The sequence below is a fragment of the Eurosta solidaginis genome, chromosome 2 (assembly GCF_040869045.1).
Source record: "Eurosta solidaginis isolate ZX-2024a chromosome 2, ASM4086904v1, whole genome shotgun sequence".
NCBI classification, from domain to species: domain Eukaryota; kingdom Metazoa; phylum Arthropoda; class Insecta; order Diptera; family Tephritidae; genus Eurosta; species Eurosta solidaginis.
The window spans coordinates 56,618,693-56,690,781 of record NC_090320.1 but is presented as its reverse complement, the minus strand read 5'-3'; the positions used below and the strand labels follow the sequence as shown (position 1 = coordinate 56,690,781).

The 72,089-nt window shown below is 37.3% G+C and overlaps 2 protein-coding genes and 1 long non-coding RNA gene across 6 annotated transcripts; 2 read left to right on the top strand and 1 right to left on the bottom strand.

Moving 5' to 3' along the window:
* Positions 1 to 31,192: 31,192 nt before the first annotated feature.
* pr (6-pyruvoyl tetrahydrobiopterin synthase purple) lies at positions 31,193 to 59,219 on the top strand. Of its 4 annotated transcripts, none has more exons than XM_067765420.1 (5): positions 31,193 to 31,526; positions 31,594 to 31,793; positions 54,096 to 54,175; positions 56,511 to 56,656; positions 56,730 to 59,219. In XM_067765420.1, exons 2-5 carry the CDS (start codon positions 31,729 to 31,731, stop codon positions 56,940 to 56,942), a joined length of 504 nt encoding a protein of 167 aa, XP_067621521.1. In that variant the 5' UTR covers positions 31,193 to 31,526; positions 31,594 to 31,728; the 3' UTR covers positions 56,943 to 59,219. The 4 variants fall into 4 exon arrangements, with proteins under 4 accessions (XP_067621521.1, XP_067621522.1, XP_067621519.1 ...); XM_067765421.1 differs by having other exon boundaries at positions 31,193 to 31,530; XM_067765418.1 differs by having other exon boundaries at positions 31,194 to 31,526; positions 31,597 to 31,793.
* A 149-nt stretch (positions 59,220 to 59,368) lies between these two features.
* LOC137239774 (myb-related transcription factor, partner of profilin-like) lies at positions 59,369 to 62,686 on the top strand. Its single transcript, XM_067765422.1, has 3 exons — positions 59,369 to 61,844; positions 61,904 to 62,090; positions 62,156 to 62,686. The coding sequence occupies exons 1-3, from the start codon at positions 61,822 to 61,824 to the stop codon at positions 62,342 to 62,344; spliced, it is 399 nt and encodes a 132-aa protein (XP_067621523.1). The 5' UTR covers positions 59,369 to 61,821; the 3' UTR covers positions 62,345 to 62,686.
* A 352-nt stretch (positions 62,687 to 63,038) lies between these two features.
* LOC137239770 (uncharacterized) lies at positions 63,039 to 71,129 on the bottom strand. Its single transcript, XR_010949476.1, has 3 exons — positions 63,966 to 71,129; positions 63,769 to 63,914; positions 63,039 to 63,617 (listed from the first exon to the last, which is right to left on the bottom strand). It is a non-coding gene; the product is annotated as an uncharacterized lncRNA (long non-coding RNA).
* Between the last annotated feature and the right edge of the window lie 960 nt (positions 71,130 to 72,089).

Below are 72,089 nucleotides of genomic sequence, written 5' to 3'. Positions count from 1 at the left end.
TTGGTTGACCACTCACATGAAAAACCACATTTAGAATCGCATGTATCTTCTTTATAATTTTTTTGTTTGCTTACGTTTTTGTGGTTAAGCACCTGGTGCACTACTTTTGGTCTCCAAATTATATCTTATTAATTTTCCTTCGCGTTTACTTTTTATTCATTTACATCGGTTAATTAGCAATTTCTTTAGCTGTTAGCAACAGCGTGCGATAAAAAAAAAAAATAAAATAAAATAATAATTTGTTCGCTTATCTGATTTACGGCCGTCAGAAGTAGTTTCCCGCTTTTTTTTGTTTTTGCTATTCTTATTTTCTTTCGTATTTATCGCTAATTGCCGTAGATGATTCACTCGTTGCCCGCTATCACGAGTGAATGAGACCGGCATTCAACTCTGAATCCCACTGAACCCTGCTTGGGCAAAGTATGTAGGTATGTGTACGAATTTTTTTGGTTCTCCTCCACAGATTCTCTGCGGCTTGCTGGTAACAACAACGCTGAAGTGATCAGGTGAGTGATATTGTGTGTTCCATTTTTTTTATGTACCTATGCACCTTGGCATTTACATATATATACATTAAGAACATACGAACCTAGGTCAGGGATTAGAGGTGGGAAGAATTTCAAATGAATTCTTAATTGCCCGACAAGATACATATGAATGTGGGCGATTTATCTTAAAAAGACGTATCTTGGGTAAGAGTCTAGGAAAAAAAGGGGGAAACAAGAAAGGAAAAAGGATCGCACATATTAGGGTGTTCAGCTTTTTCTTTTTTTTTGCCTGTAAGTTTCTTTGCGTTTGAATTACCTTTCTTTTTTATTTTGTTTAAGAAATTGAATTTAATAAAGATAGGAAATAGTTAGTTGTACGGTTAAGCTTAAGAAAATTGAATTAAATGCTAGGTTAGAATCAAATTTGGAATTGAATTATTTATATGTTAGATTAGAATCACAGTTGAATTTTTGTGAAAATAAGGTAACTCTAATACCAATAATTGGAATAAATAAATAAAAATTGTACATATAAGAAAGATGAAATTCCGTGTCTGAAAAGTTTTGCATTTGAGGGTGAGGGTGTTGCACCTGGGGAATGGAGGGGACGCAGGGGTGACGACCTGGCAATTGTCGACATGACTTGAGGGACCTTCAGACGGACGGACTTGGGTCAGGTTTTGGGGGCGCTGTAAAACAAGAGGAGTCAGCACAGCGCCCATGGCTTCGCGTACAATACGCTGAAGAGGGTGGGTAGACTCCCCCTGACTTTGGACGGGCTTCCTTTCTTTAACGCTTCTTCTTCTGCTTCTTCCTCTGCTTCGACCTCTTGGACTTGTCTCTCCTTAATAAATTTTATCCGGCATGACTCTCATAATTTTGTTGTCGTAGTTGTTGGTAAGGCTGGTGAGCAGAAGCCCACCCCATTCGACGAGCTAGCAGGGGCCAGCAACCATGCCACACGCCACCTTCGCCTTACCCCAAAAATCAAATACGTAACAGCTATAAGAGATTTCTTCGCCTGCAATCTACTCTAATGCAAAAAATGGGGGATATCTCCCAAAATGGTATGCTAGACATTTGAAGCCAGTAGTTTGTTGGCTTGCAAAGAATAGCAATAACAAAATTAAGCAAATTGCCCCAACTAGTTTGTATTGGCATAAAAGAGGCGATGAAAACATCCCCTGCTGATGCACTTGGTGCCTTCTTAGTGGGAATACCTCCCTTCACTATTCTGCACTAAAACTTCATAATATCTCTGAACCAAAGAGCGGAAACATGACGGGGCATATGAAAGTAATAAGAAAATTCCTAGGAAATCCCGTGGTGCAATGGTCTAAGCTCAGAATCTCAAAGAATTTTGATGTGTCCATTGTGGACCGTACTCTTTGGGAAACAGGGAATATATACATATACTGAACCTTACTCAGAGATCTGGTTCACGGATGGATCAAATTTTGATGACGGAAAAACGGGAGATGGCATTTATGGGCCGAACTTCAAGAAACCGATACCAATGGGATGCTACCCCATTACCTAGACGAGCAGGGTGCTTTAGCAGGATTTTATGGTCCAGAGCCCTTCTGTGCACTTACAAGGGCAGACACTAAAGTAACCATAAGTAACTGGGAAACAAAGCAGTTCAGACGTCTCTTAATTGAATGTCCAGGGCAAAGGCAGGCCAAATTGTTTATACTCCCAGCACCGAGAATGTGAGCTAAGCTCATTAATCTAAGCAGAGAGGGCCTACGAACTGTCAATGGGAACTTTAGAAGACACTTTAATGTACCCTTAAGAGAGTGTTTTTATCAGAACCTGTCTATTTAAGCAGAGGAAGAGGGCGACTCTCACTCTGCTGAAAGGACCAGGTGGAAAACGATCTAAACTCCCTTGGTGTGACCAATTGACGCCAGTTGGCAGAGCGAAGAGGCGTCTGGCTCGCCTTGTTGGGCGGCCATAACCATTTAAACGGATATGGACCAATTAAGTAAGTAGTCTACGATATCACTTGAGTAAGTTAAATTTATACGGTAAACAAATCCACCGTTTTTTCATCTGGACTTTTAAACGCCGGTTCGCATGCTCTGCGAATACGTCGCTATGGCAAGGCAGGTACTCCTCCATATGTGTGTTCCTTTCGTTATATGGAGTGAAAAACCTGAAGAGTAACGTTGGTCTATCTGCATAACTTTTAAGAAGTGTTTACCTCTTACTTGACTAGCATATGCGCATTCCATTTACACACGGCAACTCTATTTATGAAACTATCTGACATTACGTTCAAATTAAAGACAAACAAAATCCCAGCATTATATAATTTTACAGTAAAAGCTTATGCGACTAGTATGAAAGCCATTCTGTTCACTTTTTATATACACACAAGGCAGCCACAATAGCGTAACTCAAATAAATCATAGCGCGTGATGACAACTGTGTAATGTAATCTGTCAAACACGTTAGTTGAGTTCAAATTCTATTCAGCTCTGGATCACGATCAAATCTCACTGCAACGATCCGGATCAGTTCTATGAGAGTTGGCAGCACTCAACTCATGTGTACACTTAATAGGGTACCTGTTGTTCACAAAATTTTCATCCCGAAAAACTGTGGATCGGGTGCCGATTTCGGATCGGCTTGCAAATCTTTATATATATATTTGACAATATACATTCATGATATAATCACCTATATGGTGTAACCGTTTCTGACATTATTGACGTTTTTACGCAAAGAAAAAATTTTGAATGAGTTTTTTTAAAGCGGGGATTACCCTTATTGCTTTAAATGTATGAAAACATTTATTTGAAGCAATTTTTAATTTATAATTTATTTAATAATTTAATAATTTGAGAAAAATTTAAACAATATGACATCAGGACGGACAAGGCGACAGCTGTTTCGATTATACCTTGTAAATCTCTTCAAAGCCTTTTCTCCCGGGAGTGGGATTTTAACCTGCACTCCTACGATGGTTGAAGTGTTACAAACGCATTCAGCCACGTCATCCCTTAGTTGTTGTAAACCTTATCCCAATTTTCTTTATTCATAGTCCATACTTCGTATGGCATCATATGGTAAAGTTGTGCATTGGTAAGGCGGTTTCAGAGAAACTTGGTGTTGTTGCTTTTGTTCTATTTTATAGAACTACAACGAATTAACCAATGTTGTCTATTTGTATGAGTTTTTTTTAAGCGGGGATTACCCTTATTTTTCCCAAATTATTAAATAAAAAAATTCTAATTTTTCTATTGCACACATACATATTTATCTATTTTCTCAAACATAAACAAATTTGAATATATTATTTTGTTTATTTTAAAATATATCAAATCACGTAAATTGAAGCCGAACAAAAGACAACTGCTTTTCTTTGTGATTAGAATTGAATGAATCGCTTTATTCTTCTTTTTTCTGTTTCATGCTAAAAATTGCTAGCATTAGTGCATATAAGTGTGTTATAGCGTTTTCTTTTCTGGCTAAAGTGTTATGTTTTTTGTACGCCGCGCAAGAGTTGTTGCTCTATTCTAAAAAACAGGCAACGCCTTTACGGGGTATTTCGTTCTTTTGTGAAAATTGTTGCCTGCTCGCAACGCAAAACCGTATAAAATGGCGGTGTGGCAGTGCAACTCTCAATTCGCTCTTAAGTTCCACATATACTCTGTTAATATGGTGAGTTGAAATGTTCTTTGTATGCACTATAAATGTTGAACATTTTCCGGGGTAGGAGTAACACTATTAAGGCGTTACCATTTACTTAGGCAACAATTTATTTCAGAAAAGAAAACGCTATTAAATGTAATCGCACAGTGATGCCAGATAATCTGGGTTATTTTGTTCTACAATACTAATTTTTAGAATTTTTTTGCCGAGTGAAAAAATGTTGGTAAATAACGGACACCGTAATGCACATGTCTGTTAGTGCTACCAAGTAAAAAGGACAAGCTGTCAAACTAGTCATATGCCGTGAGAATAAATACTGTGAGACAGCTGAAGCTTCTACCAGCCAACGATAATCGACACATAAGACGCAATATTTCAATATATATTTAATTAAAAAATATAATTAGTCTAACCTTTGTCTTTAATTAAGATTCAAACCTACATTAATATTATAGCTAAGAAAGTCAACAAATTAAGGAAGTAAAATTTAAAATTGATACATATTTGTGATATAAAACAAAAATAAATACAAAAATTTAAAATAAAAAAATTAAAAAATACGAGTAGGTAATAATAATAAAACGGGTCTGCAGAAGTAGTAACTTAACTAATTATAATATACAATTAATATGTATGTATTTTTATAAGTACACATGAATATTTGTACACTTTACGTTAAATGGGGTGAAGAAATAAATTAACAAAGAAGAAGAGAATTTAAAATTAACAAAAATAAAGATTGCGATTAATTAATCAATTGGTAGTTTTAGATAGAAACGTTAGAAGGCAACAAAACGATAATGGTATGAATGAAGTGATTAAATTCATAAATAAGCAGTAATTTGCCGCAGGACTCAACAGTTTAATAAATACTTATTAAAGGTAATTGTACAAAAGAAAACAAAAGTAGACATGCATATTTTTATCAAATAATTTGTGTAAAAAACGAGCGAAAAAAAGTTTTATGCTGCATACGCTGTATGACTTATGCGAAACAAATCAGTAATGGCCGTTGTTACGATCTTTAGTTAGTCCTTAAATATTGTTTTTTTTTACATATTTAAAGTCGACAACCAAGATATAAGTTATCGAAATTTTCGTTTTCTGCATGCTAACTGAAGCTTCGCGTCCCGAGTTAAGTCCAAGCGGAAAGTGTAAACAAAAGTCAGCTGATTGGCTAGTTTTCGTTTGTTCTAAAAATATTCACAATTATCGATTTAAGCGAGGATTGGTCACCCTGTGTTGGTGAAAACGAAAAGAGCAAATGAAGCTATCTGGCAGATTGCTATCCTCCAGTGAAATCTTATTTAACTGGAGAAGTTGAAATTGGCCCTAAATAAGTTATATGCTGCACGCGCTGTATGAATTATGCGAATCAAATCCAAAAAGCCCCGTAATCATAAGTACTTAAAACTTAAAATATAGATGGCCATGCCGTAACGCCCTCGTTATAAAGGGCCAATTAATGGTGACTTATCCATAACCAGATAAAACAGCTGATCGAACCAATCTTATGGAAATCAATGTAATCGATTAATGGTGCCATAACCATATCATAGCCAACCAATTGGTTTTTGGTTTTTCGCCATATCCATAACCTAAAGGAGTTGGTGAATTTATTAACTTTTTGTATATTTTATTTATTGTTTTGGATACGTTTTGATTAAGAGACTTATTGTTTGTGGAATATGTTTGTAATTTTTTGAGTTTTCCTCATTTTTATGAAAATGTCAGATGTTTAAGGTTACGACACCATTAATCGATCACAATGGAGATGGTTATGGATATGGGTATGGTTACGACTATGGCGTTATGGTTAAGGAAGTTTAACTGGCCCTTAACCATTGCGTTAGCAGAAGAGAAAAGTACTGGTGCCATAACGACGAAATCGTGAAATAAAAAACCATTCGTTCATTCAGGTTACAAAAATATAAATAAAACGAACACAGAAAGAGCAATAATGTTAATAAATGCAAAATTCACTTAGTGCACAATCTGTTAAAAAAAAACACACATTTATGCCAAATTTAGAAAGAAATTTATATATATTTCAATTGTTTTTGTTTTTATCGGCCTATTGATAAATCATTCAAGGTTCGAATCGAGCTCAAGGCCAGAACAATAATTTTTTTCTAATGATAATTATTGTTATTTTTTAATTTTTCTAAATTTGAAAAATTGTATTTTGTTTTTGGAATAGTAAGTGGAAAATTTTTCAGACAACCTGCCATAGCTGCGCAGATAGATCCATTTCGAAGGGTGCTAAGCCTTCATCATCAGTACGCTTTAGGCATGCTGCGCTAACCATTTAGCTATGCAGCGGTGGTTTGTTTGACTGGCAAATTTGCTACTTCTATTCCTTTTTACCAACTTTATTTATTCAGTGTTGCGCCATCTGGTGCAAATCACTGATAATGCTGGATTTTTGTTTATTGTCAATTACTTTGTTTGACATTCCCAAGTGCTCATGGTTTATTAACAATTGTTTTTGTTTTTATCGGCCTATTGATAAATCATTCAAGGTTCGAATCGAGCTCAAGGCCAGAACAATAATTTTTTTCTAATGATAATTATTGTTATTTTTTAATTTTTCTAAATTTGAAAAATTGTATTTTGTTTTTGGAATAGTAAGTAGAAAAATTTTCAGACAACCTACCATAGCTGCGCAGATAGATCCATTTCGAAGGGTGCTAAGCCTTCATCATCAGTACGCTTTAGGCATGCTGCGCTAACCATTTAGCTATGCAGCGGTGGTTTGTTTGACTGGCAAATTTGCTACTTCTATTCCTTTTTACCAACTATATTTATTCAGTGTTGCGCCATCTGGTGCAAATCACTGATAATGCTGGATTTTTGTTTATTGTCAATTACTTTGACATTCCCAAGTTCTCATGGTTTATTAACAATTGTTTTTGTTTTTATCGGCCTATTGATATATAAAATATAGTTGGTAAAAAGGAATAGAAGTAGCAAATTTGCCAGTCAAACAAACCACCGCTGCATAGCTAAATGGTCAGCGCAGCATGCCTAAAGCGTACTGATGATGAAGGCTTAGCACCCTTCGAAATGGATCTATCTGCGCAGCTATGGCAGGTTGTCTGACAAATTTTCTACTTACTATTCCAAAAACAAAATACAATTTTTCAAATTTAGAAAACAGTGGTTGTTGAATAGTCATAAGAGCAAAGCCGTGATATATTAACAGTTATGCGTTGTTTAAATGACAAATGAAATCAGTTCTTTTAACAGAAAAGACAGTTAAATTGATTGAGAATCTGTCGTTTTTACAGGATATTGATAACTTGAGACCAACAGTTTTTTTTCCTTGAAATAACTAAACAAATTTGTTTCCTTGAAAAAAAAAAAAACTCAGTTGAATTAAGAATAATGCGATCAATTTTACTGAATGTCTTTTAATTCAAGAACAACAATTCTGATTTGTTGATTTTGCTAGCCTGGTTTTTTTCTGTGTATAATCATATGAATACGAATCAAAATTGAAACCAAATAAATGCAAGCTGTCATCAAATACCTCTACTTGAAAAAAGTTTCTATGAAATACATAGTCAGCGACTTGGTAGAAACATTAAGGGACTCTTCACCCTCTTATTCCACAATTGAGCGCGAGTATCGTGAATGACGCCTCTCCACGTACATACATTACTGTAGATAAGGTGATAAAAGTTGAAGAAACATATTGGCCGTTGGAAGAGTTACTATCAGACATGTAGCTGAGGTCAAAGGCATCTCACATGAAAGAATGCTTGCAAACGAATTGCATATGATAAAAGTCTATGCGTGCTAATTGCCGCGCTGCCACTTTTTTCAAGCAGAGGTATTCAATAATATAGCACTCGTATATTTTTGTTCAACTTAGATGTTCGTTCCTGGTTCACTTTTATGGCGATATCTCGAAAAGGCGTCCACGTATAGAACTAAGGCACACTCCCTTTTAAAATACTCTTTAATACCCTTCATTTGATACCCAAGTCATACAAACACATTCCCGGGTTACCCTAGGTTCATTTTCCTACATGGTGATTTCCCCTTATTTGACAAAGGATGAAGGAAAATCGTTCCAAAAAACGTCACCCTTGGTCTAAAATTTGGTCGATATTTCCCACATGTATATGATATGGAATTAAAAAGCACTTATAAACCATCTTCGAAACCCTACAAAACCAACGCAGCTAAGCTCTCAGGTGAGTATGTAATTTTCGGATACACTCGAACTTAGCCTTCCGTTATACTCTCAGTTGCTTCGTTCGCCGATTTCTCCCATGGTCTAGAATTTTCTTGAACAGCCTTCTCGAAGAGTCGCTTATTTATTTATTTTCATATTCACTGTTTTCTTCTAGGTACATGTGTAAGCAATAACTTCTGCGCTTTTAGCTGCTGTTTATTTGTGTGTAATACCGTCTGACCACTTAAGCGCTCTCACTGTTGCCTTCTATGCATATGTGTGTATATGGGCGCGTAACATGCGCTGTTTACTGCTGTGTACATGAATGTGTGACTGTTTTTTCTTTCAGCGGCATATAGTGACGTATCGAAACTGCTAATCTGTTGTTAATATTGGGGTAATATTTTTAGGATTCCAGGACATTTTTTGATGGAATATATATATATATTAGGGCGGGTCGATTTAAAAATCGCTCATTTCTCTGTGAAAATCGTATTTCAGGGATCAAAATAAGAAACTTTGCCGAAGGAACCATACCTCTAAAACGAATTCTGATGTCCCCCCTTTGGGTCGAACTTTTGGGTAGGGGTAATTTCAATTCTACCTGCTGTGTCTTGTGGTGGCTTAAAAAAAACAACACAAGCAATTTTACGATCTGCAATTATGTCACAGTGATACCTTCATTTTTTAAAACGGTTGAATAAAAAACCCACACAATTATGTTTACGACATGCAAATGCATCACAGTGATGCCTTGGTTTTAAAAGGGGGTTGTAAAAACGCTAATTTCTAATAATTTTTTTAAATTTCTTTTCTATTACTAAGTTAAATTATTTTTTTCATTTACATATGTTCTGGCTAAATAAATTTCTAAAGAGAAAAATAAATTCCAAAAAGAAAAAAACATAGGCATTTCAAAGTGGGATTTTTCAAAATTTGCCCCTACTACCCAAGGGGGGGGGGGGGGGGGGGCATCAGAATTCGTTTTACAGTTATGGTTCCTTCGGCAAAGTTTCTTATTTTGATCCCTAGAATATGATTTTCACAGAGCAATGGTTTTTTTTTTAATAAATAGACGAATGGGAAGAGAATGTAACGCAACATGTTCGCATAGTCCACTATGTCATTGTATTATCCAATAATAAAGATTGCAACATGACATCTAAAAAATGTAAGCAAAACTTAAATTAAAATCCATGTATTGACGAAATGTTTACCTATAAAGTACAAATTATAAACATATAATTGAAGATGGAGTAACGCAAATACTTGAACATAAAATATGAAAGCAAAAATTATAAAAAATACTGAAGGTCATGCAAAACCAAAAAAAAACTTAAATATCAATAGAATAAAATATGATAACTTAGACGTGCAGAAATTTGTAGGAAAATGAAAATTAATACATAAACATTTTAGATATAGACGAACCTATTATAACTAAAAAGAAAAACAAACATAAGAATGAATAAAGGGGATATAAAATATCCATTAAAATTTAAAACAAACGTTTTTTTTTTTTATTTGAAAAGCAAAATTTATGTATATACATTACACTGGGTCGATTTATTAACCGATATCAATTTTTCGATAGGATTTGGGCTCAGAAAAAAAAGTTCCACTACGCATACTCAAAAAAATAATTTTCGAGCCTGCGATATTTCATTTTTTTACTTATTTCGACTTTGATTTTTAAGGTTTTTTTTCATGGCTTACTAAAAAAAATTTCATTTGATTGTAAAATTTTCATGTATATCCTGTGCGACCCAAAAATGTCCGCTAAAGACGTTGGCGGTCACAGTTTTTTGAAAAAAAAAAAAACAAATATTTTTCTTTATACATACGAACATAAAACTAGTAGATTCTAGAACAGAACCGCCTAGAAATGTCAACGAGGAAACCAAACACTATAAAAGGCAGCAACAGTAGAGGCGCGAGAATCAGTTTGATTTAAGAAGCCACCTGGCGAGCAATAGTAGTGTTGTGAAGTACGTTATATTGTGAAGAACTTTAATAAAGGCCTGCGATATTTCATTTTTTTACTTATTTCGACTTTGATTTTTAAGGTTTTTTTTCATGGCTTACTAAAAAAAATTTCATTTGATTGTAAAATTTTCATGTATATCCTGTGCGACCCAAAAATGTCCGCTAAAGACGTTGGCGGTCACAGTTTTTTGAAAAAAAAAAAAGAAATATTTTTCTTTATACATACGAACATAAAACTAGTAGATTCTAGAACAGAACCGCCTAGAAATGTCAACGAGGAAACCAAACACTATAAAAGGCAGCAACAGTAGAGGCGCGAGAATCAGTTTGATTTAAGAAGCCACCTGGCGAGCAATAGTAGTGTTGTGAAGTACGTTATATTGTGAAGAACTTTAATAAAGGCCATTTTGGATTATTGAACAGTGGAGTTATTTATTCAACCGTTCAGAGATTCGAACGTTAGCAGAAGATTGCAAATAAAAGGATTTGCAAGTAAATTCGTTACAGTATGTTATAAAATAACTCCGTCTTCTTGGCAGATACTAGAAGATTTCTAGGACTTAAGCCACTTGCTGCTTCTAGATCTGACAGCTGTATCACTTCTAATAGCTGAAGTCTTAGCCTGGCAAGCGTAGGGCACTAGTACAGAACGTGCTCGGTCGTTTCCTCCTCCAACCCGCACTTCCTACATCTGCTATCACTGACCAAGCCTAATTTGAAGGCATGTGACGCCAGGAGGCAGTGTCCAGTCAGAATACCTGTCATGTGTGTACAGTCCTCTCTTTTTAATGATAGAAGCAACTTTGTTAGTCGAAGGTTATAAGACCTACACATAATCTTTATAATAATCCTTTCCCGCTTGGTCGATCATGTGCACCTCTCGCCGTCTACGGAGAAATTTCTACCTCAGAATTTGTTTCAAAATCCTCCTACCACAGCACAAAGTCGATGCATGTGTTTTGAGCTGAGATTGCGCCTTTTTGAAACAATTCTGAATTGTTACTAGGCCCTTTACTCTATATGACATGCTGTCACGTGCTTGTTTCTCTTTATAAGTGTATATCAGAGAATTTCACTAGAAAAAGTTAAAAATGATGAGCATACTTATTTCGTGATGATTTCGATGAGTGATACGTTGTTATTTGTTCTGAAACTCGGAGTACAATACGTACGAAAAAGTCATTAACCTATGTGGGCACGTTCACAGCTTTTATCGACTTTTTCCAAAACCCGGCACTCTTTGTTCAAGCCTTATATCAATCAAAAATTTAGAATAAAGTACGAATAGATTCAGATATCATTAGAAAGGAAAATTACTTTACCTTTTTAGTATTTACCACAGCGCAAAACTGAAAAATGTATACACTGAAGGAAAGAAATTGGTAATTTCAACCTATTTACGAGTCAATTCAATAGATATTTCTGTCAATTTTCATCTATTGCTGTAGAATCAACTTCGCGTAAATTGTTGATTTCGAATTGATAGTTTAAACAGTCAAATCAGCAAAAAAAAATTTATAAAATGTTCATTAAATGTAAAACTTTTTTCCAAAGATTTTTATGTTGAATTTTCTAGGCCTTGAATCAAGGATTTTCATATAGTATGAGTATAGTAGGCATAGAACACTACCATCAACTCCGCTATGTTAACTAACAATCAAATATATTGTTTCTAATTGCTGTTTTTATGTACGGGTCCCTTTTTCGCTCTTATTTGAAATCCAAATCTATAAATAAAGGTTTGGTTGTAAAGATGGAGATTCGGGCTACTAGCGAGCTTTGGGCAGTTTGGGACGTAGTGCTTTTGTTTAGCTATATTTAATTAAAATAATTAAAAAAAAAAACGATTGTGAGCGCACAAAGAAATCTATTTGTACTATGGTAATATTGTGAATATTAGCACTCCATTACCGGCAGTTGCTCCCATACGCCAGATGGCAGCGCAAGCTGTAATTTTAATTGATTGATAGAACAGCTGATTTTTGTTGATATTTGATAAGAGACTTTTATATTGGGTGCGCAAGATGCTCACGGGTCCGGCTCGTTATTAATATTACCCTAAAAATACGAATTAAAACTGTTCAAATATAAAAGTGGCCGTTATATAACAGTTGATATTTATTTATTTATTTACTATATTAAAGTCAACACAGACACAAAGCGGTCGACTACTGGATACAAGATACAGTACAAATAATAAGAAAAAACATAAGTGTAAAAACAAAATTTAAAATAAAAAACAAAATTATAAACAATAAAATTAATTAAGTTAAATTTTAATTTTAATCAATATCTAAATCAAAATTAATATTGAAATAAAAATTGACATCTTATTAAAAATCTTTGAAAAATATCATGCCAGACGTGAGAGTATTTCCTTACGGATAGCTGCAACCAAATATTCAAAACTAATACAGTTATACAGTTCATTATAGCGCGAGCACCAATTGCGAAGAGGGCTAAATTTGGCAAAATTTCGCCGGAGAATGGGTAAATGAAAGAGGGCATAGTGTCTCGAAGTTCTCGCAGGAACAGAAATATTTAGTCTGCTCACAAGGTCAGTGGAGTCAATCTTCGATAATCAGTTTAATGCGAAGATTAGAAACTGCTTCTGTACCGATTCAATTCGATCTATATGATTTGTATATCCCGGAGACCAAATACAGGAGCAATACTCTAGTATTGGGCGTACCAATGATGTGTAAAGGGTCTTGGTTAGATAAGGATCGTCAAATTCTTTAGCCCATCTTTTAATAAATCCAAGTACACGATGCTTTGTTTATGATAGATGATGTTATAGCTCAGTTTCGCATCAAAAAGAACACCTAGGTCACATACTACAGATATATGCTCCAAGGGAGCACCATCTAGCACATAGGACTTTAAAACTGGGTGGACTCTATGAACTGTCATTAGTTTACATTTGCAACATTTCAAAACTAGTAGATTTACTGTACACCATAATTGAAATGAGTCTAAATCGGCCTCAAGTAGATCCAAACGAGAAGAGTCGGAAGGCAAGTATGTATAGCATAGTTTTACATCATCTGCATACATTAGAGCGCGGGCATACGAAATAACCTTAGGTAAGTCATTTATGAAGAGTGTAAAAAGTAATGGACCCAAATGGCTACCCTGAGGCACACCAGAAGTTACTTCTATCAACTCAGAGATACTGTTTTCGAACATAACTTGCTGAGTTCTATTTACATATATGACAAAGATTTCTGTGGCATGATAGTTATAAGAATAAAGTAGTGAGCCCCGTAAGTTTATTTTTAAAATTAGCTGATACATTTGCATAATATTGAGAGTTGTTCGCTGTTGAAATGATCATTAAATATTGAAACAAACAGTTTTCCTCCTGCTAAAATAATTGAACAAATTTTTTTTTCTTGACAAAGAAAAACTCGGTTGAATTAATCGAAATGCAATCAACTTTACTGAAAAACTCTTAATTGAAGAACAACAAAGCTAATTTATTAATTTTACCAGCTTCTTTTCTTCGGTGTATTAGGTATATTAAAACCATAGGGAAGACCTACTTTCGTTGCTTTTACAGGGTGCCGAAAATTTTTTTTTATTTTTTTTTTTTTTTTTTGAACAGTTGACACAACGCATTCGCGCTGCATGGACGTGTTCAGTGCAAAATTTATATATCCATATCCGTATAAAAGAATAACATTGCGTAACTTGGGACAGCTTCCTTTGCTGTCTGCCAAAAATGTATCTCTCCTATAAACACAATCTCGTTTTCTGCAATGCCCCAGATATTTCATACATCCAGCCGTTTAAAAGCCAAGTTAAAGTTGACATAGTCATAACGCCATAGTCATAACCATATTTTTACTTATCCATATCAATTGGCATCAGTTATGGGTGCCATAACCTAAAAATCGTGAAATTTTCATAAAAATGAAGAAAACGCAAAAAATTACTAACATATACCACATAAAATAAGTCTCTTAGTCAAAACGTATCCAAACCAATAAATAAAATCTACAAAAAGTTAATAAATTCTCTAACTTAAATATTTTTAGATTATGGATATGGCGAAAAACCAATTGGTTGATTTCCATAAGATTGGTTGGATGAGCTCTTTTATATGGAGTTTAAACGGCCCTTAAACCCAAGAAACAGTTGATTGCCAAGGGCAACTTTTTTATTACCGGTTGCACGGTCATTGCATGCGACTTTATATTAAGTTTTTAAATTCTTTCACTAACTTTTACATTCTCCGTTCTAAATTTGTTAAGGCTTTTTGGCATAAAATTCATACTGTTTTCAAACAAAATAAAGGAGCTTAACAACAGGTTTCGGGCGCTAAATCTATACCAGAGTCCGAACCGAAATCCAACTAAACACAGACGACCTCGCGACATGGACTTTACACCGAAATCCAAACCACGATCATTAACCCAGATATTTGGTCATAACAGCTACTGATGAAAACGCTCCTAATTTTTCCTTATATATGTCTTTCAAATAGAAAAACCACTTATCAAAGGACTACACAGAAGTAAAAGAGCTGCGATCAGGTGATCTGCTTACACAATTTTGATGTGTAAACATGAACGTAAGTAAGGTGTAAGTGTAAGCGTAAGGGTAAGAGTAGCCTTTATATGCTATATGGGGCATGTAAGTTCACGTGTGGTGTGTAGTATTGGTATATGCACTATATGGAGAACAAGGAAATACTCAAAAACAAAGTACTTGGTTAGGCCAAAGGGTTTAAGTTGAAATTTGTTCCCTTTTAGGGCTTTATTGGTTGTAATAGTATATTTGTACAATACTTAGTTGAATTTATATCAAATAATAATTGAAAAAAAAATAATAAAAACATGTAAACCTAAAAAAAAATAAATAATAAAAATAAAAATAGTAATTGCAAGGCGCGATATACCTTCGAAGGGATTTAGGCCGAACTTTTCTTCGAATTAGCGCCTTGCTCCTTTTTTGAGCCGACTCCAAAGGCAGATCAGTTTTCACTGAGAAGCTTTTCGTGACCGAAATACACGCGGAGCGTTTGATAAATCACTTCCGAACGGCGACATCGCTTAAAAAAGCTTTTGTCTCTTCGGAGTGGTAGGCGGAGCATGCCAGCGCTACACCACGGCGGCCGCAAAAAAAAAATAAAATAAAATTAAATAAAATTATATAAAAGAAAAAATCATAAAATAAATTTATATACTATGAACAGAAAATAAATAAAAATAAAATAAAACCAAACTAATTAAAATAAAGTAAATAAAAATAGTAACATTAATAAAATAAATAGTCTCAAAAGAACGGAAATAAAATTTAATTAAACTAAAATATAATAAACTGGCAGCGGAAGTACTGCTAATAAAAGTAATACTATAATAATCGAATGTTACTAAGCTCTTAAGCGCGCCTATAAATATTCCACACAATTAGGATTAAAAAGCATATAGAATTAGTATATACCTAAATGGTGAATAAAGGAATAGCAAGAAAAAGACAATACTTAGAGATCAATTGCAAAGCGAGCAGCGGGGCTAGTATAAAGTATGAATGTTATAGATTTCAAGTTCAATACTCAGCGCCCGAAAAGCTAGCTGATGAAGTGAAATTCAGAAACATTTTAGTAACCATCGCCGTTTGTACACTTTGTAATTTTTCTCTAATATCAATTGTATAAAGCAATATGAGCGTGTCTCGCTAATTAAATACAAAAAAATAAAATTTAATTAATATCAATGTTATCCTTTTATTATCGAAACTATGTAAATATTTTTTGTTATCGTAGTGCTAGCAATTTTTTATAGACGTGTCATCGAAAAGTTATCGATTTTGTTATCAAAAATGTATCGATTTGTTATCAAAAAGCTATCGATTTCTTATTGGAGGGTTATTAATTTGTTCTCCGCATGTTATTGATTTGTTAACGTCAACTCATCGGTTTTTTATGAAAGACATACCTTTAAGACTTCAATATAAAATCGATTACACACATACAACATTTCGATAGCAAGCCGTTATGAAACTAATGAGGAGACAATAACAAGCTGATAATAAATCGAAATTGCGAAGATAATAATTCATTATCAATGAGACGCGGATATAAAATAAGAGCTTATTGGTATCGATAGTTCACGAAACCCAAAACTATTTCTGGTAATGTTACCTCTGTTGTGAATGGCATTTATGTGCAGCAGGCATTTATCCTGGCATCCTGCTACATTGCCTATGCTGCGCAGGTCCCACCGATGGGGTGCAAGAGGCTAGTACAGGACGAAGGGCGCAAAGGGCGGTTGGTCATAGGCATGGATGCAAATGCGCACCAAAATGCGTGGGGAGGAGGAGATACGAATGAGAGAGGCGAATCTCTATTTATTTACATCCTGCAAACCAATTTGCAGATAGCCAACAGGGGAAGTGTCCCTACATACATTGGTCCAACATCCAGCAATGTTCTTGATATTAAATTGGACTCCGAACGTGATATAACACGGTATGATTGGATGGTTTTTGATAGACTATCCTTCTCCGACCATGCGTATATCAGCTTCAGCATTCCTCTAAAGAGGGTAGAAAAGGAGAAACCTTTAGAAATTCTAGGTCAATAAACTGGATTAATTTACAGAAACAGGTAGAAACTAAATTGGGACAACCCAAAGATGTTGCCAATGTGTAGGAACTGGAGGAGTCTAATAAATTCCTAACAAGTACTCTTATGACTGCGTATAACAGAGCTTGCCCTCTAAGAAGATTCAGAGGAAAATCAAAGCCCGCCATGGTGGTGCAATGAGCTGAGCCTTCTAAGACGACAGGTAAAAGAAATGTTTAAGCTAGCAAATACCGCGGAAAGCGAAGCGTGTCGGGACGAGTACAGGGATCTACTGAGGATCTACAAGCGTGAAATTTCCAGGACGAAGAGAATCTCATGGAAAAGTTTCTGTACGGACATAGAGTGCTCCAGTGAAACAGAACGGTTGAAAAAAGTCCTAGCAAGGGGAAACATATTCCAGGGAATAATAAAGAAAGATAACGGGGAATGGTTGCGTAATAGTGAGGAATCCCTTTAGGTGCTTTTCGATACAGATTTCCCTTCGGGAGATGATTTAGAACTTCAATGTAAAATATATTATAAGGACGGAGAGTTCTATTGGGAACATTGAAACAAATTTGTCCACGAAGAGCTGTGCAGTCAATTATACCAGCGATAATGTCGAAGATAAACATTAAGTTTTGAACGGAACATCTGGCTTCGAGCGAGAAAATGTTGATAAGCATGCACCTAGCAATATATGGAGGCAACGGATTATCAAAATAGCGAGGTTGAAGAGTGAATCGAATGAATTTGCGCTGAACCCTTTCAATTCTCGCCGAGCGTGTGGAGTACATTGCATTCCAAATGACAGATCCATACTCTAACTTAGATTGCACTAAAGAACTATACAAAATGTTCCTATTATATGGGTCCTTAAAGTCCTTTGCGTACCGCCTTAAAAAAGCTAAATTAGTCCTAGCCTTCGGTATGAAATAGTTAACATGGTTATCAAAAGTGTAATAAGAGTCAAAAATTATACCGAGATCACGAAATTCGTTAACCGATACAAGAGCTATACTTGAGATATATGTAGTATGTTGCTGAAAGCGCACTTATAGATTTAGAAAACGTCATATGGCAACATTTACTTATATTAAGGCGCAAATTATTATGGAGAGCCCAGCAATTAAGCGAATTTGAATCATTCTCCTTCTAAACAGTTTTAAGTCATCGGCATAAAGTAAGTATTTTGAATATTTTAGCCATAACCAACGTCATTGATGAAGATTAAAAAAAGGATTGAGCCGAGGATGCTACCTTGTGGCACTCCGGATATTGCTAAAAACTTATACGGCTTCATATTATCAATTTCAAAAACAGACGTTCTATTTGACAGGTATGTTGTCAGCCAAGACAGAAATGTTGAATGGAAACCGACGTTACTCACAAAAATAAGTACACACTTGGTTTATGCTGGAAAAACTCAAATGCGGTGGCTCACAGCTTAATTGATAATTTTCATTTAAAATATCGCAAATTCCCTAACAGAAACCACATTCAAAAAAATGTCAAAAGTTATTCAAAGGTAAGGAGAGTTAATCAAAATTTCAAAAATGACCATCAAAATTTTCAAATTTTGTTTCAGAATTTCTAGAAAATTTTCGAGTATGCAGTTTTGTAGCCCAATAAATTTTAGTATAATAATGAGCAAGTTAGAATTAGCTCAAAATTTTTCCTGAATTTTCAGAATTTTTTTCGGCGAGGGTGTTGAGCAATTTCTTCCATACATAGGATGAACAAAAATGCATTTTGTACGGAACAGTTATGAAGCATTGACTGCTTAAGATATTGACTGCTGTAGAACGACGTTATGGAAGCGAGCATAGAAAACAGATATTCCAAATTGAGTTGCAAAACCGCTACCAAAAAGCCAATGAGACATTGCAGGAGTTTGCTTCAGATATTGAAAGATTGGCTCATCTTGCAAATGCGGATGGACCCGTGGAATACACTGAAAGGGTAAAAATCCAGAGCTTCATAAATGGCATACGACATGTGGAAACGAAGCGGGCTACATATGCGAATCCAAAATTAACATTTGCTGAAACGGTATCGCATGCACTGACTCAGGAAACAGCCTCACTTTTGAGTAAGCCAGCGTACAAAGCTCATCGCGTGGAAGTGGAAAGGTCAGACTGGGTAGACGCAATTTTGGAAGCATTGAAGGGTACGCAGCAGAAGAATAATGATGCAGTCAAATGCTTTAAGTGTGGAAAGCCAGGGCATATTGCGCGTTATTGCAACGCCAACCCTAACAGTTCCAACAATGTGGGTGGTCGTAAACGTAGAGCAGAAGGAGATGAGCAAATCTCCAAGACCACTCAATCGTTAAACTAAATCGAGTCAGCCGTAAGGGGCGACAGCTGGCTCCCGCAATTGAATGCCCCATAATCTCTATCTCGCAGATTGGAAGAAGGTCGAGCAATCTTACTGTTGGAGGACATGTGGCTGGAAAGGAACGTTTACTGACTGTAGATACGTGTGCATCTCATTCCATCATTCGAGCGGATTTAGTCAACAAAAAGATAAGATCATTGATTGGAGCAAGATTACGTACAGCCACGGGAGAGGACACCCAAGTAATTGGAGAAGTAGAATGTGAAGTAGCAATTGGGAACGTCACGGTATTACACAATTTTATAGTGGCAGATATTGTTGATGAAATCATAATTGGAGTAGACTTCTTAATCAACCAAGGCATCAAGATCGATATACAAAGCAAGGCGATGCGATATAAGAACATGGATGTGCCACTTCATTTCGGCTACGATAGAGGCTACAGCAGTAAACGAGTGCTGGTGGAAGAGAGTCAGCAAATACCACCAAAATCCGAAGCAGTCATCTGGGCAAAGGTTGATGGCGATTGTGGGACAAACAAATTGTGGGTTGTCGAAGCAGCAACATACACTGAACATACTTGTAGGAAAACCCCTGGCTATGACAAAACAAGATGGACGTATTCCGGTAAGAGTACTCAATGAGTTCAAGTCACCATTCAATTTGACCAAAGGAGCTATTTTGGGAAGATGCCAAGAGGCTGAAAAAGTTATTAACTGTGAACAGCTCCAGGAACACGTTTCATCTAGTAATACTGATCTTTCAAATGACATTACGGCATGGACGCAGGGGCTAGAGGAAGCCTATCAGAGTAAGGCAAAACAACTCCTCCTAAAGTAAGCGAACATATTTTACCAGGATGGTTCCAAACCAGGCCGCACCAATGTAGTGAAACATCAAATTGACACTGGAGACGCGATACGTCAAGCTCCTCGTAGTGTTCCACTGGCGAAACGGGAAGTTGTGAGTCAAGTCGTACAAGAAATGAGCAACAGCGGCGTCATCGAACCATCAGCCAGTCCATGGAGCTCACCGGTAGTACTTGTAAAGAAGAAGGATGGAAAAATGAGGTTTTGCGTGGACTACCGGAAGTTGAATGACGTTACGAAAACGAATAGCTACCCATTGCCAAGAATTGACGACACTCTGGACTCGCTATCTGGTACGAAATGGTTTTCTACACTGGACTTGAAAAGAGGCTACTGGCAAGTTGAGGTGAAGGGGGAAGATAAAGAGAAAACACCCTTCAGTGTCGGTGATGGTCTTTGGCAATTTACAGCGATGCCTTTTGAACTTTGTAATGCACCAGCTACTTTTGAGGGACTTATGGACCAGGTACTGAAGGTCTACATTGGAAAACATGCTTGGTGTACCTGGACGACATCATCGTATTGGGCAAGAACTTTTATGAACATCTTAAGAACTTGGAGGAAGTTTTCCAGAGAATAGCTGGCGCTGGTCTGAAGTTAAGTCCCAAAAAGTGTGCGCTGTTTAAAAAGGAAGTAAATTATTTGGGTCACAAGGTAACGACAGAGGGCATCTGCACTGCAAACGAAAAGATAGAAGCTGTAAAGGATTGGCCAAGACCACAGAACCTACATGAATTGAGAAGTTTCCTTGGGCTGTGCACATATTACCGCCGATTTGTACCAAATTTTTCCAGCGTAGCCCATAGCCTCCATGAGCTTACAAGAAAAAAAAGCTTTTGAATGGAAGAAGGAGCAAGAAGTGGCTTTCCAAACATTGAAGGAGCGGTTGTGTACTGCCCCAATGTTAGCATATCCGATTCCAGGAGCAACATTTATTCTAGACACAGATGCGAGTGGATATGCTATAGGTTTATGCTATGCGTTTTATCACAACTGGTGGATGGACAAGAGAAGGTAGTTGCATATTACAGCCGTTCGATTGGGAAACCAGAGAGGAACTACTGCGTTACGCGGAGAGAGCTGTTGGCATTGGTAGAGTGCATTAAACATTTTCACAAATACCTCTACGGCCAGCGATTCCGTGTCAGGATAGATCACGCAGCGTTAAAATGGCTTCTGCAGTTCCGTAATCCGGAAGGACAATTGGCACGGTGGATCGAGCGACTACAAAGCTATGACTTTTCCATTGAGCATCGAAAAGGTAGTACCCATGGAAATGTCGATGCAATGTCACGAAGACCATGTAGTTTGGAATGCAAGCACTGTTCAAAGGCCGAGGCTAAAGAAGACATTATAGATGTCCGGCTAATGACTATAACGTGTACGGATGAATGGGACAAGGAACAACGAAGAAAGTGTCAGAAGATACAGATCTGTCACATGTTATGCAAGGGCTCGAACGAAACGAAAGACCAAGCAGAGAGATGACAGCAGAGAGTCCCATTGCGAAGTCATATTGGGCACAGTGGAACAGTTTAGAATTGCATCGAGTATGGGAGAGTGAGGATGGTCAAAGAAAAAAGAAACTGATAGTTGTTCCCAGAAGGAGGATTCCTGACGTGCTCAGCGAGCTGCATAATGGTCCAAGCGGAGGTCATCTTGGAATCACGAAGACGCTCGAGAAGATTAAACAGAGATTCTATTGGGTTGGTTGCCGCCAGTCGGTCACTGAGTGGATTACGAACTGCGAGGTTTGCAGCAGAGCGAAAGGGCCCAAAACCCGAAGTCATGGCCAGATGAAGCAATATAACTCAGGTGCGCCATTTGAAAGGATCGCTATGGATGTCGCCGGTCCATTTCCTACTAGCAAAGGCGGAAACAAATATGTACTGGTAGTTATGGATTATTTCAGCAAATGGCCAGAGGTATACCCAATCCCAAATCAAGAAGCGGAAACAGTAGCAGAAGTGTTTATAAACAATTGGGTTGCAAGGTATGGTGTACCAATGGAGTTACATTCTGACCAAGGCAGGAATTTCGAATCAGCGGTGTTCCAGGAAATGTGTAAATCATTGGGCATTCGAAAAATACGGACAACTGCATTGCATCCTCAATCCGATGGTATGGTAGAACGATTCAATAGAACATTGGAGGAGCACTTAAGGAAAGTAGTAGACAAGTACCATAAAGAGTGGGATACCCGCATACCAGGCATGCTTAACGAACGAAACGATATCATTTCGTTACGATAATCAACGCCAATTAACGTTAATTTGTCGTTCTTAACGTTAATAAACGAAACGAAATGACTTCGTTTCGTTTATTAGCGTTGATTATCGTAACGAAATGATATCGTTTCGTTCGTTAAGCATGCCTGCCGCATACCATTATTCTTGATGGCTTACCGATCAGCAGTGCACGAGACAACGGGCCAAACCCCTGCAAAAGTAATTTTTGGCAATGACGTTAGACTGCCAGCTGATTTGAAGTTTGGGATAGATTCCAATGCGAAGAGAAATGTCAAGAAATCCACTGGTGATTTGGAAGAAGAGCTAAGAGAAATACATGATCTGATAAGGCAACGAACAAAGATTATGAGTGACAATATGAAAGCCATATACGATAAAGCAATTAATTCGGAAGGTTTTCAGGAAGGAGATTTGGTGCTGTTATACAACCCACAACGAAAAAAGGTTTGTCCCCGAAATTGTGTAATTGGGAAGGCCCATACAAAGTTGTAAAACGGATCAACGATGTAGTGTACCGCATACAAACCATCGGTAAACCACGAACCAAAATGAAAGTGGTCCATTTGGAAAGGCTGGCAACGTTTAGATAGAGAGATTTGTCTAATCGGGACGATCAGACTTAGGTGGAGGGCAGTGTTACGAATATTAGCAACACTAAGGGGTACTGCCATCTCTAACCCGATGCTAAACAGTGACTTGCATGCACATCCATAAATCAATCATTATGTATCTACACAAACGAATCAATAAATTATGTCTACACATATGTACGTACACGCAGGGAGAAACAGTGCACAAACACATGCATATATCTTATCTGAGATGCTCCCGAAAGTGTGCAATTGTAATTGTGGAAGTGTTGCTCACACAGTATGAGAGAACTTATAAAAATCAGTTTCATTTAAGCTATCAGTCAGTTTGGTTATTAAGCAAGCTAGTTGCAAAGTATAAGTGTTATTGTGAAGTACTTTAATAAAGGTCATTTTCCATTATTCAATATTGGAGTTATTTATTCAACAGTTTAGCGATACGCACGTTAGCAGAAGATTGCAAATAAGGGGAATTGCAGTAAATTCGTTACACTATTTATACCGCACAAATACATCCAATTCGGCATTGACATTGCTATCACTAACAACAACACGCGATTTTTGTGTTATTTCTTTTGCTGCACTCACAGCTTTAAGTGGAAGATGGCTTGCATATCTCGGCCTACGGAGGATGGTCAGCACCACATTCGACAAGGAGGCTGAGAATCATATTCTATATACAGTAGGGTGGGCCGATTTGTATGGGCGAAAGTTAACCGATATCGCGCCATCGATTTTTCGATAGGATTTGGGCTCAGGAAAAAAAGTTCCACTACGCATACCCAAAAAAAAATAATTTTCGAGCCTGCGAAATTTAATTTTTTTTGACTTTTTTCGACTTTAATTTTTAAGGTTTTTGAAAAAATTTAATTTCACAGGCTCGAAAATTATTTTTTGTGTATGCGTAGTGGAACTTTTTTTCCTGAGCTCAAATCCTATCGAAAAATCGATATCGGTTAATAAATCCACCCAGTCTATTGTACAGAGTATTGGAAAATGTCCTGGGGCTTTGGTAATACAATTTATCTACGTTTCTGAAAGAGAAGTTAAGTGCCAAAGAATGTTGATGTGCGAGATCTAAAGAAAGTCTGACGACTAGTGTATGTTGCCATTTTCGTTAAAATCGATAATAACTGCAATATAAAAATAATTCAACTATTGTCAACCTAGGTGTTATGTCTTATAATAGTTTTCGGGAAAAATTTTTATATATGAACGGCCGGCAAGAAGAGTAGGTGGTATTCATAATAAGAGTTAGGAAAACCAAAACTTATAAACATATCCGAAAAATCGAAACATAAAAAGTTTAGTAAAAACGAGAAAACTCGTCCCATTTTTAAAGAACTTTTTTTATTTCCGTTTGAGGGATATGTTTAACATTTATTCAATCTTCATTTAAATCCATTTGTTTATTCCCCGCCGTTTGTTTATGGAATTTCAAAAAAGTTAAATATCCGATTACCAGCGTATTGGCCCTATATCGGTGAAAGTCCTGGAATAGTGTTAATCAATAGATTTTTGATTTTATATTACAGCATGGTCACTTTTATCTAATTTTCAAGGTCACACTAAGAAATAGAAAAAATATTTACTCGAATGAAAATAATCTTGCAAGACGATGGCCCGATGGCAAATTTGCCAGGGTTTTAAATTGCGATTCTGAAACACTGACATTGCTTAAAGTTTCCTATTTTAGCAAGAAATTGGCGACGAAATAAAGCTGTTGCTAAAATAATGGTTTGAAGAAAAATACTCGAAACTCATTTTGTTTTTATTGTTAAATACCTAGGTTAGGTTAGGTTTAAGTGGCTGCCGTCCGCATCGGAGCGGCACACCTAGGCCTTTATAGGCCCATTGTGAAACCACACGGATTTGTTCCTACACTCTCCTAATCAAACCAGTTCGTTGAGTTTGTGAAGCTAACTAAGCGTCGTGTATTGACCTCAGCTATAACAGTCAGATCTACGAGAAACATCTTGCCCATAAAGCGTTGCCTTCTACCGAGCGCTGGAAATTCACAGAGTAGATGCCCAACAGTTTCAGGCTCTTCTTCGTTGCCGCAGATTCTACAATAGTCATTAAATGCAGCGTCAATCGTTTTCGCATGCGGTCCAATACAAACGTAACCAGTGAGAAGACCTACAACTAAGATAGAAAGATCCCTCTTACGAAGGGTGAGAAGCTCTCGCGATCTCTTCTCATTCCATTCCGGCCATGTGAGTTTTGCAGTGTGGCATCTGTCATGACGCTTCCATCTGGCTCCGGCTTCTATCAGCGGAGCCTCCTTTATCTTGAGCCTGCAGGTAGAGAGCAGCATGCCCAACCTCGTCCAGGATGGCGAAAGTGGAAAGGAGGTATTCTTGCAAGCTCATCCGCCCTTATGTTCCGGAACCCATACCAAATGCAGAGTAAACCGTTCAACCATCACGTTAAGTGATCTGCGACAGCCTACTATAGTTTCAGAATTAGTTTTAACAGAGTCAAGGGCTTTCAGTGCTGCTTGACTGTCTGCGAAAATATAAATATGCTTCTGAGAGACTGTCCTCTGCCTAAGGCAGTCCACAGCATCTTGTATGGCCGCAAGCTCGGCCTGAAATACGCTTCATTGATCCGGAAGGCGAAACGATCTTTGTATGTCCAATCGTTCCGAATAGACACCCCCTCCGACTCTGTTATCCAGTTTAGATCCATCTGTGTAGATCTGAATGCTGTCAGTGGGCCAGTCTGGGTCATTCACCCACTGTTCCCTCTCAGGGATAAATATCTCGTATCCCTTGTTAAAGTTGGTATGTGGTTTCCGAAAATCTGTCCATTCTGGTATGCAGAATCTGTCAAGAATTTCAGTATGGTTGCAGTGAGACCATGTGATCTGCGCGTTGGCGATGGCGAGTACCGAAAAAGGTTTAATGATGAGCTGTACGAGCTATACGCAGACATCCACATAGTCCAGCGAATTAAAACGCAGCGGCTGCGCTGGCTAGGCCATGTTATGTTAATGAAAGATGATGCTCCGGCCAAGAAAGTGTTTCTATCGGAACCCGCCTATGGAAGCATAGGTAGAGGGCGGCCCCCACTCCGTTGGAAGGACCAGGTGGAAAACCATTTAAACTCCCTTGGTGTGATCAATCGGCGCCGGTTGGCGGAGTAGTGCCGATCTTTGCACCTTTTGAAGAGCAAGAACCGTGGAGGATTTATTCAGGGCGGGCGGGCCACCATACCACCACCCCGTATAGCAATATTGGCCTAACTATAGCCGTGCATATCCAATGCACTATCATAGGGGATATACCCCATTTCCGTCCAATTGACCCTTTACATGTGTAGAGGGCAACCGTGGCCTTACGGATACGATCCGTGGTGTTTCGTGTCCAGTTCAATTTCTTATCAAGTGTGAGCCCTAGATATGTAGTTGACGGACTCACTTAACTTAAGCACTGTGTTTGCCAGGGCCGGAGTTGAAAGAGGTGGTATCTTGTAAAATACTTACGCATATCAAATTAAGAAATTAGGTATAATCAGGGTTGGGCCTGTAAACTGTTTACATTGTTTACAGCAATTGTTTACTTGTAATCGATGTAATTGTTTACAAGCTAATTGTTTACGTAAACAATTGTAACCAATTCATTTTTTTGCCTTTTTTTTTGTGAGTCAGAAACAATCTACTACTAACTAAGCATTTTCACAATTTTTCAAACAGTTTTCCAAGCTTGTAAAAAATAATAAAAAAATATGCTTTAATTTTAGTATTTTAATATTTTTTATTAATTTTCGCTGTTTCTGTTGTTGTAGCAATGTTTCGCCCCACCTAATAGCTGCGACCGATCACAAATTGTCATCAATATCCTCTAACGGGAGTCCAAGGAAACTTGCTGTTTCGACAGGGGTGGACCATAATGAAAGGGGTGTTAGGGGTGTTGGTTCCACATTACAATTAAAGAGATGGTTGGTGTCATGTGGGGACACATTGGAAGCGGGACATACATTTTGTATGTCGGGGTTGATTCTGGATATGTAAGAGTTTAACCTGTTACAGTATCCAGAACGAAGTTGAGCCAGAGTGACTCGCGTTTCTCTGGGGAGTATGCGTTCCTCTTCCGCAAGTTTTGGGTACTGGATTCACTGGGCAATTCCCGGCATAAAGGTCCGACGCCTGTTTGTGGAGTTCACTAAGGACTGCTTGTGTTTTTTTGCTTCATACGGCTGAGTTCTCAGGTGCTGTATTTCCTCAAAATGCTTACGGAGATGACTCCTTAAGTCCCTAGACGGTGCTGGCTCATCAATCAGATGTCTGTTGGGATGCCCAGGTTTCTGGGTATTCAACAGGAGCTGTTTGGTGATCATCTCATTTCTCTCCCTGATGGGGAGTATTCTCGCCTCATTATGTAGATGGTGTTCTGAGGACATAAGAAGACAGGCCGTGGCGGTTCTGAGCGCAGTATTTTGGCAGGCCTGTAGCTTCTTCCAGTGGATAGTTTTTAGGTTTGGCGACCATATAGGGGACGCGTAGCACGCAAACGGCTGGCCAATTGCTTTGCATGTGGTAATAAGCGTATCTTTGTCTTTTCCCCAAGTACTGCCAGCAAGGGATTTGAGGATTTTATTACGAGTCTGGATTTTCGGAACAATTGCGGCTGCGTGCTCACCAAAATGTAGATCCTGATCAAACGTCACACTCAAGATTTTGAGGTGTATGGTCGACATTTAGGACGTCCAAGTTGTAAATAGGGTCGCGGATGATTTAGTCGGTTATAATGCCAGGTTTCGCGAGGCGAAAAAGCTGGAGAGATCAGGGAGGTAACCGTTTATTCTGTTGCAAAGCTCATCGATCTTTGGGCCTGGGCCTGTGGCCATTATTGTGCAGTCATCGGCGTAAGAAACGATAGTAACTCCTTCTGGTGGCGAAGGTAGTTTTGATATGTAAAAATTAAACAAAAGTGGGGATAGGACACCACCCTGAGGCACCCCTTGTTTAATTCTTCTTGGCTTTGATATTTCGTTTCTGAATTGCACCGATGCCTGCCGACCACCCAGATAATTTGCGGTCCACCTTTTAAGACATGGGGGAAGGGTAGACCCTTCCAAGTCTTGCAGTAACGTGCATGGTTGACCGTATCAAAAGCTTTTGATAGGTCTAGCGCTACGAGTACTGTTCTATGGTGGGGCTTCTGATTTAAACCACAATTTATCTGGGTGCTAATGGCATTTAGCGCGGTGGTGGTGCTATGGAGTTTTCTAAAGCCATGCTGATGACAGGCTAGCTGCAAATTTTCTTTGAAGTAGGGAGCAAAATGGCTTCAAGCGTCTTGGCTACTGGCTACTGGTTTCCCAGGCTTTAGTAGCGGGACCACCTTGGCCATTTTCCATTTTTCGGGTATAACAAAGGTGGAAAGAGACAGGTTGAAGACATGTGCTAAATATTTGAAACCCTCTTTCCCTAGGCTTTTAAGCATCGGCATGGCTATGCCATCTGGGCCGACTGCTTTGGATGGTTTAGCATGACCGATGGCATCCTCAACCTCTTTGGCGGTGATGGCAATTGGTGACGCGCTGAACTTATGTTTACGTGTGTGTCTGTTGGCCCTCCGTCTATTTTTGTCGACCGTAGAATGCATTATGTACTGTCGGCAGAAAGCGCTCGCGCATTTTTTCGCATCCGACAGCACTTTGTCGCCAAAGGCGATGGAAACTTTGTCATTGTTTACCTACAACGGCAGACAGGTTACAACCGATTAGCTGCTCCTCCCATTTCGCCCGCTTGTGTTCATCAACAAGCAATCTGATGCGTTGGTTTATATCACTGATTTGGGGGTTGCCGGGATCGAGCTGTCTTATAAGGTCACGATCTCTCGCTAAATTTGCGGCCTCTGCCGGGAAGTGGGGCCGAATTTCGGGAATTCTACCTGCGGGAATGAAACGTTCCGAGGCGGACTCAATGACCTTGCGGAAAGCACGCTCCCCTTGGCGGGCATCAGTTGGGATAGGGAGGGCAGCAAAGCGGTTGTCTGTAAAGGATTTGTATTCGTCCCACTTTCCTTTTTTAAAGTTAATGAAAGTGCGTTTTTCTGCGGCGATGAAGTCGGCGGGACGCTCGAACGAAATAAGTATAGGCAGGTGGTCGGATGCCAATGTTACCATCGGCTGCCAGTTGACGCAGTTTACGAGTTCTGCGCTCACGATTGAAATATCCGGCGAACTGTGACAGCTTCCTACCATACGTGTGGGGGCGTCTCCGTTTATAGTGCAGAACGTCGTTTCTTCTATTTGATCCGCTAACATCTCACCCCTACTGTCCACCCGCAAGTTTGAATGCCATAGATCGTGATGGGCATTGAAATCGCCTAAGATAATGCGATTATTTCCAGTGAGTACGCCGCTGATGTCAGGGCGGTATCCCCTGGGGCATCAGGTGACAGGAGGGATGTAGATGTTGATGATTTCTAGATTTGCATCGCCCGACCGGACAGATAATCCTTGACGTTCTAAGACACTGTCCCTGCGGTCGATGTCGGGATCAAATATATGATATTGCACAGTGTGGTGTATGATAAACGCGAGGCCGCCTCCATTTCCGCTCTCGCAATCTTTTCTGTGGACATTATACCCAGAACAGGTCTGCAATGCAGATCTTTCTGTGAGTTTAGTCTCTTGAATCGCAGCAATGCGGATGTTGTGCCGCTTCATGAAGTCGACTATCTCCGTGATCTTTCCAGTTAATCCATTACAGTTTAGCTGCAGAATTCTGAAGTGCATAGGGGGAGACGTCGTCACTCTGGGAGTAAGTGACGGGTGACTACGCCTGGGTTGTGGAAGGCCAGAACGCGATTGCTGTTGAGGTCCAGGGACTAGACATGCTTGGGTAGGCATTGGGGTACCCCGTGTATTTGGGTATGCGGCCTGGCAACATGGCGCAATGAAACCCGGGGGTTGCCGTCGCGGAGACCAGAACATCTAGGAAAGTGGCACCGTCCATCGCAGGAGCTGCATTGGGCGGATGTCGCAATCGTATATATTCTGTGCTGGCAAACGGTGCAAAGGGAGGTAGGGACTAAGAGTCTGTTTCCCTAACCTACACAATTGCTGCCGAAAAAGAGCGGGGAAGAAGACGGGGGCAGGGGCTGATGCTCGGCATTGCTCCCGACTCTACTACGGAGATTGCAGGTGTGAGTGGGAGCAGCCGTGTGAGTTGGTGGCGCCGTGGGGCGCGAGCAACAGCGGGTACTTGTTGTGGCTTGCTGAGCAGCGGGGCTGCTGGAAGGTAGCGGGGGTCGCTAAGGCGCAGACTACGGGACGTCCTAGGACGTGAACAGCAAGGAGTCACAAAAGATTTATAGAAGTTACGTGGACGTCTGGTTTTGGGGTCTAACCCAAAACAACCTGTCCGATGCAACCATCCCTTACACGAGACACACTGACAAGAGTATGACCGTCCTAAAAAGATTATTTTCCGGAAGATGCAGCAAAACCATTTCTCAAGACCGGGGTCAGGAGACGTACCCGGATTGGGTTCGATACCTTCCCGGAGCAAGAGAATATGGAGCAGTCCCGCTGCAAGGAGCTGGTGGGAGGATGACAATTTGTGGGAGGGACGTAACAAATTAAATGGGGTTACACAGAAATGGCAGTCCTTGGTCGGGAAAAATTCCGAGTCGCTCCGGTACATAGAACCGACGGCCTTGGGAAGCGCAATTTTCACTGTCCTATTCTTCTTTGTTTTGGTCAATTTTTATTTTATAATAAATAAAAAATAACTTTTTGGACCTTTCAAACGAGAGTCTGTTCCTTAAATCAGAATGAATAAAATTCCAATTCGAAAGAAACAGTACCAGCTGTGTTCAACTATCGATCTGTTTGACTTGACAGTTTACAATATAAGTTGAAATGACATATGCTGGCAAATGTTTTCAATTGTTAACATTATTTACAATTGTTTACAATGAAAGTGTAAACAATCCAAAAAATGTTGTAAACGCCCAACCCTGACAACAGCAGTGAACGAATGCGGCGCTGTCTTTGAAATGGTCGTCGTTAAATTTCCACAGACCAACGCCGCAGTACTGGTAACTGTCTATAAATAATGCAACATCAGCCAAACAGCAACATTTATTCTAGACTTTACAGATTTACAGACGACGTTTATGTCATTGTTTACTATATAGTTTGGCAGCTTAAGTAGAGGTTATGTTAAGAATAGAGTGGAAGGCAGTGGACTAGGCAGTCGAATGTCATATAATGAAGGAATGGTGTTCGGAGATTTTTCAAAGTTAAAAAAAAATGATAAAAGCTTTAATATAAATAAAACTATTGTTTTAATAACAACAAAAACGCCATATATATTCTGTATACATAAATTTGTAAAGATTGTCTCACTTTAAAATTTGAATTAAATAATCTAAAGTTTTGTTTTGAAACTGAGTCGAGAACTGTGCGTGTGAATGTGCGAATTTTCACCGATTAGCTGTTAGTTGCGCTACTTGGTAAAATTTACAATGGTTTATGTTTTGTTTTTAAAGTGTATACAAATTTCAGACAATTTACCAGTTTAACATTCTTATAAGAAATACAACTTTAATTATTTTAAAACCGTTTAAGTGTAAGTACGTGCTATAAAATGAATGTGTTTTATTTAAAATTTCACATATGTATATGCTTTCTATTAGCAGCACTTTTTTAAGACAGCGCCGCGCATTTACACATATTTTTCTATTACAACAAATAAAAAAAAACATTCACTTCCTGTTAAGTGTCAACCAGCAGCTTGTTTAGTGCATTGGTAGCTACAGAAATAGTCGAATATGGCCCAACCTGTTGCATTTTTGACCAGGAAAGAAACTTTTAGTGCTTGTCATCGCTTGCACAGGTAAGAAATTTTGAATTTTAGTTAATTTGCTTGTATAAAAATAAATGCATAGCTACAACATCATACGCTCAAACCGCGATACCCACCAAAAATTAGCATAAGTGATTGAAACAAACAAGGGATACGGCAGCATTGCTGTTTGCGGCACTTCAGAATTATCAGATGAACCTTAGTTCGTCTTGTCCAGTCACGTACAAAATTTGGTAATTCTATACGACATCATTAATACATGTCCACAAATATCAAGAGAGTGGTAATTGTATACGACTATACGACACTGCTAATACGCGTCCAAAAATATCGAGAGAGGTGCCAAAAGACCCGTATTGACCTCAACAACAACAATCCGAAAGCATTAGCAGTCGACCCCTCAACTAGACTTTTACCAAAAAAATGTTGGTATGACATTTTTCACTTTTTTTAATGCCAAAAAAATAAAATGCTTCTGAAATAAGTGAAAAAATATTTCGAAAAGTTTTGAAATCCGTTTTTATGTATATTGATGATATTATAATGAGTTGCCAATATAGTGGATGCCTCAACACGTCCTATTTTTGCAAAGGGGCAAAATAAAAGACCTTACTTCTTAACCTCTTCTAATTAACAAGCGAATATTGGAGACCACCCCTATTGATTTTTCATTCATCTTCCTTCACTTGGTTGATACGTCTTTAACTCTTAATTAATATGCTGAAACTTCACTTTATAAGAGATCAGCAGTCTCAAGTGTCCTCGCTATGTTTTGGATAAATTTGTTAATTGGCGCTTAACCGTTTAGGAGATGCTGGTCATTGCGTAACAAATCACTCCAGCTAACCCTGTTTCGCGATAACTGACGCCAACAGGGGGCACCAAGAGCGGGTCAGGGGATCAGAATATACCCGCGATAGGTATGCCTGTCGTAAGAGGCGACTAAAATACCAGATTCAAGGGGCTGTGTAGCGCAACTCTGCAGGTTGCCAGCGCAATATATAGCTTCTCCAAACCCAATTGTCAACCTCACCTATCCGCGGCGAATCCTGTTTCACTAACAGACGAGGCTCTGGCGACCCTAAGCTCCTTATGGACTTGAGGTTGGGGAGGGAGGGGATGGCCTGAAGGTTCAATGTGGCCACATAAATCGTTCCCGAGATGATCGGGCCAGCACCTTAATGGTGCTGTGGTACCGGAGCGTACCGGATCTGTATCCGGCAAAGGACAATCACATCGATAACACTCCGCAAAACCTTCGGGGAGCAACCTTACCGCTACAACAACAACCAAGAGAGATCAAAGTCTTCCCCCACCTGCTTCTCCGAACTCAGTTGAGATCTTCCCATAACTTGCCCACGCCAGCAAAAGCGCTGTAGCTTTTCGCAGCTTAACTAAACAGCATCGTTCGGTTGGAGTATGATATTTCGCGATAGTTTACCGGCTGAACGGCCAAAGTCTGCCGCCGTGGTGTAGAGCTAGTGTGTTGGCTTATCCATCAAACATATTTAAGACAATTTTTATAAATGGTATCGATTGTCCCTCGGCATTACCTTGGCACCAAAAGTTCGTCCGCCTTAGCAGATAAAGTTTTGGGTCCGCATAAAACATGTATTTAGGTGAGCCAGTTCGTAGAAAAATGAATACACGATACGTAGCCTTCAAATTGGATGGAAAGTTAGACCTTAATCTCCTCGGATATATATCACACCAAATTATTATTAGTAGGTATCTCTTACGTACACCTTGACACAACAATTTGTTGAAGAAAATTCCTCAGAAGAGGATCGTGGCCTGATGCTTCTTTTTGCGGGAAACCACAATACAATTCTGAATTGAAAATTCTGGAATGCGGTTGACCGTTGAGATTTCTTTCCCACCAAAAAAAGTTATTTCCACCAATAAAAAATTCGGTTTTGGATAAAATATTATATTAATGTTAGAACTCAAAAATATATGGTAATTCTATACGACAACATTACACTGGTAATACGCGTCCAAAAATACCGAGAGAGGTGTCAAAAGACTCGTATTGATATCGGCAACAATAATCCGAAGGCGGAAAATAAAAACTTTAAATCGTTCAAAAGACATTAACGAAAAACCGAAAAATGACCCCCGGAGTGCTCCGAAACCACGGGCACGGGTGAATCCATAGTATTTTTGCGCAGAACACCTTTCTGCATTGGCGGCCTTTGGCCGCGCTTATAAGAAATTACCCTGGGTGGGTTCAACACTGGTTTGGAGACCAGAACTATATCCGCACAAAACACTAATGTTCACAATTTTTCTTTGTGGGTACCCAAAATCATCAAAATTACAACAACCACATGCAAATTTTTAATTTCTTTTGCAAATATATCTTGACAGACCAAACATTTTTTACCTCCGCTTTCGGATTCGCGATCCTGGATCCAAACCGCGTCTTTTGATACACCTCTTGATATTTTTGGACGTATATTAAGAGTGTCATGCTGTCGTATAAAATTACAAAATATATTACAGTTTGTTATATTTTTGTTATGAAAACAAAACCAAATTTAAAAAATAAAAATGTGAAAGCAGTGAGAATTTAAAATTTTTTTTAAACGTCATTTCGGCTCTCACCGGTTTTACCTTGTAATATTTGTATAATGATTTTACCTAACCACAAAAAAGAAAATTATGAACAGAGGAAAAATACTTGCTAACTAATTTTGTCTCATTCGTCAACTGCCTGACAGAATGTTCAGGAAGGTAACTTTTTAGCGTTTTGACTGGATATTCAAAATAGCGGCGCGTACGGACGGCTATCATCAGCGGGTGATACAAAGAGACGCAGGATGAGGCCACGATAATATCTTTAAAAATTAGGTGATCGATTATATTTGTTATTTTGACGTAATGCTTATGTGATTCAAACGGTTGATAAGCCCAATAAAAAGCGTTATAGCGTCAGAGCTTCCGCAACCCAATATTAACCTCACCTGCGCTCTTAATACAACAACAACAACAACCTCACCTGCGCGAAAGGAATCCTGTTACAAATATTAATGTGGGGTTATTAATCGTTCCCGAGATGGTCTATACCCGGCAATGGACCATCAGCATAGATAAAAAACCCCAAGACCCTCGGGGAGTGTCTTTATTGAAAAATGTATCGTTTTTCTAGCAGGGTTTAAGCTGAATATAAAGTAACTAAACTAGCTAACTAAATCAATTGTTTTCACAAGTTAAAGTAAAAATTTATGGAAAGTCAAGTGGATAAAAGTTGGTGAATATCGGAAACCCAGTGCACATGCATGTGAGTAGGTACTACCAAGTAAAAAGTTAGCTGTCAAAAATCTACTAAAAACACGAAATCAGCAGAGCCACGCTGTGGATCCGAAATTAATCCAGTTAAATATGAGGCTCACAGCGTTATTGTTGCATGTACATGTTAAATATCTATCGCGACCTAGAACAGTGTGCATTGGAACTCAGCTATCTTCTTCTAATGAGGCATTGGTCGTGTGCGGGAATCGAATTCTGCATTCGGAAACTAAATGAAATTCTCTAAAACAGTAATACATTTTCAAAAAATCCCAATTGACGATTTTCCTTCATCTCTTGTCAAATTTGGTTTGGAGGCAAACCGGTTTCGGAGTTGTGCCATTTTCGTCTGCAGAATTTTGTATAAAGTAATAAAGAAAAATCGTTCATAAAGTACATTCGTGGTATTCACGTAATCCTAGATATCACTAAGACTGCTACCTCTTTAATACAGTTTACAAAAAAGCAAATTCACTTTTTAAACAAGCGCTATCAGTCCTTGTAAATTTCAGGCCGAATGCCGAAGGTTTCAAGACCAAACCAAATCAGCCTTATATAAGGAATATATTTTTGTTGGGCATGCCTATGTACACACGTTTATATGTACATATATATGTCCATTGCATATCAGTGACGCCAGATTGTTGGAAATTACCCTTTTTGAGGGATATTTACTACCATGGGAATATTTAGAATTGGGATGTAGAAAATGTAGTGAAAGGAAAAATGGGACGAATCAAACAAAATTACATTTGGAGACAAAATAAGGGAAAATAACCATGCAGGAAAATGAACCTAGGGTAACCCTTGGAATGTGTTTGTATGACATGGGTATCAAATCGAAGGTATTAAAGAATATTTTAAAAAGGAGTGGGCCATAGTTCTATAGGTGGACGCCTTTTCGAGATATCACCATAAATGTGGACCGGGGGTGACTTTAGAATGTGTTTGTACGATATGGGTATCAAATGAAAGGTGTTAATGAGTCTTTTAAAAGGGAGTAGGCCTTAGTTCTATAGGTGGACGCCTTTTCGAGATATCGCCATAAAGATGGACCAGGGGTGACTCTAGAATGTGTTTGTACGATATGGGTATCGAATGGAAGGTATTACTGAGTATTTTAAAAGGGTGTAACGTCAAGTTGTATACGTGAAGGCGTTTTCGAGATTTCGACAAAAATGTGGACCAGGGTGACCCAGAACATCATCTGTCGGGTACCGCTATTTTATTTATATATGTAATACTACGAACAGTATTCCTGCCATGATTCCAAGGGCTTTGGATTTCGCCCTGCAGAACTTTTTCATCTTCTTTTACTTAATATGGTCAAACACATTTTGCAAAACTTTTTCTAAAGTTATATTTTGCGTCAAAAAACCAATCCAATCAATTTTGGCATTTTTCGAAATTTTCGATTTGGAAAAAGTGGGCGTGGTCATAGTCGGATTTCGCCCATTTTTATTACCAAGAAATTAATTATTACCTTGAAATTAAGACTATCCTCGATATCCGTTTAGAAACATTTTTGAAAGCCCGCGATATCATCTTTTGTCCGAAAAGAAAATCAATCCCAAGCTACTTTAGTAGCAACGATCATCTAAACGCAACGTTTGTCATTAGATATCTCTATAGTAATTTACCACTTAGTATTGTAACGAATTTGCTGCAAATCCTCTTATTTGCAACCCTCTGCTAAGTTCGTATCGCTAAACTGTTGAATAAATAACTCCAATATGTAATAATGCAAAATGGCCTTTATTCAAGTACTTCACAATAACACTTGTACTTTGCAACGAATAGCTTACTTAATAACCAAACTGATTGACAGCTCAAATGAAACTCTACTATTCAAAATAATACTGCTATAGCTCGCTAGATAGCGCTTAATCCAAATCTCAAATCAAACTGAATTCCTTCTTACTCGCCTGCCCCGCTTTTATAGTTTACGCTGCATACTTCTAGGCTCTTCCATTTCCAGAACTTACCAACTATATTCGTGTGTGTATAGTTCTCATATAGCATATAGTTTCTACTTGTTTACAATTGTCTACTTTTTAGCGCTTCTCAGATGTACATATGTGAGTTTGTAGTTTACAGTCTCCCGCACACACATAAGCGTATAAGTAAATTCATCTGTGTGTGACATCTCATCTCTCGCTGCCTCGTATGTAAATGGTGCTCGTCGGAATGTGTACATATGTGTAGACGCAATTATTGCTTAGTTTATGTAGATACATAATGATTGAATTATTGATGTGAATTCACGTCACTGCTTAGCATCGGCCTGGAGATGGCAGCACTCCTTAGTTTTGCTAATATTCGTAACACTGCCGTCCACCTAAGTCTGATCGTCCCGATCAGACAAATCTCCCAATCTAAACGCCGCTAGCATCTCTAAATGTACCACCCTTCTAATCCGTGGTTTCCCAGTGGTTTGTATGCGGTAGATGGTATCACTGATCTTCTTCAAAACTTTGTACGGGCCTTCCCAACTGCACCGAAATTGGGCTGGAACACCTTGCCGCCGGTGAGGGTTGTTTAACAGTACCAAATCTCCCTTCCGGAAACCTTCCGAATTATTTTCCCTGTCGTACCTGTGTTCCATCTTACTACTCATTATTCTGGATCGTTCTCTCGCACTCTGTTGCTTGGCCAATGAAGAACTACTTTGTAGAGCTTGTTCTTGACGGATTGGCTTCACATACTTAGTATCGTTCCGACGTTTCCCAACAAAAGTGCGCGCTGGCTTGAAACCATCCTTGCATTCTTTCTGAAAAATTCTTTCAGTCATTTTAGTGCGTCCATTAGGGTTTGTTGATGCCGGTCCTTTCCTCGCAGGTACTTTTAATTACGCTTTATTTAGCACATTCGATCCATCAATCTTTGCTCGATCTACTTTCCTTGACTTTCGTGGTCTCTGTCGAATCTCCTCCACCAGCACTCGCTTACTGCTGAACCCTTTTTCCAAACTGAAGTTAAGTGGCACATCTTGGTTCTCATAATGCATCACCCTTCTCTGCATATCGATCTTGATGTCATGGTCAACCAAGAAATCCACTCGCAATATAACTTCATCAACGATCTCCGCCACAACGAATTTGTGTAGAACCATGACCTTCCCAATTAGGACTTCACATATTACTTCTCCCTGGACTTGGTTATATTCGCCTGTGACCGTACGCAACTTCGCTCCAGGTAATGACTTTACTCTCTTGTAGACCAAATCAGATCGAATCAAGGAATGAGATGCGCCCGTATCTACAGTCAGTACACGCTCCTTGCCATCCACATTCCCTCTGACGGTAAGACTGCTTGATTTCCTTCCAATTTGCGACACAGATATCACAGGACATTCAATAGCCGGGGCAAGTTTTCGTTCTTTATCTCTTACTCGCTCTTGCTCATCTCCTCCAGCTTTGCGTTTACGGCCACCCACATTGTTGGAACTATTAGGACCAAGATCGCAATGACGTGCAATGTGACCGGACTTCCCGCATTTGAAGCATTTGATAACTTTTTCACTCCGCTTTTGCGATCCTTTCAGCACCTCCAATATTGCGTCTACCCACTCTGGCCTTTCTACTTCCACACGGCGTGCTTTGAAAACTGGCTTACACAGAAGCGACGCTGTTTCCTGAATCAGAGCTTGTGACACCGTTTCTGCGAATGTTGGCTTTGGGTTTGCGTATGTAGCTCGCTTCGTTTCCACGTCTCGTATGCCATTTATAAAGCTCTGAATCTTCACTCGTTCCGTGTATTCCACGGGTGCATCCGCATTTGCAAGATGAGACAATCTTTCAATGTCCGAAGCAAACTCCTGCAAAGTCTCGTTAGCTTTTTAGTAGCGGTTTTGCAATTCTATTTGAAATATCTGTTTCCTGTGTTCGCTTCCGTATCGCCGTTCTACAGCAGCCATCAATGCGTCATAACTGTTCCGTTCGTACTCTGGAATAGTCTGTAAGATTTCGGCAGCTGGTCCTTTCAATGCTACGAAGAGTGCGGCAACTTTATCTTCCACATTCCAGTTGTTCACTGCTGCGGTCTTCTCAACCTGTAGCTTAAAGACCTGGAAAGGAACAGAACCGTCAAAGGATGGTGTTTTTACCTTTGGATTACTCGCTGAAACTGCTGGACGATTTAGTTGTAACTACTCGATACGTCCTCTCAAAGCATCCACCTCGGCCTCGATTTTATCCTGTCGACCACTGAAACCTTCATGAAACTGGGTTAGTTTTTCTTCCATATGCGCTTCCAGTTTAGATGATATACGGGTTTCCTGCTCTTCTAGTTGTGTGGAGATCTGAGATGATATCTGTGCTGAAATTTGTGCTGACATTTCCGAAATACGCGTTTCTTGTGCTTCAATCTTTGATGTTATACGTGTCTCTTGTGCTTCAATCTTTGATGTTATACGTGTCTCTTGGGATTCCATCTTAGATGTTATATCTGTTTTCTGTTCTTCTAGTTGAGATGACATGTTGGTGGATATTTGCGATGACATTTCTGTTATACGTGCCTCTTGCGCTTCCAGTTGGGATGCCAATTGCGACGACATTGATGCTACTGTCGATGTTTGTGCAGATATTGCAGCCAATATCATGTTCAAGTCTGTGCTGGTAACCGTCTGCGATGTTTCGTTTTTCTCTTCAATTTTTGTTGTCTCCTCGCCATCAAGGATAAAGACATACTCTTCCACATCACTTCCTTCTGCTTCGATTGCCTCTCGTAGCCGTGCCTGAAGTTCGAGTTTAACGCCGATGGTATTCAATCCACGGCTCTCCAACTCCTTCTTCAGTTGCTGGATCTTCAATTCACTGAACTTTGCCATGTCCTTGTTGTCCTCTGGAATTTATTCAACAATCCCACTTCTGACACCAATTGTAACGAATTTGCGGCAAATCCTCTTATTTGCAACCCTCTGCTAAGTTCGTATCGCTAAACTGTTGAATAAATAACTCCAATATGTAATAATGCAAAATGGCCTTTATTCAAGTACTTCACAATAACACTTGTACTTTGCAACGAATAGCTTACTTAATAACCAAACTGATTGACAGCTCAAATGAAACTCTACTATTCAAAATAATACTGCTATAGCTCGCTAGATAGCGCTTAATCCAAATCTCAAATCAAACTGAATTCCTTCTTACTCGCCTGCCCCGCTTTTATAGTTTACGCTGCATACTTCTAGGCTCTTCCATTTCCAGAACTTACCAACTATATTCGTGTGTGTATAGTTCTCATATAGTTTCTACTTGTTTACAATTGTCTACTTTTTAGCGCTTCTCAGATGTACATATGTGAGTTTGTAGTTTACAGTCTCCCGCACACACATAAGCGTATAAGTAAATTCATCTGTGTGTGACATCTCATCTCTCGCTGCCTTGTATGTAAATGTTGCTCGTCGGAATGTGTACATATGTGTAGACGCAATTATTGATTCGTTTATGTAGATACATAATGATTGAATTATTGATGTGAATTCACGTCACTGCTTAGCATCGGCCTGGAGATGGCAGCACTCCTTAGTTTTGCTAATATTCGTAACAGTATAAATGGGTTGAACCCTTGGACCGAACCGGGTTGGAAGTACTCATGAACCGGTACAAGTTTTGTCTAAGTAGTTCGAACCACTGAGCCGAACCGTTTCGACTTTTTGCAAAGAAAAAGCGTTTCCAAATAGAATGTTAGGAGGAAAAAAGAGTATAGCAGCTGGTTGGAATCTGTGCCGGACGATTCAATCTAAGCATTTTGCAAAGCGTGCACTTTCACTCAATCAAATTTGATAGCTCGAATTCCCTGTTTTCTATAAAAAAATTCTCACTTTTCTTAATAAATAATGTAGTATATGTATGTTTCTATTCTATATTAATTTAAGCCACTTGAGGACAGCGCCATTGTCACAACGTCCAAGAAAAGAAATGAATACTTTAGAACTTGTGGGAATTTCATGCAATTTTTTTTATTCAAGATGCGCGAAATTCGTAACTTTTTTTATTTCTATGGGTAATTTTAAAGAGTATATCCTCCGGCATCACTGTTGCGTATGTGTATGTAACCGATAGATTTAAAGCAGGTATTGTAAATGGTTTTTTTGAAGTCAACGTTCTCACTGTTGAAATTAAATGTTAATTTAACCTTGGGAAGAAGAAAATAACTGAAAAATTTTGCTAATCAATTTCCGTTGCTATTACCGTGTTCCCATAAGTGTATTTATTCATGTTAGTTCAGTTGATTGTCAATTAACCACAGTTAATTGCAATGCAATACTTTAAAGGCTTTCACAAACGCGGTAAAAAACACTAACGTAACATTTACCCCCCCCCTCCCTCCAGTGCATTTACCCCCCCCCCCCCTCCAGTGAAACGAAAAATTTATTTTTTTATTTGAATTTTGTGTTAATTGCGTTAAAAGTTTATGTTGGTATTGATGTAATTACTCAATTTTTTGATTATTTGATTTACTTTATATTTAATTTTTATTTATTGCATGTTTATTTATTGTGTTTATTTATTGCATTAATATTTTATATATACTAATATTTGGTTGTGTTATTGCTATGTTGTTTGTGAAATATTTTTATTTATCATGATGTGATTGAAGAATCTAGAATTAGGTTGAGTAATAGTAGATGGCAACTTTGTGTGCACAATTACTCAAAAATTAAAAACTTGTATTATGCAGAATATGTGTTCAATATATAATTGTACTCTGCATAATAGCCATGTTTTTTTATACACCGTATACGTTTACGTTTGCGCGTGAAAAAAACGCTTATCCTCGCTTAGATAATGCTTAGGAGACCCATCTAGCGTCAGTGGTTAAATAACTAGCTACAGCCACAGGGTGTAATGAAAAGTGGAGACACAACCCTCTGATGGCCATAGGGTATAACATATAGCTAAATCAGTTGCGATGAACTGTGGACACACATAGAATACATAGAATTAGTGTAGAGTGTGAAACAAAGACACATATTTCAGTTACATCTGAGTATAATGCGTATTGAAATTTAGTAGGACACATTTTATGCGCAGCAATTTCAGAGGTGTATTTAAAGTTTGTCGTTTAGCAGTCCATATAAAGTTTAAGCGTATAGACGTTTACGTGTAAAAAAAACACGGCTAATGTATGTCCAAGTTGTTGATAAGGAATGAAAAGTTGAGTATTTTATTCGTTCATGGGTTATATGAATTTATCATTAATGGAGTCATGTTAATAGGTATATTAGCCGTGTTTTTTTTTACACGTAAACGTCTATACGCTTATACTTTATATGGACTGCTAAGCGTCAAACTTTAAATACACCTCTGAAGTTGCTGCGCATCAAATGTGTACTACTAAATTTCAGTACGCATTATACTCAGATGTAACTGAAATATGTGTTTTTGTTTCACCCTCTACACTAATTCTATGTATTCTATGTGTGTCCACAATTCATCGCAACTGATTTAGCTATATGTTATACACAGGCATACAACAGAGGGTTGTGTCTCCGCTTTTCGGTACACACTGTTGCTGTAGCTAGTTGTTTAACCACTGCCGCTAGATGGGTCTCCCAAGCATTATCTAAGCGAGTTGAGTTTTTAATATGATTTCTTGAGTTTTTAATATGATTTACATTGCAATGTGAAATATTGATATTTAGGAAAACACTTTGTTAAAATTTATTTTAAAAAATCTTTAGAGATTTTTTAAAATTGTGGACATTTGTTTGATTGTTTTTTTTTTTTTTGTTTTTTGATTCAAAATGATTTCTGTTTTTTTAGTGTTTTGTGTTATTTTCGAATTGAAAATGAGGTTATTGTTTAAATATTAATTTAATCGTTTTGCAGAGTTTGTATATCTGTTGTTGTAAAATTTCGTGTATGAATGGATGATCGATAAATTTTAAAACAAATTTGAGAAGGAGTGTATAAAAGTAAAAATAAATTTCAAAATATGATCATATGTATTTAATTAGCGAGCTTTGCTCATATTGCTTTATACAAGAGTTTTTGTAATTGATATTAGAAAAAAATTGTAAGTTTACAAACGGTGATGGTTACTAGGACATGTTTCTGAATTTCACTTCTTCATCAGCTAGCTTTTCGGGAGCTGAGCGTTGAACTCGAATCTCCAACATTCATATCAGTGCGAAGGCTGATGCCTTTAGCTGCTAAGCCATATGAATTTCCCGTTGTTCGCTGTACAATTGGTCTCTAAGAGTTGCCTTTTTGTTTATATTCCTTTTGATCACCATGTAGGCACATACACTCTGTATGTAGTTTATTCCTAATGGTGTGGATATGATTTTTAGGCGCGCTTTTTGAAAGCTTAGTAACATTTGTTCGGATTTTTACAGTATTTGTTTTTAATACTTCCGCTGTTACTATTATATCAATATGATCATATGTATTTAATTAGCGAGCTTTGCTCATATTGCTTTATACAATGGTTTTTGTAATTGATATTAGAGAAAAATTGTAAGTTTACAAACGGCGATGGTTACTAGATCATATCCACACCACTAAAAATCATATCCACACCATTAGGAATAAACTACTTGGAGCTGAACTAATCATGTGAAAACGACTTCATAGCTTAAAAGGACGTTAGAAAGAAAAGTGAACCTTCTCAAGGCCAAAATAATGACATATCAATTTTAAAAATCGGACGTCAAAAAACCAAGTTACAACGAAAAAGATTTTTCGGCTGTATTTCGAAAGATTAAAAAAAATATTTTTTTCCGAAACCCTCTCAACATAATCTTTAAATTTAGGGGCGGACATTTGCAATTTTTTTTTTTGTATGGGGACCAACCCAGTCTAACAAACACGCACACTTTAAAAAAAAAAAAAAATTTTTAAGTCAAATTTTAACAAAAAATTTAATATCTTTTTATATTTAATAAATTATGTCAACATTCAACTCCAGTAATTATATGGTGCAACAAAATAAAAAAATAAAAGAAAATTTCAAAATGGCGTGGCTCCGCCCTTTTTCATTTAATTTGTCTAGAATATTTTTAATGCCATACGTCGAACAAAAATGTACCAATCCTTGTGAAATTTGGTAAGGGCATAGCTTCTCTGACGATAACTGCTTTCTGTGAAAATGGGCGAAATCGGTTGAAGCCACGCCAAGTTTTTATACACTCGGCCGTTAACACAATAACTTGAGTAAAAATCGATATATCTTTACTAAACTTAGTTCACGTACTTATCCCACTTTTTCGATATCGAAAATTTCGAAAAATGAAAAAAAATGCCATAATTCTATACCAAATACTAAAAAAATGGATGAAACATGGTGATTGCATTGGTTTTTTGACGCAAAATATAACTTTAGAAAAAACTGTTGCCACCTACCATATTAAGTAGAAGAAAATGAAAAAGTTCTGCAGGGCGAAATCAAAAGCCCTCGGAATCATGGCAGATTCCTGTTCGTGGTATTACATAAATAAATTAGCGGTACCTGACAGATGATGTTCTTGGTCCCCCTGGTCAACATTTTGGTCGATATCTCGAAAACGCCTTCACATATACAAATAAGGGCCACTCCCTTTTAAAACCCTCATTAATACCTTTTATTTGATACCCATATCGTACAAACACATTCCAGGGTTACCCTTAGTTCATTTACCTACATGGTGATTTTCTCTTATTTGATAAAGGGTGAAGGAAAATCGTTCCAATAACGTCACCCTTGGTCTACAATTTGGTCGATATTTCCCAAACGTATGTGGTATGGAATTAAAAACCACTTATAAACCATCTACGAAACCCTCCGAAACCAACACAGCTATAATTATACTCAGATGACCAGAGCTCACAGAGCTCTCAGCTGAGTATGTAATGTTCGGTTACACCCGAACTTAGCCTTCCTTACTTGTTTGTTATTTATATAACTTTGTTATTGGAAATGTTAATCAAACGCTCGTTTTGAGCTATCATATTACAACAAAGTTTCACAGAATATCTTTTGTCATCTGATCTTTCTAAGGTAGTGAGAAATTTGCATTTCCTTTCTGATAAAAATATTGTGCGTTCGAGCATGGCCGACGAGATACTGGCATAATTGTGGTCCGAAATATTCGATTTTACCGAATCGCACTTTCTAGGTTGTGTCATCTTTTTTATATACTTAATACATAAAGGGAAAGCAGAAGATTGATATTGTTTTTGTAAGACTTGGTATCAGTGGATCAGCCATCGAGTTGCTCATCGCTACCCTTTGCGGTCAGTGATTGAAAATATTATGCTGCTGTGGAGCTTATATTTGCCGCCGCCGTGGTGTGGTGATAGTGTGCTCCGCCTACCCCACCGAAGGTCCGGGGTTCAAGTCCTGGGTGAAGCAATATCTAAACTTAGGAAAAAGTATTTTCAATTAGAAAAAAGTCGCCTCTCCTAGTCGGCATAAAACATGTAGGCCCCGTCCCGCCAATTTGTTGGAAAAATTAAAAAGAAGCGGGACTCAAATTGAAGGTGAAGCTTGGCTTAAATCTCTTTGGAGGTAAATCGCGTCAAATATTTTATATGTATTTTATAAGATGTTTTTTTAAAAGTGTACTTATTACAATAGTAATCAAAATCAAAGGAAGAAGAAAAAGCATTAAATTGGGAAAGCGAGCTTAGAGGAGCTTTTATCGCATATCATCATATATATTATTTCTAATTGCCTTTTCGCTCTCATTTGGAATCCAAATATATAAATAAAGTTTTGGTTGTAAAAATGGAGATTCGGGCTATTAGCGAGCTTTGGGCAATTTTGGTCGTAGTGCCTTTGTTTAGCTATATTTTATTAAAATAATTTGTTAAAAATAAGCGATTGTGAGCACACAAAGAAATCTATTTGTGCTATGGCACTATTGTGAATATTTGCATAGGTCTATTATTTTTTTAGCACCCCCACGACCTCCACGTATTAAAATGTTCACAAGTGTTGAATGAAAAGCAGGGGCGGAAACTATTATTCCTCTTATAATATAATTCTTTGCAAGACTCTTAATTTTGGATTTTAATATATTTGGATCAAGATAAAAATTATTTTCCGATTTTTATTACCTGAGTCCGATAGAACTAGTTAAACCCGGACTTTTATTTTTAAGGCCAAAATAAAAGTCCGGCTTGATAAAAAAATTTTATTTCGGATAAGCCGTTTCTTTGTTATCAAGCCGGACTTTTATTTTGGCCTTAAAAATAAAAGTCCAGATTTAACTTTTATTTCTGGACTTTTATTTTTAAAAGTCCGAGTTTAACTAGTTCTATCGGACTCAAAAAATAAAAATACAGATTTTACTTTTATATGTGGACTTTTATGGAAAAAGTTCGAAAAATAAAAAGTATGCATGATTCGACATGATACTGCTATAGGGATACTTGAGAACTCAAACATTTTCACCTAGGACAATTTTTTGCCCCGGACTTTTTCGACTCCGAAAAAAAAATATTGTTTTCCGTCCCTGATGAAAATGGAATTTTTTTATTTATTTTTCTATATTGTGGTCCTATTCTTGTGAAAAATCGGGTAAAAAAACTAGCCAATGAAAATCTCTCTGAGAGGTTTAGAGGGGATCATTATTATTTTCAACTCCACAATTTGGAATATTAAATTAAGAAATGTGCTGTGTATAGATTAGAGATCTATAAATTTCTCGAAAGTTCTCCAAGGTTGGGAAATAATATGAGAGTGATGCTGGAGATCAACTCGAGAACTACGAATTACAAAAAAAAATGTCTCAAAGGTTGGATACTGATCGGAGAAAGATATTGTATAAAACTCGAGAACTTTATATTTCTCGAGGGCTGCAGATTTACTTTTTCTATTTTTGTTGGGTTAGCACCGGTTCTACCCAAATTGATATCTGGCCCACAATATATTTTTGCTGTTACAGTAGCTAACCACATGTTCAGATCTATTCAAGCGGATCTGAACAAATCAGAAAGGAGTTGAATTTTTTTCCATGAAACCAAATGTACATTCAAAGAAAAAAATTCCTTGAAACAAGGAAATTAGCTATTAAAATAAGGAAGAATGTAAGTACACTCAGAAAAAAGCACTTGCCATAAACTAGGAAAACATTTCCAAAAAAATTTTCTTTAAATTGAGGGAAATTTCAATTTGATGAGTAAACATTTTTGTATAAAACTTTTCATTAATTTGAGGTTAAATTTTTTCAAACTAGAATACTTGATTAAATATTTCCCACAATATTTACATGTTCGAACTAGTTAGCTTAGTGAATAAGAGTACTGAACTATAAAGTTGAGCACCTCAGATAGAAATCAACGGTCGTTACAGTTACACATCAAAGATTTTTTTATACAATTTTCTCCATTTTTAAGAAAATAATTTCTATAACCAAGTAAAATGAAGATCTAAATTTTTGAGAAAATTACTTGTCTAGATTAAGGAAAGCGTTTCATGGCGCAAAATCAATACTTACCAATTTTTTCATTTTCAGGAATTTTAAGGAATTTTTTTAGTGTATTGACAAAAACTTTCTCATTGTTCTAGGTAAGTAAAATGGCGTTTTATATAACTCTTCCGCCTAGAACATGTGTATTTTTAAGTTTTGAGAGTGTGGGCACAAAATAGCCTGTACTCAGAGGTGGTTGGAGTGAAGTAGAACTACTCCAAAATGATCCCAAATTCTACTGGGCTTAGATAAAAATGATTTAGAAAGTTGAAAAAAAAAATAAAATAAAAAAATTTTTCCTTAAATTAATAAAGAGGTTTACGCAAAAAGGAGAAATTCTTACCAATTCAATAAAAATTTTCCTTAATTCAATGAAAAATTTTTTGTAAATGTTTTCCTCATATTAGCTAACTGTTTTGAGTGTAGAATCGGTGGTGTTTAGGTTTCTTTTTCTGTATATCTTCTAAAGTATAGGTGTAACGTAAAATCTGGTTGATAGTACTCATTACGAATATCACAAATGTCAAAAAATATATTTAATCATTAAGCAAAAACTTAAAGAAAGTTACGTCAGGACCGACAAGGCGACAGCTGTTTAAATTATACCGTTTAAGTCTCTTTAAAGCCTTTTCTTCCGGGAGTGTGACTAGAACTCGATTATGGAACATATTGAATGACAAACAACGATTTGTTCTTGTCAGACTCATTTTATGAACTGTTGTTGTTGTAATTGTAGCAGTCATGAACTGGTTGTACTTTGCTCAATTTGTAGAAACAGAAAGAATAATCCAATGAAAGTTTATTTATTTATAATGAATGTTTATTTCTATATAACGGGCCTGACCCGTGCGCATCTTGCCAACCAATATAAGTCTCATCAAATATAAACAGAAATCAGCTGTTCTATCAATCTATTGAAACTTACTGCCACCTGGCGTATGGTAGCAACTGCCGGCAATGCAGTGCAAATATTCACAATAGTGCTATAGTACAAATAGAATTCTTGGTGTGCTCACAATCGTATTTTTAACAAATTATTTTAATACAATATAGCTAAACAAAAGCACTACGACCAAAATTGCCCAAAGCTCGCTAATCTCCTTTTTTACAACGAAAACTTTATTTATATATTTGGAATTTTCATTGAGAAACTTTTCATGGCACAAATACAATCGAAGTGAAGAAAAACTTTTTTCTAATTGTCCGAGCTTTGAACCCAGGACCCTTGGTGTAGTCGGCGGATCACGCCGCCACCAATATCTCACTCAATTTATCAGTCAGAAGAAGAATTTCACCAAATGCTTTTGTATATGGCACATATTGTTGTCTGAAAAAATCGTAGAGATCGGCCGTATATATAGTATATTTCTCAACCGATTATTCAGATTTAACAGCTATAAGCTCAAAATTTCATCAAATACTTACGTATATTTCATTTATTGTGCAGTTAAGTGATTCATGGCTATCTAAAACAGACCACGAGAAAAGTGAAACTTCGTGTCCTCTCACAAAGTACCGATCTGTTTTTATACCCTTCATGAAAATGAAATGGTATTTTAAGTTTGTTTCGAATCTCAAAATTGTAAGTCCTTAAAGGAGACGAGATAGACCCACCAATAGGTATACCGAATTGATGAGGAGAATACGATCTGAGTTGATTTAGCCATGTCGGTCTGTCCGTCCGTGCGTCTGTCTGTCTGTTTGAAAGCAAACTAGCTCCTCAATGACTTGATGAAATTTGGTGAGTAGGTATATTTGGGTGCCCGAACAATAATTTGTCGGAACCGACCGGATTTTTCGAAAAAGAGGGCTTTTGTAATTTATTCCTTATATTAACAGCTAGAAGTTTGAAATCCCACAGATCAAGATCGGCCCTATACATATATAACATATATCCCATACAACCGATTGTTCAGATAAGAAGTTTAACTAATTTCTTTCTCACTTAAACCCCTAGAACCTTGAAAATTTTCAGATGCTCACAAATACGGCATATACTATTGCCTAAAAAAATCGTTAAGATCGGTCATATATACATAAAAATAAAAAATGTAAGGCGCGATAACCTCCGAAGCGATCTAAGGCCGAGCTTCTCTTCCAATTTGCGTCGTGCTCCTCTTGATTTTCCCTACAAATTGGACGGACGGGACCTACATGTTTTATGCCGACTCCGAACGGCATCTGCAAGGCAGATGAGTTTTCACTGAGAGCTTTTCATGGCAGAAATACACCCGGAGCGCTTGCCAAACACTGCCGAGGGGCGACCCCGCTTAGAAAAATTGTCTTCTAATTTAAAAACCTTATTTCTAAAATTTTGATGTTGCTTTGCCCGGGGTGCGAACCCAGGGCATACGGTGTGGTAGGCGGAGCACGCTACCATCACACCACGGTGGCCGCCACATACATATAACGACATATAACGCATCTTGCGCAACCAATATAAAAGTATCTTAACAAATATCAACAGAAATCAGCTTTTATATCAATCAATTAAAACTTACATCTTGCATCAATTAAAACTTACATCTCATTTATTTTTAACAAATTATTTTAATAATATATAGCTAGACAATAGCACTACGACCAAAATTGCCCAAAGCTCGCTAATAGCCCGAATCACCATCTTTACAACCAAAACTTTCTTTATAGATTTGGATTCCAAATAAGAGCGAAAAATGGACCCGTACATAAAAACAGCAATTAGAAATAATATTGCCTAAAAAAATCGTTAAGATCGGTCATATATACATAAAAATAAAAAATGTAAGGCGCGATAAGCTCCGAAGCGATCTAAGGCCGAGCTTCTCTTCCAATTTGCGTCGTGCTCCTCTTGATTTTCCCTACAAATTGGACGGACGGGACCTACATGTTTTATGCCGACTCCGAACGGCATCTGCAAGGCAGATGAGTTTTCACTGAGAGCTTTTCATGGCAGAAATACACCCGGAGCGCTTGCCAAACACTGCCGAGGGGCGACCCCGCTTAGAAAAATTGTCTTCTAATTTAAAAACCTTATTTCTAAAATTTTGATGTTGCTTTGCCCGGGGTGCGAACCCAGGGCATACGGTGTGGTAGGCGGAGCACGCTACCATCACACCACGGTGGCCGCCACATACATATAACCCTATGTTCGAATAAGCCCCCTTGGTTTTCAAGGCAACTTATCAGACTTAATAACATCAAATCTAGGCTTTATAAGAGGTTCAAGAAATCTGGAGCATCTGCAGACCTCTCTAAATATCTAATAGCTCGTTCTAAATTTCACCGTCTTAATCAGATTTGTTATAAAAATTACTTGAGTTGTTGTAAAGCCCAATTTTTTAGAAATCCCAAAAAGTTTTACAGTTTCGTAAATTCAAAGCGGAAAACTTCTGGGTATCCTTCCTCATTAACCTTTGGAGGTAAAAAAGCTTGCACTGATGACGACGTTGCTGAACTATTTTCTGAGTTCTTTAGTCCACGTATTCATCCAGTGGTTTTCATTCTGGTCAATATCCCTATCGCTTAGATAGCTCGAATTACATTAGGAATCCTGCTATTGATGGTAATATTGTTCTTCAGAGTCTTCAATCTTTGAAGCCCACCTTTTCTCCGGGACCGGATGGTGTTCCTAGTTGCGTGCTTAGGTACTGCGCCGAAAACATGTATGAGCCTATTTTAAAATTATTTGAGCTATCTCTGGGATCTGCGTCATTCCCGGCACTTTGGAAACAGTCTTTTATTATACCCCTGCATAAAAAAGGTAGTAGGTCAAAAGTTGAAAACTACAGGGGTATTGCTAAACTTTCAGTCATTCCTAAAGTCTTTGAACAGATTGTCACCAATCAACTGCAATATCAGTGTTCTAGTATTTTATCTCCATGTCAACACGGTTTTATTCGTCAAAGGTCTACCACTACAAATTTGCTTGTATTCACCTCTATAGTTATGGAAGGATTTTTAGCGAACAAGCAAACGGATGTCATCTACACGGACTTCAGCAAAGCATTTGATACCGTCAACCACGAGTTGCTTATTCATAAGCTTGATTTACTGGGCTTTCCGTTTCACCTATTAATGTGGCTGAAAAGCTATCTTTCTAACCGGACACAAAAAGTCCTGTTCAAGTGCAATCTGTCGGAATCGTTCGGTGTTTCCTCCGGCGTACCCCAGGGAAGTCATCTAGGCCCTTTGCTCTTTGTCCTTTTCATTAATGACTTGCCACAGACAATATTATATTCCCATACTATAATGTATGCGGATGATGTAAAACTTTGCTACACTTACTTTCCTACCGATTTGAGTTCCTTGGATCTTCTTCAGGCCGACTTGGACTCGTTCCAATGTTGGTGCACAACAAATTTACTAGCTTTAAATTGCTCTAAATGTAAGCATATGACATTTCACCGAGTGAAGCCAGCATCGAAATCTTATGTAATAGATGGTACGCCTTTGGAGCGTATATCTATTGCAAATGATCTAGGTGTCCTTTTTGATCCGAAATTGAATTTTAACATGCATATTTCATCTATAGCCAACAAAGCGTTGGGTTTACTTGGATTTGTTAAAAGATGGGCTAAAGAGTTCGATGATCCGTACCTCACTAAGGTTCTTTACACATCGCTGGTTCGTCCAATACTCGAGTATTGCTCATGCGTTTGGTCCCCTGTTTCTCAAAAGCATATAAAGCGTCTTGAGTCAGTTCAAAAGCAATTTTTGATATTTGCATTGCGCGGCCTTAATTGGGACTCAAGTCTCCACCTTCCTCCATACAGAAGTAGACTTCTTCTTATTAACTTACCCACTCTGGAAAATCGGAGAATATTACTGGGGGTATTGTTCATCCATAAGCTCATTATTGGAGAAATTGATTCCGCGGACCTCCTCAGCCGCTTGTTTTTTGCGGTTCCCCCTAGAGTATCCAGACACTACGTTCCTTTCTATTTACCACTTTGTCGACGAAACTTTGCTAAAAATAATCCTCTTCTTATCTGGTGCGCGCACTACAATGACTTGTATAGCTGCATCAGTCTTCAATGTACTTTTGCCACTATATGTAATGCAATACTTGCCTATTTAAGAGATACAAGCTAATTTAATTTGCCGGCATTTTATTCCTTCGATAAAAAAACAGGAACTATCTCGCTTAAGGATGGAGGAACATTTATCAACATGTATCATTAAGAAGGAACAAGACAGTACTGTGTTGATTGGAATCTGGTGCATTCCAACAACGTAAAAAACATGCTTTTTCATGAGTCACTGACCGGAATCGTATGCATTCCGGCAGTATAATCTTATGGGTCAGGCATCGAGCTGATTGGAATCCGGTGCATTCCAACATCACAGGTCATGTTACTTTTTTATGCCTTGTGATGGCGTATCCTCATTACACTACTCTTAGCACTGCCGGATTCCCATGACATGCTGATTGGAATCTTGTTGCATTCCAACAGGGAGATTGGAATCCACTGCATTCCGAAATCATGCTGAGCGGAATCTGATGCATTCCGCCAGTATAAGATTTCGGCATAAGATCTTATTTCTGCTCATATTTCTTATTATTATTATATTCTGAAATTAAATAGTAATGTTCATTACTATTTCTTTGTTTGTAATATAACATTGTTGAAAGCTCGATATATCTTAAATTTTATCTTTTGAATTGTATATTTATATATCTTTTATATTATGCAGTCGACCATAGTTTGTCGTCGACTTTAAATAATAAATAAATAAATAAATAAAATATAACGCATCTTGCGCAACCAATATAAAAGTATCTTATCAAATATCAACAGAAATCAGCTTTTATATCAATCAATTAAAACTTACATCTTACATCAATTAAAACTTACATCTCATTTATTTTTAACAAATTATTTTAATAATATATAGCTAAACAAAAGCACTACGACCAAAATTGCCCAAAGCTCGCTAATAGCCCGAATCACCATCTTTACAACCAAAACTTTATTTATAGATTTGGATTCGAAATAAGAGCGAAAAATGGACCCGTACATAAAAACAGCAATTAGAAATAATATATATGATATATGTATATCCCATACAACCAATGGTTCAGATTTTATGAATTTTTAAAATTCTAACCATTCGGCACAGCCGTAGAAATTTCCATTCTTACTTGTTTAAATTAAAAAATCTCTTTGAATAAAGTATTTTCATACATTAAAAGGGCATTCCCCGATTTGTAAATCACAAATATATTTTGGGTTACGAAAATTGTCGCTAAATTGCTAAATTAATCCGTTATTATGCCTGAAGCTTGAATGAGAAGTATTCTCCTTGCGCTATGTTGCATCCCTAGTCATTTGACTTATTTTAGAGACCGTTAGTTAGAGCTGAGTTTTGCAAAAAGCCTCTCGACAGCAAACCTTCCTTCCGATTACGTGCGCACATTTTTTCGATTTATAGGGGCTCGTGTGGATCTCGACTGCCACATAATGGTAACATGCGTAGCTATTGGAGAATATTATACAAAACTGGAAAATCACCTTAAATCGGATACCAGTTAGTAAATGGCCTAAATCAGAATTTGATAAATTCCCGCCTCAGTATCTTTTTTCTTTATATAAACGCCTTATCCTAGATTATGTATGAAGAAATTGCATTATTAAGTTAACATTTCCTTTTATTTTCAGTCCACATTTGAGTGATGCCGAGAATGCTGAGGTTTTTGGCAAGTGCAATCATTTAAATGGACATGGACACAATTATACAGGTACATTTACTTACACATATGATAGTACATATTAATTTTGCTCTGTTCTCTAACATTTCCACACTTCCCAGTAATCACGTATTTTGTCCAAAGTTCATATCTTAGGGTATTCAGTAGAAACGAAAAAGTATTCATATTGTAACGAATTTTGGGAAATTCCTCTTATTCCAAACCTTCTGCCAACGTTCGAATCGCTAAACTGTTGAATAAATAACTCCAATATTCAATGATGCAAAATGGGCTTTATTAGACTACTTTGAGAGTACTTCACAATAACACTTACACTTCACAACCAATAGCGTGCTTAAATCAAAACTTAGTACCTGGGCGACCGAGCTTTGCTCGGCAATATTCGAGTATGCCGCATAACATACTTTGTTCTACATGTCATCATTAATCAAACTCTACTTTTTTTATATGTACATATATTATATATTTTTACTTACCAATATTTGATTTCCTTAAAAATAAATTTCAAAAACATATGAAACAATAACCGCGAAATGAACTGGAATGAAAAATTTGAAATGGGTAATTCCAGCCTATAGTATAAGGGATTGTTATGACAATTAGTGAAATCGAGAACTAAGTTATTTAGGTCGAGTATCTTCATGCGCCGAGTTATTAATTTGAAACATTTTTTTAGTTATACACTATGAAAGTCTCACAATTTTATTACATTCCAAAAACTTGTAAATTTCACGAATGACAACTATCAGTTAGTTTAATTAAATGTCAACTAAGTTCCCTAATCGCCATCTGTTGGTAAGTAGTTAAATGGTTAGATGTCGTTTTCAAATTGAACACATGCCTCTAGTGTTCAACGGTAGCAAATTACCATGGTGAGATATCTTTTTGCTATGGTGAGAAATCTTTCTAATAGTAATCTGTGAGAACTTGCAATTATTCATTTCATATTTGCCAAAAATATGCATTTAAATATATTTTGCTAGAATCTGCCACGGTGCCTTAATATTGCATTTCAATTTTATTAGCGTGTGTGAAAATATAAGTCGAATCAATGGTAAGATTTTTTACGAAGATTTTTAACTTTAATGTTCTCCTTTAAATCTTTAATAGAATATGAGTAAGTAGAGTACTATTTCGTCTAACTACCCCAACCCTAAATGGCAACCCTACTCAAAAATGTCCCTATTGTAATGCGGAGTGAAATACCTTTCGCTTGATACCCATATCGGCATATCTCATGCAATTTTTTTTTTAATTTCGAATAGGTAGCAACCCTACTCAAAAATGTCCCTATTGTAATGCGGAGTGAAATACCTACCTTTCGCTTCATACCCATATCGGTATATCTCATCCAATTTTTTTAAAATTTCGAATAGGTGGCAACCCCACCCAAAAATGTCCCTATTGTAACGCGGAGTGAAATACCTTTCGTTTGATACCCATATCGACATATCTCATGCAATTTTTTTTTAATTTCGTATAGGTGGCAACCCTACTCAAAAATGTCCCTATTGTAATGCGGAGTGAAATACCTTTAGTTTGATACCCATGTCGGCATATCTCATGAAATTTTTTTTAATTTCGAATAGGTGGCAACCCTACTCAAAAATGTCCCTATTGTAATGCGGAGTGAAATACCTTTCGTTTGATACCCATATCCGTATATCTCGTGCAATTTTTTTTAATTTCGAATAGGTGGCAACCCTAAATGGCAACCCTACTCAAAAATGTCCCTATTGTAATGCGGAGTGAAATACCTCTCGTTTGATACACATATCGGCATATCTCATGCAATTTTTTTTAATTTCGGATAGGTGGCAACCTTGTGAAACATTCTGAGTGACATTATCTCTGTGCCAAATTTCATTTAAATCGGTTGAGCCGTTCCCGAGATCGTTCGGCCTATACAAATATACAATAATTGCTCGTTTAAAGTTACAAGATTACTGACTACTAAGCTTGCGCTGCTTTTATACTCTCCGTTGCTTCATTCGCATATTTCTACTAAAGTCTAGACGTTTCGCCTTCTAGAACTGCTGTGTCGCCTGCTTGGATGCGTGTGTATGTGTGAGTAACAACTTCGGCTGATGACTACATCTGTGTGTGCGAGATAGCTCTCCGTCGCCTTCTATGTATGTGTATAAAAGATGATGTATGTTTCATGTACACCATTGTGGCTCGCTTTAATGTTTTTGTTGTTGCGTGATTATTTACTAACAGCCTATTGATGTGAACTTTCGCCACAATATTTTAAGATTTTCAATTATTCCGGTGTTCATATTGTTACGAGTCTACTCTACTTGTTTACTTTTTTCTAAATAAATTGTATTCAAATGGATTAACAGATATATATTTTTTCTTGCAGTTCAGGTAACAGTACGTGGTCCAATTGACATACGTACGGGAATGGTAATGAATATAACTGAATTAAAGGCTGCAATGGATAAGGTCATATTTAAAGAGCTTGATCATAAAAATTTAGACGCAGATGTCGAATTTTTCAAAAAGACGGTAAACATAATACAAACAAAAATACAAATCCTTAAGAATACTATTATCAATAATTTTATACTTTAATCTTTAGCCCAGTACCACAGAGAATGTATGCGTTTATATTTGGGATAATGTACGACAAAATTTACAACGTCCAGAATTATTATATGAAGTAAAGATTCAGGAGACTGATAAAAATTCAGTTACGTATCGTGGGCCATATCAAAATGGTTATTATCAGAATATGCAAAACAAACGTTCAGCCAAAACTTCGTGCACTAATATATCTTCCGATTCAGACTAGTGACCGACCGTTGCTTATGCTGTAATTATATTACTAGGGATGAAACGATGCCATGAAGATATCGATACTTTTACTTGCAAGAAGCATCGAAAAAAGTATCGATACCTATTAAGTATCGGACTGAAAGTATTAAATTAAATCGCATTCTCGCCGCGTTGCTTAAATTTGAATATTTGACAGCACCATAAAGGCGGACTTAAGGGCCAATTAATGGTGACTTATCCATAACCAGATAAAACAGCTGATCGAGCCAACCTTATGGAAGTCAATGTAATCGATTAATGGTGCCATACCATAACGCTAAAGCCATAACCATACCATAGCAAACCAATTGGTTTTGGTTTTCCGCCATAACCTAAAAATATTTGAGTTGGTGAATTTATTAACGTTTTGTATATTTTATTTATTGTTTTGGATACGTTTAGACTAAGAGACTTATTGTTTGTTGAATATGTTTGTAATTTTTTGCGTTTTCCTCATTTTTATGAAAATGCCAGATGTTTAAGGTTATGGCACCATTAATCGATCTCAATGGAGATGGTTATGGATATGGGTATGGTTACGACGATGACGTTAGGGTTAGGGAAGTTTAATTGGGCCTTTACAAGCCAACCTAACAAAAACGTATTGTTGCAGTTTTCTGCAAAGAGAGAAACCAAAACACGTATGTAAATTCGCCTTAAGGTAGCAAATCTCAACTTTTTGCATCGCTTTACAATCCACATACTTTGTGTAGAAGATATATTTGCGGCAGTACATTGAAAAAAATTGTTCTGTGGATCCCGTAGCCGGTGCTGAGCCCTCCCAGGGTTAAAGGGAGACCGGAAGATTTAAAAACTTTTCTTTTTACACTACCATTTTCAATTTCGGATACAAAACATGCAGTGAACCGTCTTGTAAATTGTAACAAGCCATTTTTTGTAATAGAATTTTGATTTATTTAAAAAAACATATCAGACTAATTTGCGAAACTAACTATGAAAACAGTCCAAGTGTTGAGACCATAATAAGAAAGAATGTGCGGTAGTAAATTTTCGATAAATCATGTTTCGATACAACTAATGTTTTTTCCGATCACCAGAACTCGATGCAAAAGTATCGACAACACATTTTCTTGGTATCGCATCAAAAGTATCGATACTTACTTGCATTTACTAGCATCGTTTCATCCCTTATATTCCATGAATTTAATTTAGAAATTAGAGAAATGACAAAGTTCGTATCGCACGTTTTATTGTAAACAGATTCAAATCAAAAACTGCGTATTTCGAGATTTTTGTATACCCCAAAATAGATGGCAGGTGAGATTATGATCACATTTATAGAATACTTAAGGGGACAAAAATGGCCGCCATAGCTGTCTTTGAATCTAATTTGACAATAAAACTATACGAGAAATCAAAACTTGGTTTGCGTTTTCCCAAAAAATTAAAATTATGGATTACTTCTATTTACAATACAACGTGTGATATATTGACTACAACCCAGCCAGCATTTTTTGAAAATTTTGATCAAAAAATATTCAAATATCATACCCTAAGATGATTAAAAACGTTCAAATTTAAAAGCATTTTCTGTTCGAAAATTAACGTATCGTCGGGAGAAAAATGTACCATAAATGTGATTATTCTTGAATAATCATTTATGATTCATATTTCGAAACGCTTTTTATTCATATTTGATATCATTGTAAAATTGAGCTTTAATTGTTTTAGAGTAATATTTGACTGCTTTTCACAGCCATTTTCTGATCATATTCGTGAATATATTTCAATCGTTTTGGTTTAGATTTTTGAACCATTTTTGAATGCGATTATGATGCATTTATTCTTCATATCTCATTCAAAATAAGATACTACATAATAATGTTATTTCATCAGGGGAAGAAAGCATGCGGAAGTGAGCTATTTGAACCACAGGTCACTCGCAAACAAACTTGACCGATATTCACCTGCGACTACAACATCCAACATCAGCTATGATCGTCAATATCTTAAAATACGAAACGGTACGGATGTTGAAGACATATCGAGGTACATATGTCAAGAGAGTTTCACTTACCTGGTCAAATAGCTCACAACTTTTATATTGTCCAACTATTATGTATTATCTGGGAAGCCGAAGGTGGAGAAATGGTTGGAGAAATCTTCGGGCATGAGCAGCATTTGCATTAAATTGTCTTAATAATAAAAATTTAATATACATATTTTTTCTGAACTTCATGATTGAAAAAATGTGTGTATTTGAAAAAAATAAGTTTTTCAATGAAAAGTAAAATTTTAACAAGTATAAAACTCTTTATTCAGTTAACAAACATAGTCAGAAAAGATTCAGAAAGGTGAATTAAAAATGATTATAAATGTTTGATCACCTAAAGTAAACACATTTGATTCAAATATGATTCCAAAATGTGATTGAAAAACTATATTCAGTTTTTGTTCATCGAAAGGTAAGCATATTTGATTATTCTTTTTGTTGACTTTTATGAAATCTTCATCTTTTATGGACTTCAAAAATGATTCCAAAACGTGATCGAAAAATGATTTTCAGTTTTTGATCATCAAAGGTATTCATATTTGATTATTTCTTTTGTTCAATTGTATGATAACTCATTATTTAGTCAGAAAGAAGAATCAAATTGTATTTATATGTAGGGAAATTCAAAATTTAATCATCTAAATGCCGTGGGGGAATGATGAGAAATAAAAGACATAGGAAATTTATATGAATTGATTACACTTTTATTAATTGATTAAAAGTAAGTTCAAGAAAAACGCTTTGTGTTAATAATAAATATAAATATATGATTAGACATATGTACAGGCGTACCAAACAGATTAAGGGCCCCATTCTCTATTGCGAAACGAATAGAGTTGGGATTGTACCGGGTATATACCATTTTTATGGGTAAATACCAGGAAAATACCCGGAATATTCCTTTTTTGTATCTTTTTTTGGGTATTTAAAAATCATTTGAATTGAGGCTGCTTTGAATTACAATTCAGCAATTCAATTTATACGTAATTTGAAATTAAAAAATTTTCGTTTTGATTTTAGACAAACAACCCAGCAAACACTTGGAGTCAACAATTAGTCTGAAAGGAGTACAAACTTTTGATCATTTGCACTCGTTATGAACTCATTTAGGAGCCTGAAGAGAATGCTATATGACTTCTAGCACGTTCATATTTTGCCTCTAACGTACGTCTTATACAGGCCTCCTTCCGATATCATATATGAGCCTTATTGGCCTCAAATACTACTAATTTTGAGTTCTCATGTCTCTACTTCAGGGCTTTTAGGAACAATTTTTGACACATAACCGAAGCGAAAAACATAGGTGATAAAACTCCCATGAGGATAAGATAGAAATGAAATAAGTATTAGTTAAATTAATTATTTATTTAGAATAAATTGTCGCAGAAAAATTTATTCCGGAGCTGCCTAGTTTATCGATTTTTGTATTTTTCGTTTGTTCATAATTTGATCAAATTGGAGTAATAAAAGACTCTTAGGTGGTAGTATTTTTGAGGCTCATATTTTTCATATATTTCAGACCCATATTGAACTCCAGAACTGCAAGCGCTTCGAGATTGTTTTTTAGGGTACACATATTTACACAAACAAAGCTACCCCTCAAACATGCTAACGACGCTCATAATTTAAGAATCCGAAACGAGTCCAAAATAAGTGGGCAATGTAGGAATCAGAAAAGCTTCGAAACGCGTAGGAGGGTAGAACTATATATGCCCCAATAAGCGCTGACGATGCCTAATAAATAGGACATATAGGTGTGAGATAATCAGAGTTTATTAGAGTTAAAAATGACGCCGGAGAGTTCCAGTATAGTATAATATGAGCTTTTTAAAAGCCTTTTAAGGCACATGTCGGACTCTTATTTAGGCTCAAATAATATACGTTAAGAGGCTCATATAGGACGACCATTGCAAGAAGGGAAATACATTGGTTTCGGCCTCCCAAATAAGCTCATACCGACTGTAAACGCTCAAATTTAGATATTTTTTCCGACTATTTTTTTGACTTAAAATGTTTACTGGGTAAACTTAAGTTTTTGCAAGGGCATGCATTATTGGCTAAATATTTTTGAAAAACGCTGGATTACAGATTAAAACTAATTCAAGCGATAGCGTAATGGATAACTACCCACTAATATAAGACAAATTGGGTACATTTTGGATTGAATTTGTGTGTTTGTTTCCCATATTTTCCAAAAGATTATTTTTACCCTTCTTTTGGGTAAATATTTGGGTATTTACCCATTTTTACCATATATGTATAACCAATTTACCGGGTATTTACCATTTGGGTATTTACCCGTTTCCCATCTCTAGAAACGAATGATCGTATATAACGATAACGGTTCAAGACGAAAACAACTGACTCTTACGTGAAGAAAACGTAAAAAGTGAAGGCTCCATTACTGATACTTAGCATAGACTTGACTTGGCTTGCGAGCTGTCACTTACAGTTCTGTTAAATTAACATTGCATGTTACTGATTACTCAAAACTTAACTTGACTTTGAAGTCTGTTGAATTTTGATTTTCTATGTAAGTTCTAAGTGACGTTTACATTTTGAGATGCCATTTGTTTGTTTCCATTTCATTTTGACATTTTGTCATACAAATTGACATTTATTTAAAAATAAATTTCAACGCTGATTATGATGCCAGATTTTATGCGCCAAGTGGAGTATAATCGTGGCTAAGTTGCCGAGTTTACGCCAAGTCAAGTCAAGTCTATGCTAAGTATCAGTAATGGAGCCTTGAGCATTCTCTATAGCGATAAGTCAATAAAATAAAGAATTAAAATGTCAAATTCAAACGAGAATAAATAAGTTATCGTTCGTTGAATTAAAAATGGATATAGCAGCCAAAAAGAGGTAATTTTATTATAACTAACTTATTTAGAGAAAATTTTAATCCATGCTTTTGTTTTTAGTAACAAGAAAACTAGCAGCGTGCAGCTTGGAGTGCTAGTAAGTGAATTGGAAGCAAATTTGGACCTGGCAAGAGGTGCTCCTCAATTCGGGGAAGACAAATCGAAATGCGATTTTAAATGGAATGAGGTAGCCAACAAAATTAATGCTCTTGGCCCTCAAATAAGAACCGTGGTTGAGTGGAAAAAGGTAAGTGCGATATTTAAATTTATTTGTTACTACTAGCAACTTATCTGTAATCGTTCTTGTTGTAGATCTGGGCTGACCTCAAGAGTAGGACAAAACGCAAGCTTGCCGATAATGCGCGAAACCTCAATGGTACAGGTGGTGGGCCATTTTGCCACACACCACTCACGGAAACAGAAAGGACTATTGACAGGATTTTGTCCATGTCAAAGGCAGCTGCACCGGCAGGACAAGTATTTGGAGTATCTTTCTCGTAAGGGGCAGCAACAATAACAACAACAGCAATAACAGCACCAGTTACTGCAACAACAGCACCAATTACAGCAACAACAGACATCTGCACAATCACATGTTCAGACACACCTACAAAAAGATTGTTCGAAGAAAGCTTAGCGAAGTATGCAAAGCAGCAAGCAGAAGCTGCAAAACGCAAGCTCAGGAGGTGAAGAAAATTGCGAAAGTTGTAAGCACCCAAGCAGATGCAATGAAGTCTATTGCCGCAAGTTTGGAAAGCTTGGTTAAAATATTGCAAAATAAATAAAGCTTACAAATAACACCCGTCTTTATTACTTTGAGAGTTTGCTCAGTATGTATACCACATAAAACAATAATAATCTTTCCTTTTTCTCAAAATAGGGATTAGCAGGATTATGGCCCATCTTTAAAAAGTTGTAATAGACAAATGGAAGAGGATAATGAAATAAGGAGAAGAAAGAGTGGGAAGAGTAAGAGGAAGAAAGTAGGAAGATGAAGAGCAGGAGTAGGAAGAGGAGCATAATGTGGGGAAAGATGACGCGGAAGGGAATGTAGGGAAAGAGGAGAAAGAATAGGAAGCAGAAAAGGAGGAGAAAGAAGAGCAGGACGACGAGGAGGGAGGATAATTTTTCAAGTATATACAAACCAGTCTTCAAACCTGTTTACTTATAAAAAACCGCCAATAATGAATGAATATATAAAACTTTATTTATTACAAATTCTCTGCGATTTGTAGCCGAATATTTGTAGCAAGTGATTGCATATTTTCCACAAACGGCGTTGTTGCTGTCATCATCCTCAATTAACGGTGGAAAAGGTAACTGATGCTTAAAAAAAATACAGGTATTATGAAGTGCGCAACATACATTAGCGATTTGCTTTGCCTTTTCGGTAGAGTAATGCAGTCCACGCGAGCCTATTATGCTCCGAAATCTGTTCTTCAATACTCCGATGCAGCATTCAATAATATTTCTACCCTTTTTATGTCTTTCATTATATCGAATCTGCAATGCGCCACTGGGAGTGCGGAAAGGTGTCAATTACAACCATAAGTGGATAGCCGGAATCGCCTGTTCAGAAATAAAACTCAATAAAGTATTTAACACTAATATTATTTATTTTAAGCCCATCGAGAAGCCAGGAGTTAGTTCTCCCACTGTTGTAAGCACATTTAAGCTGCTCTTCGACTACGCTATGTTTCCAAATAAAAGAATCATGGTTAGCTTCGGGGTGCCTTGTATCCACGTACGTAATAACCATGTTGTGATCACAAATCTGTGAAGTAAAAAATAACTGAAAAAATATGAGGAAGTTAAACAGGAGGGAGAGGAAAAGGAGACAGAAAGAGCTAGGTTTACAAATATAGTAAGAGGAAAAATACAGAAAGAGAGGAATAGAATAAAACAATGAATTCACTGATACTTACCACCATGACATTTAAACTGTAATATCCTTTTCGGTTATGGTATAAATGTTATGTGTTACGGAATGAGGTTTGCATATGCATTTTCGTTTCGTCATATACATATATGTCTAAACACTTCCTTGCTCACCCGAAAATTTGCAACAAATCTGTGGTAAGGTGCTGTTAGTATTCATACAAACTTGTAAATATACACTTACTCAGAGTCCGGTAGGTCCAATACATTTAAGTTATCACGAAAATTTCTGCGTTCTACCCGTAGCTGGGCTTCAGGATACCGTTCGGTTATGATGTATACGGCAGCTGCATACATTTTGCTCTCAAACGGCGTTGGCGCACAATTTCCCGAAAACAAATAATAATTTATAATAATTTTTCTTATTTTTTTTTTTTTATTTAAACAAACCCAAAATAAACAAATCAATTTTGTTTCCAGATTTATTTAATTGAGTGAAAAAACATGAAAAACTTTAAAAAACTTAAGTGATTTTAATAAGTTTCTGAATAAAATACATATATCAACATATAATTTGACAAATGCTTTCGCCTATACTTTGGCATAGCGTAAGATACGTAAAGGTCGAACAAAATTGATAGAGAATACCATTGCTAGACGAAATCGTCAAGAGACGAATCGTTCGCCTGAGCTATCGTTCGCAATACAGAATGATGCCCTAAATAATGATATCAAATTAAATGGGGCATTTCATAAATGTCTACAATATTACATATCTGGTCACAAGCCATAATCGCCTAAGTCGAGATTTGATTCTGTCCATTATTTTAGTTACATTGAAAATTGAATTTTGGTGACACCCAGGGATGGTTCTGGCATGGATAGTTTTCCTCTCCTGGTAAAAGGTACTACGACAGTTTTGTTAGAGTTGACAGACAATCCTTTGGTATTATCACCTCTATCATTCGCAGGGTTATTGCATGTGATTGGATATTGTTTCCTCGTTCATCTCTGTGATTTAGGTTACTGCGTCATCTGCATACCCTTGTGTTCAAATCTATTGAATTTTAGTAACTGAACGAGGTCATCTATAACTAGGGTCCACAAGAGGGGAGAGATGTTGTTGTTGTTGCTGTAGCGATAAGAACACTACCCGAAGGCCTTGGGAAGTGTTATCGATGTTGATGGCCCCTTGCCGGACACAGATTCAGTACCTTCCGGTAACAAGCACCATTAAACAACTAGCCCGACCATCTCGGGAAAGATTTGGTATGACCACATGAAACCTTCTAGGCTATTCCGGCCTCCCACCGCCTATATCCATGAAGAACTTGGGGTCGCCAGAGCCCCGGCTATTAAAAAAACAGGATTCGCCACGGGTAGGTTGACAATTGGCTTGGAGAAGCTATATATTGCGCTGGCAACCCGAAAGGGTTGCGCTAAACAACTCCTGGTATTTAGTCGCCTCTTACGACGAGTCCCGCTGGGGACAAGAGAGAAGAGATGTTGTTGTAGCGATAAAGTTACACCCCGAAGGCTTTAGGGAGTGTTATCGATGTGGTGGTCCTTTGCCGGATACAGATCCGATACGCTCCGGTAACATAGCTCCATTAAGGTGCTAACCCGACCATCTGAGGAACGATTTATACCACATTAAACCTTCAGGCCATCCCTCCCTCCCCACCTCCTCATTGGAACCAGAGCCTCGTCTGTTAGTGAAACGGGATTCGCAGCTCGAAGGTGAGGTTGACAATTGGGTTTGGAGAAGCTATATATTACGATGGCAACCTTAAAAGGTTGCGCTACACAACCCCTTGAATCTGGTATTTTAGTCGCCTCTTACGACAGACATATATCGTAACCCTTGTGGCCACAATTGACTCAGTTGTCCCTCCCAACTAAATACTTATTTTTTTCTCTTTAACATGAATTGGGCTTATATCCTTGCCAATCAAAGCTTATTCGATAGCATGGGGTGTCGTGTTATCGAAGCCCCTGATATGTCAATGAAAGCGTAGAGGGTTATATTTTTAGATTCCAAAGCCTTTTCAACTTTTTTGGTGAGTATTTGTAGATAAACCGGATAACTCGCGTAGAGCTTGAACGGTTCATGATGGAAGCTTGAATCAAATTGTGGATTAATCTACAGTTAGGTAGCTATACAATGAAAAAAAAACAAAACAAAAGTTAGCAAATCTTTTTTAAAAGATGTTTGTTTCATTCGGCCGTGTTAAGCTTCGTCCTCCTCATACTGCTTGCTGTGCCGAAGGTTTATCGCGGCAAAACACTTCAACTGCATTCGGCCTGCTTTTACCAACTCTCGGGTTCATACCAAGCGTTCAAAATTCAGGTTTGTTGCGTCGAGCTCCTAAGCGCTATACAATTTCCCATGCTGCACGTTACTGTGCGAGGGCTATTTAAATCCCTTACCCTTCTACACTCTTCTTCTCTGATTTAATTCATTTGCTGTTCCATAGCGGAATTCGTCGATTTTCTGCTAGCTTTGCTCCCCGAGTCTGACGCATCGCTTGTAACGCTTTTTCTGCTATCGCTTATGACTATAGGCGTAGATGGAATGCCCTAAAGCTCTCAGACACATAGTGGGGCGCTATGGGGTTCGGCTAAGCCATTACACCACCGACAAGGTGCCTACCCTAGTGAAAGCCTTGAGTAAGCTAGTAGTAACAGATGAAAAAATCATGTTTCGACAGATATTGAACGTAGTTTCACTTTAAAAAAGTTGACGTTTACAGGCAGTTTTTTATCTCCATTTTTCATTATGACAAAAATTTTCCCCTTGCGGGAAAAAATTGTCCAAGTATCTTTTGGAAATTTAAAAAAAAAAATTGTTGGGACTTATTTTTAAATTTTATTTTTTTAATTTCAAAATATTAAATAAAACCTTCTTTAGGTACAAAAACTACTGTGTAAGCACTTGTTTGTTCTTAATGAATTGTCAAATTTCATATTTCTGCAACTACTTTTTTGTCACCTAAGTCAAAAACCGCAGAAAATGTTTCCGTGCACTTGTACCTAGCAAGAAAAATAATAAACTAATAGCGTTTTCTTTTCTGAAATAAATTGTTGCCTAAGTAAATGGTAAAGCCTTAATAGAGTTACTCCTAACCCAGAAAATGTTCAACATTTATAGTGCATACAAAGAACATTTCAACTCACCATATTCACTCATATTAACAGAGTTTATGTGGAACTTAAGAGTTGCACTCAGAGTTGCACTGCCCCACCGCCATTTTATAGAGGTTAAAAATGTAACGCTTTTCCGTTGCGAGCAGGCAAAAATTTTCACAAAAGAACGAAATAACCCGTAAATGCGTTGCCTGTTTTTTAGAATAGAACAACAACCCTTGCGCCGCTCACAAAAAGCGTAACACTTTAGCCAGAAAAGAAAACGCTATAAATATCTCTTACATAGGCAAAGGGCAATTTAGGTGATATGTCATTTGTGCGCCAACAAATTCTCATTTTTGCCTTGAATGGTTAATTATGGAACCTTATATCAAATTGGGGATTAATCTACAGGTATATCATTAACGGTTGAGGCTCTACGTGGGTTAATCGGTTTATCGATAACTACTGTCGATTTGTGTATATGAATATCTTGAAGCGAGGCAAATGTTAAAGATTTTGGTTTTGCAATATATAGGTACGCACTTGTAACTAAACCCACAATTTGACACAATCTTCTGTTATTAACCCTTCAGGGCAAAATGAGAATTTATAGGTACACAAATAACACAGCTCCTAAATTGTTCCATATCTCTTTAAGCAAGAAAGATTTAAAAAATTTTTATTTTTGTATTATTAGATTATTTCACAATTTGATATAAAGTTACATCATTGACGCTTCAAGGCTAAAATGGGAATTATCGGTACACAAATGGCCCAGTATCTAAATTGACCCATATCTCTCGAAGCAAGCCAGATTTTCTTGTTTTGCACCTGTAGATTAATTCAAAATTTGATCTAAAGTCCTGCGGTTCAAGCGCTACGTGGGACGTCCGGTTTATCGACAACTAATGACGACTAAACCGATTATTGTGCAAATCTCTTAAACCAAGACAAATGTAAAAAAAAAAAATTTTGTGCATTATGTATCTATGTACCTACTTTTAGATTGAGACACAGCTTCATTCCAGGTTCTACCGCGCCAGTCACTCCTTCTGGCTGCCAATTGGTCACACCAAGGGAGTTTAAATCGTTTTCCACCTGGTCGTTCCAACGGAGTGGGGCCGCCCTCTACCTCTGCTGCCATAGGCGTGTTCTGATAGAAACACTTTCTTGGCCGGAGCGTCATCTCCCATTCGCATAACATGGCCTAGCCAGCGCAGCCGCTGCCTTTTAATTCGCTGGACTATGTTGATGTCTGCATATAGTTCGTACAGCTCATTGTTAAATCTTCTTCGGTACTCGCCATCGCCAACGCGTAGAGGTCCATAAATCTTTCGAAGAACTTTTCTCTCGAACACTGCCAGAGTGTTGATGCTGGTTCCCAAATAAACGAACTCTTTTACTATTTCGAAATTATGGCTGCCAACAGTAACATGGTTGCCAAGGCGCATATGCCCTGACTCTTTGCTCGATGACAGCAGGTACTTCGTTTTGTCCTCATTCACCATCACACCCATCTCTACGCTTCTTTTTCCAGTTTGGAGTAAGCAGATCTAACGGGGCGGGTGTTTAGGCCGATGATATCAATGTCATCAACATATGCCAGTAATTGCACGCTTTTATAGAATATTGTTCCAGAGCGGTTAAGTTCTGCAGCTATTATAATTTTCTGCAGCATCAAATTAAAGAAATCACACGATAGGGGGTCACCCTGTCTGAAAGCTCATTTAGTTTCGAACGGCTCGGAGAGGTCCTTCCCAATTCTGGCTGAGCTGATGGTGTTGCTGAACGTCATTTTGCCGGGAAACCAAATTCAGACATAGCGGCATATAGGCAGCTATTTTTCGTGCTGTCGAAGGCGGCTTTAAAATCGACGAAGAAGTGATGTGTGTCGATTCTTTTTTCGCGGGTTTTTCCAAGATTTGGCGTATTGTGAAAATCTGGTCGATGGTAGATTTACCAGGTCTGAAGCCGCACTGATAAGGTCCACTCAGTTGATTCACGGTGGGCTTCAATCTTTCGCACAATACACTTGACAGTACCTTATGTGCGATATTAAGAAGGCTTATTCCGCGATAGTTGGCGCAGTTCGCAGTATCTCCCTTCTTGTGGACAGGGCAAAGAACACTTAGGGCTTCATTCTGTATTGCGAACGATAGCTCAAACGAACGATTCGTCTCCTAACGATTTCGTCTAGCAATGGAATTTTTTATCTGTTTCGTTCGGTGTTTATGTTTCTTACTTTATGTCAAACAGGAAGACGAAAGCAATTGTCAAATGATATGTTACCATCATTTAACATAGTGCAAATACACTAGCGATTCGTCTCGGAGGCGAAACGTAATATAGAATGAGGCCATTAGATTCCAATCGTCGGGCATGCACTCGTCCGCCCATATTTTGCGAAGAAGCTCATGCATGCGCCTTACCAACTCCCCGCCGCCGTACTTGAATAGCTCCACAAGCAATCCATCAGCGCCCGCGGCCTTGTTGTTTTGCAATCTGGTTATTGCTATTCTATATCTTCGTCATAATAGGGTGGGGCGATATTTATTCCATCATCATCGATTGCGGGATTGGGTTTGTCATCCCTGTGCGGTAAATCGCTGTCTCCATTTAGAAGAGCAGAGAAGTGTTCCCTCCATAATCTAAGTATTTTCTGGACATCAGTTACAAAGTCGCCGTTTTCGTTCTTACAGGAGTAAATTCTTATGCATTGCAAAAAACAAAAACTTTGTCATTTGCTTTGTTTCAAGAGATATACACAAAGGGACAGTGATTATTGAAAAACCGATTAACCCGCTTAGCGCCTTAGCCGTAAAGGATAGAATCTTTAAAGAAAGTGTGTCTTAATCTACAAGTGTCTAGCTATATAATGCAACAAACAAAATTTTGAATTTTTTTTGGTTCAAGAAATATACACAATAATCGATTTATTCATCAGGAGTTGTCGATAAACCGGACATCTCATGTTGCGCCTGAACTGTCAATGATAAAACCTTGAAACAAATTGTGGATCATTCTACAAATAGGTGCCTATAAAATGCAAAACAAGAGTTTAGAATATCTCGCTTACGTCAAGAGATATTGGGAAATTTCGATGCTGGGCCATTTGTGTACCGATAATTCTCCTTTTGGCCTTGAAGCGTTTACGATGGAATTTTATTTCGAACTATGGATACAATACAATCTACAGGTAGGTAGATATATAATACAATAAAAAACTAAATAAATCTCCTTTGATTCAAAAGATACAGAATAATTCAGGCGCAGGGTGTGTACCGATAAAATCCCCTTTCCCTTGAAGGGTTAATGATAGAAGCGCTCATGCCAAATTCTGGATTAATCTACAAGTGGGTATCAATATAGTGCAAAAACAAAAACTTTTTCATTTGGCTTGGTTCAAGAGATATACACAAATTGACAAAAGTTTTCCATAAACCGATTAACCCACGTAGCGACTAAACCGTTACGGCTTTTAAATTGCAAGCCTCAAAAACTGTGACCCATTATATTGGCAGCTTTAGAGCCTTAAGGCCGTTTTCACCAACTTTGCCTACGCTAACTTTATTTGGCCGAAATCTTTCGATGGTCTGTCATGAAAAGTGAGATGTAGTATTTTTTCTTCAATTAGATATTTTCAACCTTCATTCAGTTTAGAGTTCATGTTCTGGGTACAACATATGTTTATTGGCCGCATTTGCTTATAAGTACGAGGGATATATGCGGAGTACGAACGACCTCCGATTATTGTCATCGCCATCGATGCAGGGATGCAATTATTAGCGAAAAAATTTGCGGGATTTCAGATATGTGTTGCTATGACGGTATCTTTTTTAGGCCACATTTAGTATGAAATATATAGTACATTATATGGAACCTATCGAAAATTTTACAAAATTGGTATTCAAAGACGTGTAGCTATGTATATCAACATTAAGATTCCAAACATGGAAGTAAATAGCCCAATTATAAATATTCCCTCGGAATTTTGTTCTCGCGGATTTTTTTATTCTCGCGGAAAAATTCCTTCAATTCTTTTCTCCTAGGCATAATTCAATCACAAGAGGTTTGCTCGACTGAATTTTTTTTTACCATTTTGCTCCCCAATCGAATTGACATACGTTAGCTGTGTTGTTTCTTTACGATTTTTCGAAAAATATTAGTAGTAATAAAATAATTTTAAAAAAATGTTAAGTTAAACGGTTTTATTGAAAACAATGCTTACATGAAATAATAATAATACTAAAAGCTAGAAAATAATTAGGTAGGTCCTAGGTACTAGTCATCACACTCCTCATCAATCTAGGGCGTTGATCAGACAAATAAAAGCGTTGGGCGCATGAAATTTCTAAAAATGTAAGGCGTAGCATAACCTGATTACGGTTAAGTTGGTCTTATATGACTATCAATAGAAATTTTACGCGTCCAACGCTTTTATTTAGTTGTCTGATCAACGCCCTAGATTGATGAGGAGTGTGATGACTAGTACCTAGGACCTACCTAATTATTTTCTAGCTTTTAGTATTATTATTATCAACAGAGGAGCATAAGAAGAAGAAGACGGCGAGATAACACAAATCCGCTCGAGTTGCCTGCTTCCATTCAGCAAAGCCATTTTCTGGCGGCCAAGTCGAGTTGAATTCGTCTTTCGTCATATGTCAAAAGCTATTTAAGCCTTCTTAAAAAATCCTTGGCCAACCGCCCTATATTAGAATTATATTGAAGAATACCTTTTCTCAGAATGCTTTTCATTAACTCCCTCTTATGTCAAAATGCATTGACGTTATGCTGATATATGGAGTTTTTGAAACAAATGAGATAGTGTATCTTTGAATAAAATTACGTTAGAAACAAATTAGGAAAGAATGACCAAACCAACATAACTCTTTATCAATTCACGAAATATTTAGTAAAAAATTAATTATTTCCCCTAAAATCTGTTGGCATTTACAAATTTATTATCACTACTAATATACTACTAAAGGTACTTTTCTACTACAATTTTCGCAGAAGGGGATCGAATTATTTCCCGCTTTCCTTACTTCGTAAAAGCAACCCGTCCAGATTTTTCAATTTGGGAGTGTTAAAGCTCTGTCATCGTTGGAAAACAAACTTCTAGTAATTAAATCATGCTCCTAGGGAGAACAATAATTGGGAAATAGGATTTCGAATTTTCGAAGTTAGCTGTTTTGTCAATTGAAATTTCGTTGCGCATTTCTTATTTTGTTTAAAAAAT

What these genes read in the sequence shown, in the direction of transcription:
- pr (XM_067765420.1), top strand. Translation starts at nt 31,729, where the DNA reads ATGGCCCAACCTGTTGCATTTTTGACCAGGAAAGAAACTTTTAGTGCT. An exon ending in GCTTGTCATCGCTTGCACAG is followed by an intron (nt 31,794 to 54,095) that starts GTAAGAAATTTT and finishes TTTTATTTTCAG; the next exon opens with TCCACATTTGAGTGATGCCG. An exon ending in ACATGGACACAATTATACAG is followed by an intron (nt 54,176 to 56,510) that starts GTACATTTACTT and finishes TTTTTCTTGCAG; the next exon opens with TTCAGGTAACAGTACGTGGT.
- LOC137239774 (XM_067765422.1), top strand. Translation starts at nt 61,822, where the DNA reads ATGGATATAGCAGCCAAAAAGAG. An exon ending in GATATAGCAGCCAAAAAGAG is followed by an intron (nt 61,845 to 61,903) that starts GTAATTTTATTA and finishes TTTTGTTTTTAG; the next exon opens with TAACAAGAAAACTAGCAGCG. An exon ending in CCGTGGTTGAGTGGAAAAAG is followed by an intron (nt 62,091 to 62,155) that starts GTAAGTGCGATA and finishes TTCTTGTTGTAG; the next exon opens with ATCTGGGCTGACCTCAAGAG.